Genomic DNA, 65,481 nt, shown 5'->3' on the forward strand with positions numbered 1-65,481 from the left:
ATATTTTGAAAGACACCATATATAGTTTCTATTGTTCCCTTCTTTTTAAACAGTTTGTTTGAGTACAGAAAATAACTATAAAATATTGATATGTTATTTGATACATATATACCAAAGAAATCGTTGATAATTCATTTTTTGCAATAATTTTTATTGTAGACTAAATTTATTAAAAAAAAATTAAATTTTTGTGAGTGTTCTTATTTAAGAAGTCTCTTTCATGCTTTTGTAATTTTTATTAAATTTGTGAAAAGTTGTAACTGATGTAGTCTCCATTTAGTATGTGTTCATTAAAAACATGAAAAAGATGGTATTTGTTCATTAATTGCTTCCTAGTTATCTTGAAACCGTTAAGTCAAGCATCTGGGACCATATCTTAAAACATAAAATGAGATATTATCCAAAGATTCCAATGAAGATATCTGAAATGTGGCAATCTTTTTTCTCTGGTTCTCTTTTAACTACCATAATTATGTCACCAAATCTTATACGTGTCTGCACACGAGGATATTGACATGTTTTCTTCTTTTACTCACATGTATTGCCCCAACTTATTCCAGAATACGAGTATTTACTTATTTCTTTTAATTTGCAAATTTTATGATCTTTTAAATTTAAACATTTTTAAGAAAATCATTTTAATATTAACATTTTTATAATGATGGAGTGTATTTTTCAATTATATCAGCTACATTATTGATGTTTTAGTTAAAAAATAATGTCAAATGCATATTTGAATAAAGTGGTGAACAATCCAACGTAAGGCGAGTATCACGAGTCAGCTTTTGGTATTCTGAACCGGTGTAATAAGGCATTCCTCACTTTATAGTTAGCATTTCTGCTCTCCATTTCATTCTCCATTTTTGTGTCCATTAAAACTATGTGTTTGTGTTCACTAAAACTACAAGTAATGTATGGTATATTCTCACACACTTTTGTATTAATTTGATATATAATTCATTCAATATATAATATAAAGGTAAAATAATTATAAAAACTAAACTTTTATTTTTTTAAAAAAAATAAAAAATGATAGTGTGGAATAAATATAAAAAAATTTTGTGTTAAAGTATATGTTTTTTTTTAAATTATCATGGCAAGTATTGTCACATTAGAGGAAAAGTTCTTGTTTCGACAAATGGAAAGTACAAAGTGTTTTAATATATTGTGAGACATAATTACAATAGCGTGCTTTGAGATCCTACAAAGTTTGAGTCACAATTGATACAAAATTTGAAGACATTCATTTAAGATGAAAACTATTATACGGTAGAGGTGGAGGAAAGTGGAAGTGCAGTTAAACAAGTAACAATGGTCAAAAGCAGTCATAAAGCGAGCTTTATACATGTTCACATTACCTTATGTTATTCTAAAAGATACTTTCGATAAAATTGGAGAGAAAATCTCTTTAAAGTCAACACATTCCTTTGGGATATAACCCTTAGTTATAAGATGAGTCTTATACCTTTTCACATTATCTTTGGAAGCTCGCTTAGTCTTACATATCCATTTACAACCAATGAAGTTCGTACTTTTTGAAAATGGAACAAGTTTCAAAACCTTGTTGTCTTACATGAATTTATGCTCTTCATTCGTTACTTTAATCCATTATCTAGAATTGGAATATTGCATGATTTTATTGATGTTGATATAGTCATTTTCCATAATTCCCTTAAATTCTCTCGTGTTCTAAGAGAAATACCACATTATAATTTAGAATAGCTCTTATCCTTTCTTTTGTGAAACTCTGTAAAGATATGGACATATTTGTAAAGATATGGACTCATTAAATATATGTTCGTAAGGATTTTCAGTTTAATATTGAGTTTATTTTTCATGATCGACCAAATTATCTTAAATGAGAATATTTTGTAAAGATTTCAAACTTGCTTTATAAAAATTAATTGTATGAATTCATTTTTTACAATTATTTTAAGGACATATATAATTAATATAACTTCTTTATACATTAAACTAGTTAATAAAAATATATATAGACACAACTTACAACTATAACACCATGTTTCAAGATATTATCACTTAATCAACCTTATCAATAGAGAAGGCGTCAACCATTTTATTGGAGGGAAATGCTACCTAGGAGCAACACTCTCTCAAGGTTCTTCTCGTCCTAACAATTACCTTGTTAGTTAAGAATTATAAGTAATACTTGAATGACTCCACATATTTATGAAACACCAACAAAAATGTTTTAAAAAACCCTTCCATCGTATTTGATCACTTAACTGTTTATCCAATATAAAACCATGTGTTAAGTATTGCCTAAGCCATGGTTAAGTGTTTAACAAAATGCTTAAGTTATAAATAATATAACTTGAACACCCTATTAAGCAGTAGTTGAGTATATATTTTTAAATGAGAGAATTATTTCAACTTTCTCTTATTTTCTCCTAAACTATAAACCAATATTTAAATCACGTTATTTGAATTGTTACCATATCATTTTAAATAACACAAGACAACTAATATATTTAATTCATATTCAATCCAATAACAACTATAATTGTAGAGCTTATTTTACTCATTTCAAACTTTATTATTAAAATTTTTTGAATCTTATAATTTGATATATAAAAAATTCAAAATATAATATATATTGGATGGGTGAATTAAGTAAACTTAGATTAGTGAATAAGTAAATAGTTAATTTATTATTTTATTTTATGAAGAATAATTTTTTGTGCAATGGTTTGGTAGGAGTAAAATGTAGTAGCATTATGATGATGGATGGTAATCTGTTTTGGCAGTGAGTGATAGGTGAGCATGCAGCTTTGTTGTCCTAGAGATTCTCCAAAAACTGAGTTAAGAAATTAAGAAAAAAAAAAGAAAAGAAAATAATAGAGGTTGGTTGTGCAGACCTAGAAGGATAGCACTAGCAGCTAGACTCAGTTCTCTTCAGAGGTCAGACTCAGACAACAATGTTCATTTGTTTTCTAGTTCTTTTCTTTACAACCTTTTTATTCTCATCACTATTTCACAAACACATATTTTTTTATAAACAAAGAAAGAAAAGAGGTGAAAAATCCGCATGATCATTGAGTACACGTGTGGCAGGTCCTATCCACGTGCACCTGTTTCTATTCTTTCAATCCATCTATTTGTCGCTTCTTTATCATATCTTTTCTACTTTTTCTCCATTCCACGCTTCCATCAAACCATATTTTATTTTCTTTACCTTTTCTATATTTTTACTATCTTTTAAATATATACACGCATTTCTTTTTCATCTTTATTTTCAGAAAAGAAAATAAATAATGTAAAAATAGTGTGAAAAACGAAAGAAAGGATGTGAGTAAACTTAAACAACATATTACATATTACATTAATTAACATATACAATAAATGTGACATTTGTTTGAGTTCACATCTTACATATATTACTTTTGTAAACAATGTAATTAGGGTTGGGAAAAAATACTGAAGTGTATTGTACTGCAGTTAATTGAACTATATTATATTAAAAAGAACTGAACCATTTTTACTATAACTTAAATATATTGTTTTATGGTTTAGTTTTTAAAAACCGAACTTAAAAAATTTTCAGTTCAGTTAACTACAGTTAACTATACTATTTTAAAAAATCACTTCGTCCTAAATAATTATAGTTTTTTTTTCTCTTATGTAATTATTTAGAAGTAAATTTATGAAAAAAATGGTTTATTTTGTTACAAAAGTGAAAAACTTTGAGTTAATTTATTTTTAAATTTAATTTGTTATATGTTAATTTAAATAAATTAAATTTAACTATTTGATTGTTAACATTCTGTTTTTACATGATATTAGATGAAGTTCATATAAATTGTACTAAATATATTAATTTTATTTTCCATTCTATTCATATACTTTTTAAACTAGTAGAGCCGCATTAGCTTTATCCAAAAATATTTATGGAAGAAAAATAAAAAAAAAATCTTTTTTCTATAAACTACACGTAATTTATATCTCAAAAATTAATGAGATGAAATTTTACAAACAAATTTATCCATAAACTAATTAATTTATATACTCAAGGTGGTTTTTTTTCTAATAAGAGTATTTTTTTCTCTAAAAAAAGTAAAAATAGTATAGTAGTTAAAATTAGTGTAGTTTACAATTTAGTTAGTAGTTTAGTTTAGTTTATATTGTAATTTAGTACAATCTACAATTCAGTTAGTAGTTCAGTTCAGTTTATATTGTAGTTTAGTATAATTTACAATTCAGTTAGTAGTTCAGTTCAGTTTATATTATAGTTTAGTACAATTTAGTAGAGTACAACTCACTTTGATAAAACAAAAAAAAATTCAGTTTAGTTTGTCTGAACTCTTTTACAGTTCAGTTCAGTTTATATAAATTAGTTTTTAGTTCAGTACAGTTCCATTTGCCTACCCCTAGATGTAATATTTGTTTAAGAAATTTCAATTTTATCATTGTTTTCAATTTTACACCAATTTATTCCTTTCAATTGATATAATATCTTGACATAAAAAATGACTTTCGCATTAGTGTAAATTTGTGATGATTCCTTCCTTTTATTATCAAAGTAAAATTGGTATTTCATTTATTATTTTATTTATTTATTTCAAATTTCTAGAATACATCATTGTTTTATTTAGTTAGCTCAATTATCTATACACAATTAAGATCAAATAAAATTACCTAAAAAACTATTTTTCATTTGATTGGATATTAAATTAGAACAAGATTAATATATGATCACCTTACATTACTACTAATTTTAACAGTTATTGTAATTAAAAAGTAAAAAATCTCTCCAATTTTTCCGCTTCCCTTCCCCACCTCATTTTCCCATTTTTAAATTTGTAACTTCTTATTTTTTTTAATGAGACACTTTTTTTGGTTACAATAATTTTTATTGACATAACATCCATGATGTCACTTTTAATTACATGAAACATAATAATATCGCCTTTTTTTTATTAATGTGATACTTGAAAGTTTCACAATCAACGTCTTTATCAATTTGGACCTTACTTAAAAGTTCAACAAATCAGAACCTAGAGTTAAAAAAAAATCTGTATAGTTTTATTTTTATTTGTAAATAATTTCATATAACTTTTATAAACAGATTGAAATTATTATTTCTTTTGATTTCTCATTTCGTTGCATGTATATTAAACTGTGTTACGTATTATTAATTTTTTTCTGGTTTTTATATAGTTTTGATGTGTTGCATTGCATTCATACTAATTCTAACTCATCGCAACTTATCACCACATGACGAATTAATGATGATTGCTTATTTTTCTAACAACAGTTACATCAAAATTGAAATTATAAAAGAAATAATACTAAAAGTTGATCTATTGTTAAAAATGTATACGTGGAGCCTAAAAATAATTCAAAATGCAAGGAATGAAATTATTTTTAGAAAAAAGAAGAAGAATATACATGGAATGAAGGAATTTGATATTAATTTATAAAGAAAATGATAAATATTTATAATCCATCATTTGTAATGAATTCAAAATCTATCAAATCTATGACACTCTGCTGCTTGTTACTGCTACACAACTGTTGAGAACTCTTGAGATTGAGTATGAAAGATCTGCATGAAACCTATGAGAACTGACACGTGATTTGTTATCCTTTTCCTTAAACATATAAAAAATATAAAGTGAATTTTATAATCGGTGAAAACGTGTTCATATTGTTTTGACCTAAGTAACATATAGTTTTAATTTTTTTGGCATCTAAATTTCTCTGAAATACTTAATGAGGAGAGTTTGAAAGAGATGACAGAAGCATGTCTGAAATGAAATGAAATGAAGATTGAAAATCATTGAGTATGATGAAGTTAAGCATGATATAATAGAGAATAGTTTGGCATGAATAAGGTAGACTTGGGTTGGGAATGTGGTGGGTGGGTCCAGTTGAGAATAAGAAAGAGGTGAAGCCATGTGTAGAAGGTCCCCTTTGGGTTTGTTTGATAGTTGAGGAGTGCTTTTGTCTTTGCTGTTGTTTCTTTCATTCCCACTGATGCAATTTGTATTAAAATCTTTCATTCTCTTGCTTTCAGGCCACATTAGGTAACCTTATGTTAGAAAGGAGTACCAAAACCCATGTGATCTGGTGTGTGCTTGGTCACATTGAGGATGAAGCTCAAGAACTTGTGGGGCTGCCCTGGGACAACTCTTGTGCCACAAACAACAAGGGAAAATGATGCCTGATTGCATGTTACCCCCTCGTGGGAATATCGTACCTTGGTACAAAAACAAAGCTTTTGACAAGTACCAGACAGTTAACTTGTGAGCCCCGTTACCATTCAACAAATCAAACCTATCAAATAATTCACACTCCATTTTCCTTTTACATTCACACTATATTCATCTTATCTCTTCAACACACTTTTCACAAATCATGCCACAAAAACCGTCCACTCTTTCTTTTTTTCTGCACTCAGTTACAGTCTTCCACTACTATTATACCACCAAGCATTAGGTTAATCATCGGATCCTCTATTCTATATATAGACACAATATTTTCAGAAAAAGGTCAAGATGGGTTACTTTTTTCTGGTATATTTTAATTGCTTCAATATTGTAGCATGTGTGAGCCACTTACGTAGTAATCTACCTAATCACATGCCTCATAACAAAATAAAACTACACGGATTAAACTGTTACTAATAGAGATTACATAAATGATTGGCAGAAGTTGAAATTTGTGAAGCATTGAAATGTGTGTTGAATGATGAGTAGTGTAGATTCAGAAGCTGAGGTTGACTTGGTGCCTCTTTTTGCTCACAATCTTATGGGCTCTCCCTCTGACCCTGACTCTCTGAATATGTGTCGGTGGATGCATTTACTATACTGGAATATCAATGGAATGACTCTTCCGATGTGGGAGTATCACATGTCCTCCAACTTAAAGGTTGGCCCCAAGATATATGTGCTTAATCTCATTGCAAATCCTACTTTCCTACTAAATCTACTACAACAAACCAGTTTCCTTTGTTTTCGAAATTCAGATTTCAAAATCCTAAAAAGCGTTGTACAACAACTAAGTTTTTCTTCCAATGAAATGATCAAGCAAAATAGAAAAATGATTCCCTTAATGAAAGTGATGCATTTCACATGTTTTGACGATCATGCTTTCAAAGTGCTTTTATTTGTTTATCTGGAATTGCTTTGACACAGATGAAAAGGATTAATTAAAGTAAGGTAAACGAAAAGGATTAGATTTGCATGGTGATATACAACTAAGTTGTTATGGATTTAAGGCACAAAAAGCTTGACCATTGATTTAAAAACTGATAAGGTGTGTGTGTCGGGTCATAGGGTAGCCAAATCAGTACCCAGTGCCAGCAAATGGTGTTGGGAGTTAAATGGATATGTGTAATTTTTTGGGATTATCTTTTTGTTCTTTGATTACTTTCGCTTTAAATCATTCTTAAGTTGCAACCCATTATTCATACAGCAAAACATGGGAGCAGCATAACTCTGTGTGTATCTTCTGCTATCATTGAATAGCATCCAAAGAATCATAATGCATAAACAAAGAGGATTCTGGATATTTTCAATTGGCTTCTTCACATGTACTTTCATCCCTTCTTTCTTAGTTCCTTCTCATGCACGTGGCCCTTTTATTTCATATCAACATACCCATCCATTTCATTACTCCTTTTTTCTTTTTTAATATCAATATGCAATTAATATTCCTTTTTTTTTTTTTTAATTCCATTCTATTCAATTATCCTATTCATAGTACATTATTTTTCGCTCAAAAGAATGACCAATAAAACTCCAACCGCAGCTCAGCCCAAGTTCAAGTTTTGCACTGGGTTATTTATTTGGGCTTATACAAAGATCTTTCCTTTTGCACCCTTTTTCTCCCCTTTCGTCCCCTCATGTCATTTTGATAATTATTATGGTTTATACTTGGTGTAAGCCCAACTTTAATTTTGAGAAAGTAAGAAAAATAAAAGGATTCTTTAGAATTGCCCTAAAAGAGATGGCAATGTGTCATTAATCAAACACGGTTTCTTTATAATTCTTCTCTATGAAACTTCATGAAATTATTATAAGGGTATTTATGATTGAGGTCTATCGAGAAAACATCCCAGTCATATACTATATCTAATGATCGATAAAATCTGGTCAACTTATTTCATGATTGGTTAATTGAGAGCATAGAATCTGGTCAACTTATAACGACGATTATAGTTCTATAATACGGTTAATATTCTGGAGATTGTTCAATTGACCAATCTATCTAAACATAGACTAACGAAAACATTTAATACTCATCACTGGAACAAAATAAGGATCACCAGAGATAATTAAGATGGAACAACACTTTATAAACAAAATTCCAAAAGTTTTTATCATTAGTAGTTTATTTTGCAGAGAGAAAAACTGATAAACTTGATCTTTGTTTCATTTATCCTGGCTGAAGAAGTGGTTAATGGTTGGCATAATCTCTGGTGGTCGAGTACGAAGAAACTTCCTCAGACTATGCTCAACATATTTCTCTCCCTCTTCTCTGTTATCCAACACTGCCATTCTGCGTCGAGTTTTGTTAATCCTACACCAATTTTCCAAATAAAATTAATCACCAAAATACAGCCATTCGTAAAATATTTGTAGGGTTTTGTAACGTAGGTCCGTCTATTTTCATCCGAAATGTATTTTAAGAAACACCCACCTTAACAAAATATACGTCGACTAGGTAAAAATCCTTATACTAATTTCATGTGAAAATTAAGCTCTTAATTAAAATTAATGACTGAGTTGAATAAGCTTTACCTAACATCAGGGTTTTGGAGCACATTTCTTGTTAGTTGGAAGACACACATGCTGGTGACAAAGGTCATTGCAGCCAATAGAGGGTAGACCTAAAAGAGATACAAGAAAGTGAGAAAGGCACATCATTAAAGATTAGATTAACAAATGAAGTAAATTAAATTATGCATGGTAGTACGTACCTCTGGTTTCATCCAGCGTCCCATTATAATTGGAATAATGTTCCTCTCGTAAACCTTAAAGGTGTTTTGACACTGTCACAAAGAACAATGGTGGTTTTGATCTTGATTTTGTTACTTGGCCAAAATGTCTGTGTGCCATCTGTATAAATAGTAGTTGTTAATGCAGAATTTGGAGGGCTAGTTTGAAGAGTTGGCATGCAAGTGTGGCATACAGTGGGCTGTGTGTAAACATAAAAATATTTGACTTTTGGAGAAAACTAGGGGCTGGCCTCATGTTTTTCTGGTTTTTTTAAGGTAAGAATTTGCCAGGAATGACCCAATTAATAGGTAATAGGGTAATGCAGTTATTCACGACAGCTTCAACCAGAGATAAAGAGATCACGACGTGGAAAATTAATATATCACACTTTCTTGTTTGAAGGGACGAAGAATTCACCTGCTTGGTCAGACTCTTATCTTTCTTTTGGTTTTCTAGATTTTTTTTCTCAACTATTAAATTTTTAACTATTTTTATAACCCTGCTCTAATACAAATGACGTGAACTCAATTAATGAATTACTTATTTTAACATTTAATGGATTATTTTAAAGTTTAATTCATCATTGTGAACGTATAAATATAAATACATAAGGATTTTCTTAATTGGTTTATTTTTATTCTTAGCATATTTGTATCATAATATCTTAAATACCGTTTTTTAATATATATATATATATATAATATGAAATGATTTGGATAATAATACTTTAAATATTTAATAATTATATATATATAATCATTAAATATTTAAGACTTAATTTGGTCTTTATTTTCGTCATTTTTTTCAAAATGGTCTTAGTTTACCAAATGTTTAGCCGTGCAATTAGTAAATGAAATGTGTATCCTTTATTGGTTTACATGGACTAATATTGAGGTGGATTTATTATTTTTTCTATTTATTTAATGTGACCAATAATGTACTACCACGTGTCAATTTCCTTCTCCTCCCAGAATTAAGATTTTAGCAAATTCGGGAAAGGGAGCTCCTGTGCTGCGTCGTCGTTGAAGGAAGAATGCTTTCTCTACGTTGACAGCGACACTTCACTTGGTTGAAGGAGGAACACGGGTTTTTATTTCTTTGCAAGTGTGAGGCTGGTGGAGAAAAAAATCATGGTGGTGCAAAAGTGAAGGAATGTCGCGAGGCAAAGACGAATCTGGGTTTTCTGGTTCTTGTTGTTTCTTTGATTTGCAGGTAGTGACAAGGCGCGAGAATGATTCCGCGAAACGAATGGAGGTTGCGCGATGATGGAGAAGACGAATGCAGCGGCGCGACGACGATTTGGGTGGTACAAGGGTGGTGTTTACCACAGCTTATGGCCTGGTGGAAGCGGCTTGTGTTCCTGCAAATGATTGTGGTTGCTGGGTTTGTTGCAGGTCTGAATGGAGAATCATGTATGACATTCTTAAACCACATGATATAAATTTCTAATTGAGCCATGATATAAATTTCTTCTCCATCATGTATGACATTCTTGAACACTACATTATTTATTCCTATGTTTCCATATACTACATATAACAACCATTCATACCCCTTTATGGTTGAGTTGCAATAAATGAAATTGTTGAAATCTTTTGTAAGCATGATTATGATGTAGCTTTAAAACTCTTACCCACACATCGATGGTTACTTTACCGCCAAAATACAGATGAATTGTGCTTTCAATAAAGAGTGCATGCATAACTGATGAATGAAACTCTTCTTTACCTAAGATTGAACTTGGTAAGTACATCATTTGACATAATGCGCGATGCTAAAATAAAATGCACATGTAATAACTTTAATCTTTCATAAACTATCAAAGACTGTCAATTGTTTTCCATTTCAAATATCCTCATCTTTGCGTATTCTTTTAATTTGTAATAATGTTCAAATTTAAAAGAAAAGTAAAAAGGTGATTTTTTTTATTATAATGTTTACTAAGTTAGTTGATTATCTTATACTTTAAAATAGATTAAGTTTTTTTATAATTATTTTAGTCTTTCAATAATAGCGAATTTGCTTTATTGCAATTTTTTTATAAACTAATTACTAAAATTGAATATTGTAGTTAATTATTTTAAAAATATTATATTTAAATGATTACAAATAGGGGTGAATATAATACGATAGAAAAATTAAATTTTAATTAAATTAACTCTTTTTATTCTTAATAAATGAATCTCAATTAATTTTTCAACCTTTTTAATTATGTTTAAAACAAAGTTTTGTTCTATATATATAGTCACTTACTTAAATCACTTCTTGTTTCACTTTTCAAATCACTGTCTACATAATTTGGAACAAATAAAATAGAATAAAAAAATTTATTAAGACAAACGAATTAAATAACAATTATTAGGGATAAAAACAAAATGAAATAATTTTATTAAAGATAAAAGCATGTTTAACTGTATCTAATATTTAGTTTGATATATAGATATACACACACACAACACACACGAAGAACCTTAAATGTTGTTCACTAATATAAGAAATGGTGTTAGTGTCTTGAAGTATTTTTAATAAATAAATATTGAACATATATGAGAGAGATGGTTGAAGTTATGTTTAATGAGTTTGAGGTGGGGATTTGGATTTAAGTGTGCTGGATCAGTGAGAAACAGTCAATGTTCCAAAATTTTGATTTGTTATAAAGAAGTGATAATAATGTTTGAAATTGCAAATGAGAGGTTTTTAGCGATATATTATTACAAAATTGATGAGTGATACCTGTTTTTTCTTGTAGTAGTGAATGAATTACTCTAACATAGAGTATGTTAGTTTGGTTGCTACAATCATGAAAACATTTTAAACATCAAAACCAAAGAAAAAAAGTGTGTGGTTGCGCATGGTTCAAGGGTAAGCTTATTATCATGTCCAAAAATGTTATAATATCACCAAACATCTGAGAAACTACTTGTCACTTTGCTTTGGTCTATTCTATCATATTAATCTAATCATTAAAAAAAGTTCATTTATTTATTTTTTATTTTCATCCCATTCAAACCATTAAACTTTTTATGCTATTCTTCTTTTAGTTTCATTTCTTTTCTATTCTCTTTCCATCCAAACAAAGCTTAAAAGTTGAAATGGACGACAAAAGTTTAATTTTTCCTTCTTCCTGTAAATTCGTGTGCAATCATTTAGCATTTTTCTGCTATTATATATAGTTTGTAAGAGCATCTGTGCCACTCATGCTGTCATAACATATCATGGCTGAGAAGCTGGTGTCTAGCTGGTACAATCTTCATTCTTCGGTGCCATCATCATATGTGCAACCACCAGAAAGAAGACCTGATAATGCTGTTTTCGCCTCTGGAAAGTTAGTTCCAGTTATCGATCTTGGAGGACATCATCGACCTGATATCATAAGGAATATCTTAAAGTCCTCACAGGATTATGGCTTTTTCCAGGTTCATATATTCTTTATTCACTAATTTCCTTTCCTTCACTTTCTTCTTATTCATCACACGTGTTTCCCATATTTGAAATCATGGATATTGGTTGCACACACGTGCCTGTACACTTGGAATCTCTCATTTCTTGCAAAATGTACATACCAGTTAGAAATTATATCATGCATGTATCTGTGGTGTTGTGTGATATAACTATTTCTTATGTGAAACACTACCCATTTTGTAGTCTTACGTGATGATCTTGATGAGTTAAGTTTAAAATTCTTTCTTTTAACATATATGTATATTTGGTTAATCTGAAACTGTGAAAAACAAGGTAGGTTATCAACCATGGAGTTTCTAAGGATGTATTGGATGCTACACTGAATATTTTCAAAGACTTCCATGCCATGCCTGAGGATGTGAAGATAAAGGAAAGCTCTAAGGATCCAAATGGAAGGTGCAAGCTCTACACAAGTAGTGGAAGAGCCACCAAAGATGTTGTTAAGTATTGGAAAGACTCATTATCACACCCATGTCAACCTATGGGAGAATTCATGGAGTATTGGCCAGATAAACCACTTGGTTATCGGTAAATTAATTCATTGTTGCTTTGTTTCTTCTTCTTGTTTTCACTTAAACGTGCACGTTTCATCCTTGAAATTTTCAATATATCTTTTTAGTCAATGGTAGCTGATGTACTGGTTAGCCTTATAATACTGATTTTCCTGCATAATTAATGACATAGGATGTTAAAAAGCCGGTTAGTTAATGATGGTTGCATGATCATGCTATTTTTATACATATATAATCACCTGACATGTTAAAAATAATGAATATGTCAATATGAACTGAGATGAGTTGACCCTTATTTTATGTTCTATATATGCTATGTAATATCTATAGTTTTAAATTTTATCCCTTATATAAAAAAAAAAAAATTTAAAAACCTTTAATGGATATGTCAATTCTGGTCCCACACTGTTTTTTTTGGTAAATAATGGTGTGAAAATGGATTGAACAACTCGTTTTATTACGTTAGATACTGCAACAAACAAGTACAATAATTATTGTTCTAAAGAATCATATACATAAAAAAAAATAAAAATTCTTAGAATAAGTGAAGTTTTTCCATCATTTTTCAAATAGTGAAAATGCAAATTATAAATTGTTATAAATTACTGATAGCATTCTGTTGCAGTTGTTTGAGGTGAAAGTAAGTCTGATATTGTGAAGTTTCAGTGAAGTTGTAGGGAAATACACAGAAGAAGTAAGAAAAGTGGGAGTTAAAATCTTGGAGCTGTTTAGTGAAGGATTAGGACTTAACAGAGAATATTTGTGTGGAGGACTTAGTGAAGATCCTGTAGTGTTGTCTCATTACTACCCTCCTTGTCCTCAACCAAGTTTAACATTAGGAACATCCATTCACAAAGACCCTAACCTTATTACCATTCTGCTTCAACAACTAGGGATCACTGCACTTCAGGTCTTCAAAGATGGAGAATGGATTGCTGTTGATCCAATTCCTAATGCCTTTGTGGTAAACATTGGGATTGTGTTACAGGTAATTTTTTTCTTTTTTTTTTTCAAAAAAGATTACCCCAAAAAATGTTTATAGTAAAAAGAAACACCATTAATTAGAAAATTAAAAAGATAAACTAATTTATCATAGATGTTCTTTATAGAAGGTTCAAATTGAGCCTGAATATAATGAGTGTTTATTTTCACATTGCATTTCTTTTAAGAGTTGTATTAGGGTTAAACATTTATATAGTCCTACTCCATCCATGCATACAATATATTCTGTCGAACAATAGATGGATTATTATTAAAATCCTTACAATGATTAGTTTGATAACTGGAAGCTAATCTTGATGATAAGTTTTGCATGACAAAGTTCAAATTCTATGATTGCTATATATAGATCATTAGCAATGGAAGACTCGTTGCTGCTAAACACCGGGTTATCACAAACTCAAGCAGTGGGAGACACAGCGTTGCCTACTTCGTTAACCCAACAAAAGAATCCCTTGTAGAACCTGCTAAGCCTCTGTTAAGTCCAACTTCTCCTCCAGTGTTCAGATCTATGACATTTGGAGAGATGACTGCAAACTTTCTGACCAAAGGCTTTCAATTTGAAGAAGAATTGCGGACAGTAAATTTCCAAAATTAATATGGAAAAGTAATGCAAGACTTTTAAAACGACTATATAAAGTTATATCTCACTTGAAAGAATAAAGTTTATGTTTGCAATGTCCAAGCTTGTGAATGTAGTGCACATATTACACTTCAATGGCTTGTTTCCTACTTGTATTTTCAATCCTTCGTACTGTAAACATTGAGGAACTTTCTGTATTGAAGTCAAACTTTTCTGTTTCCTGTTAGTGTTCTGGCTAATGACCTCGTATATTGCGAATGTGAAATTAACTGAGCAAGAGATTGGTTTGACATGTACGTACAAGTTGCTACTTATTACTACTTATTTTGTTGGCATGTAATTTGAGAGATCCATTTTGTGAAATCAACAGAGTAAGTGTTTGGATTGTGTGGAATACAAATTCTCTGACACTCAAGAACTCCGAAGTTTCTTATTGTAAATTTTCATTTGTCATCCCTTTTGCGTCACTATTCCATTAATGTGATAACCGAGGACACGTTAGAGAATTAAGAAGAGGATTTCTATAGTTTTGCTATAATAAGTTTGGCCATTTTGTTTTGTAACAAGCAATGCAGAAACTGAAATAAAACAGCAATGGGAAAATACAGATACTCATAAAAATACCAAATCTTAGAAATAAAGAATAGAGAAATGCCACATATCTCCCTTCTCAGCATTTCTGACATTCCTCAAGTTCTCGATTAATAAGATATTATTAAGATGGATTTAGTCTGTCTTAGGGAAAAAATGACATTTGCAACTTCTATACTAAAATCAAAATGCTAGAAACAGGGGTCGCAACAAATGCTACTGTCTACCACCCATTCTCTCTATCTCAATGTTGTTCCTTTGTAGCATCTATCTCTTAGGCCTCCCTCTGTCCCTTTTATCTCTCTCTTCAATTATTCTTTCTCTCTCTCCCCACTTTTACTCATACTTTCTTTCACTTTCTACTTTGATACTTCTGTTTTTTCCTACTTCGATTCTAAGGTGGATTTATATATAAAATACATCTTCATACATTGTTGTTAAGAATTTTGGAAGTGTAGCACAATTGCATATAATAAAAAAAGTTGGAAGCATGTATCAGAACAGAAGCCACACTAGTATCTAAATGCTAAACTAGTTTCAGCTTACTGTAACTGTGTTTTTTTTTTTTTAATAAAAACAGTAACCTTAATTTCGGTGATCTTGTCAGTTACATTTCTCAAGTATCACGTACTGTTTCACTCCGAGGGGAATAATGGTTTTGGACAATAAGGTATAATCACAGTTGGAGTTTGTGATATCTGCTTGTTCCTGCATCGATAGAGCGTGCTCAAGTTGCACCTCTACTTCACCCATTGTAGGTCGCTCATCTGGTTCATACTTCAAGCAATTTACCATGACATCTACAAAGACTTGCCAACAATCTGGAGCAATCTTTCCTTTGACAATCGGATCAATTTTCTCCTCAATAGGATTCTCCAGAAATTCTTTTTCAGCCAGGTTTATTACATAAAACATCCTCCTGCACACAACTTCAAGTAGAACCAAACCAAATGAGAAAACATCCCATTTAGCTGTGATGGTACGATCCCTGATAAACTGCGTAGCCATGAAGCCCCAAGTACCTATGAAAAAGAGTATTAGCTTAGTTTGACCCACGAAAATTAATTGCAGTAAGTAAGCTCATACAACAGAACAAAAATTACCCATAAAATGCTCTGCATTGATTTGCTTCTGCTTTGACATAAAACGTGATCCCTGCACGCTAACACCGAAACCAGCGAGTTTTGGCTCCATGTGGTCATCCAAAAGGATGGTACTAGTACCAAGGATACAGTGAAAGATGGAACGTTTAGCTCCGGTGTGAATGTAATGTAGTCCACATGCTACTCCTACGCATATTTCTAGACTCTTCTTCCATGATAGTTTACCATCTTGTAGGTGTTCATCTAGAGATCCATTGGACATGTACTCGTATACAAGAATCTTCTCATTTTCGTGGTTGCAGAATCCTATGAGGTACACACATCTGGGGTGACGAAGCTGGCATAACAATTCTATTTCCTTGTTAAACGCTTCGCATCCTTGATCGTTAAATCGCTTTATTGCGACTGTGTAATCAGAGGCACCATTATGCTGTAGATAGCCTTTATATATTTCACTGAACATTCCATTTCCTATTACTCTGTTTAGATCGAAGTTATTGGTGGCTTTTCTTAGATCGGCGAGAGAAAATTGTTGACACAGCTCTTGTATCACCGTTGAAAACTGTCTCAGAGATGAGTCTGTATTCGATGTGGGCTTCCAACAGCTCATACCCAAACAACTGAGAAACATAGTTCCAACCTGTGCATATTGTCACCGAGATGAAGTTGTGTCACCAAAACATTTCAGAAACATTGTTCCAATCTGTGAAACAAACTACTCTCTCCATTCTCCACAGTTAAGCCTGTCCTCTTTTTTCTTCATTTTTACGCGTTGCCATGTTTCGTGATAAAGAGCATATCAAAATGTATAGCACCTTTTCTTCCACGAAATTGCTTCCTTATCCCTTCATTGATTGGGCACACACATACTCATATCAAACGGTCAATTAGGACGACTTTTTATGGAGTACTAATTAGGTGGACGTAGACAATTTCTTAGTAGGTTCCTCCAGGCTTTAATTAATGATGCTGTGTTTGTACCATAAAATCCTGAATTCTATGAAGTAAGTTCTTTCTCAATCATTTATTATGGAAGCTTTAGTATTTTCTTTATCAAAGTTATTATTATTTGTTTTACTTTCGAACCAGAATTGCGCATATAACCTTTCAAGACACTGAAGAAAATAAAATGTACCTTACATATGGTCACCAGTTTTGCTTGTATTCATAAATATGCAGATGGAGTATCCAAATTTTGAATCAATTATCTTGTAATTTTACTTCATGAAAGCCAAACGGGTTTGTGGCCGAAGTTTTATGATGAATCTTTCTTATAAGATGTTATATACTGTAAATTAATATTATAACAAATCCACGTAAAACTTTCAATACAATAACATTATATAAGATTAATGATGGATTTATCAAATAAGTAATTTTTGTGTTGAGGTTGAATCTCACACGAGTCAGATAACCCTTCAAATGTTTTGTTAAATCTTCAGTACTAGCATAGCCCATCTATATAATTGTGTCGTATATACCAGTGGCTAGTCTGGAAGTAAGGGTGTTTACAAGAGGAAGAGCAAAACATGTAGACACTCCATCAGGGAGGTTTCCATCATTACTCTGTTCTTATTAAATTTTCCATCATCGCTGATCACACTGATGTGCAAAAAATATATAAAAAATTTGAGAGGATAAAGTTGACTGTGTATATTGTAAATTTAAATACTGATAAGTTCAATGACATAGGTGGAATAACAAATGTTGGAGATGTTAAAGTATATGAATGACAATTCAATAAGCATTTGATCTTCATTAATCATTAATTACTATTTTTGTTCAGAAGTTTTTGTCTGCAATCATCTCGTGTTTTCTTTTTATTCAAATCTGTGTATGTTCAAATGATAAATTCGATTCTTGACGGAAACTATTGTTCAGACTATTCTAATTTTCAGACCAAACTAAATATGCCCGAACACCTTGTCTTGACTTGCAGATTTGGAAAACATGTCACAATATACTTTTTTTGTTTGTTATTAAGAAGATGCTAAAGTATGCAATTAAAGCTAACTACAACACAGTTCAGTTCAGTAATACTTGAGACAGATCTTTGACTGCTTGAAGAAACTGGAGGAACCTAGAGTTTACAAACCAGACAGAATTCCAACACAACTACTTTTCTGTCGGGATAGGAGAGTGAGTTGTTAAAGCTTTTTTTTTATCATCTAATAACGGAAATCATGATACATATAATAACATTAGATAAATCTCACGACAGTTTATCAACTACATATTTTATGCTTATGTTGAGTCACACAGCAGCCATCTAACTATTCAAATGTTTAAATCTTAAATAACATAACTTGTCTATATGTTGTGTTGTTCTATATATAGCAGTGTTTATTTATCTACAAATACGTTACATTTCTTCAGTATCACTGTCTTCTGTGCTGTCTATCAGTTCCGCTCCTGGGTGAATAACTGTGGTGGAAAATAAGGTATAATCACCATTAGTATTTGTGATATCAGCTTGTTCCTGCAACGACAAAGCATACTCTAGTTGTACCTCTACTTCACCCATTGTTGGTCGCTCATCTGGTTCATACATCACGCATCTTTTGGTGATATCTATGAAGACTTCCCAACACTTTGGTGCAATCTTTCCCTTGATGCTCGCATCAACTTTTTCCTCAACAGGCTTCTCCAGAAATTCTCTTTCAGCTGGCGTTCTTATGTATTTCCTTCCACACACGACCTCTAGCAGAACCATACCAAAAGAATAAACATCAGATTTATCTGTGATGGCATCGTCAGTGAAAAGCTCTCTAGCCATGTATCCAGGAGTACCTGCAAGTAAAAATATGAGCTTAATATAATACAAAAGTTCATTTTAGAGCTCATGAAGCAAAGAAAAAGAATTTACCAGCCACAACATCAACTTTAATTGGCTTTGGTTTTGACATCAATCGTGACCCCTTTACGCTAATGCAGAAACCTGTGAGTTTTGGGTGCATGTTATCGTCCAAAAGGATGGTTCGAGGTTTGACAATACGGTGAATGATGGTGCGCTTAGCTCCTGCATGAAGGTAGTGTAGTCCACGCGCTGCTCCTGTGCAAATTTCCAACCTTTGCTTCCATGACAGTTCCCCACGTTGTAGGTGTCGATCTAGAGATTCATTTGACATGTACTCGTACACAACGATCTTCTCTTTCTTGTGGTTGCAGAATCCTATAAGAGACACACAATTAGGGTGGCGAAGCTGGCAGAGCAACTCTATTTCATTCTTGAACACCTCACTGTGTTCCACAGAAAACCGTTTCACTGCTACTATGTAATTAGAAGCAGCATAATGTTGGAGATATCCTTTATATACTTCACCAAATCCTCCACGACCAATTAGTCTCTTTCTATCGAAGTTGTTGGTTGACTTTCTAAGCTCTGCAAGAGAAAACTGATGGCACAATTCTTCTATTACTGTTTGATACTGTTTCTTTGAAGAACTTGTGTTGCCTAAACATTTCATAAACATTGTTCCAATTTGTGAGAGACACCCTTCTTCCTTAACAGTTTTCCACTTTCTAAAAACATTCACATCTTTTCCTATTCATTAAGCTCATTAACCTTGGTCTATAATTTCTAATTTATAATTAACATTTCACACTCTCATCTTCTTTCATTTCATTTCAGCTGTTTCTCCAGTCTTCACTGCTAATATTATTAGTTTACAGAAAAATGGTTTAAAAACATAACTTGGAGGCTGATGGATTCGACTAATTGAGTTTAAACTAAGTTAAAATTACCAATTCAGATTTCAGTCAACCAAACTAAGAATGAAGCAAAATAATGACCAATTTCCTTTTCTTTTAATTATTTGAACGAACTAATACAAAAATAGTAATTATCGTCACTACATTGCGTTTGACACGTAACCAACACATTAAAAAACATCATTGCAAACTTGTAAATAAATGAATAACCAAAACCTTAATACAAAGATCTATGAACTGCTACCACTTGGTAGTTTTATTAAGGAAGAGATTAATTGAAAAGAATATAACAACAATGAAACCTAAATCTAATCATATAAAGAATTGATAATATTTTTACCAAAAACAAGATAATAAATTAAAAGGTCTTCATTTTATATGATGTTTCGTTTTCTTATTTCTATCTAATATATAATTTAAAGTCATACTTGAATTCCTAATTAACACTTATCAAAAGAAGTGATTTCTTCATCTCCATTGTTGGTTTTTTCTTGAAGTAACCCTTTTTTTTTGTATTGAGGTCAATTTCTTACACCTTATTATAGATATTGTATACGGGACTGTAATTGGAGAACTAAATCATGGGTATGCTTGAATGTTCCCTTTAATTGTGTTTATGGATTTCTACATATGTATTTTTTGAAATTTTTACCATTGCAATTGAAGGTTTAGGATTTGTTAAAAAAATTCATCATTGAGGGATTAGGCTTGGTTGTGTTTAATAAGAATTTTAGTTTTCATTTTATTTTAAAATTCATAGAAAATATACTGAAATTAATTTATTAGTTTATGTTAAGATTTATTTATTCTTTAATAAATAATTTTACATGTAGACTGAGCAATATTAGTTTTTGCTTGAGACTTTAAACGTTAATAATTTGTATTATATTTTGAATTGTTTGATTTTGATTTGTATTATTTTGTATTGTTTTCTATATGCATATTTGACTCAGATCCTGAGTGGCCACTTTTATTTTGTATATTTTAGAAATCAATGCAAAATTTTGAAAAAAAATTATCAAATTTATGATAATAGATTTTTTTTGTATGTGTTAGTAAATTATAAAAAATGTTTTTTTCTTTTGAATGGGTAAGTCACTTTGTAATAATTACAAATGTAAGAATGATGGAGTTTCTTACCAATATAGTCATGGATCGAAATTGTATGAATGCATATAGTGTTAACAAACATTGTAAAAAAGGGTTGTTGAGTTATTGCAATATGTCAAGAATATGAAAAAAAACTGAATGAAACATATTATTATCCTGGCTGTCTAAATCAAATGCGTTAAGATTTGGATGTAATGCATAATCATTTGCTCAACTTTAATATAGTTAGGAGTTATACAATTTAAACTTGTCATATATTTAACATTTTAATTTATACCTTTTATAAATTTTCCTATACTTTTAAGTAATACTATATTACAATTGTCATCTATATAATTTTTTTCTTTTATTGTTATTTACTAAAAATATATTTTTAATTTGTTTCCCTGTTAATAGTTTTCTAGTGGTTTGTTTTAATGGTAGTACATAAAAACAACCGGGGATGTCATTTTAAATAGCAAAATGGTAGTTGCTTACAAGGTCATTGCAAAAGTCTTCCACTAACTGTTTATTTTAATAATAATGTCACTTATATGTGATAAATATATTTAGAATTTGACATCATAAGATTGACTGAGTGTTTTATACATTGATAAGTGTGATTTAGTACATGATTTTTCATAGGAAATTGCTCCATGTAAGTTATACTTAATAACATAAGAGTTTGAATGGTCAGACAGAGAGAGAGGAAATTAAATAACCAAGCATGTTGCAATAAGAAATTTCATCTTGAGTTTCATTATAGATAGGTGTCATTTTGGACGAGAGTCATACGAAATTTCATAAAATGAATTGTAGTTAGTAAACCACTATAATCAATTAATAAAGTTTGTACACAGATTGGAACATCCTAATTATTTTAATATATATACATATATATCTTGTCCACGAAAAAAAAAAGTTAATTAATAAAAAAATATCGAGGCTAGCATTTTCCATTAACAAAAAAAAAAAACTTAACTAACTATATCTTGTTTCATAAATTATATTTTGAAAATATATAAGCGAGTAGTAATAAATAAATAAAGCTTTCAACTTTATTAACTTGTGAAAGATAGGTACAATTTGCCACTTACCATTAGTCTTTAATAGTACATAATTACATAGCAAACACTTTAATAATAATAATAATAGTAATACTTTAATATTGAAAACATATTCAATTCGCCGAAGACTATATCATGTGCAAACAAGATAAGGTTGTAAGAAATTTGAAAAGGGCATTAATGTTTCTACATAGGTTTCTGCTTAGGTTACAAGAGCAATTCTTGTTCAATGTCAGCACCCTTGATCATGAAATTTTTCAAGAACTCTTCAAATGCAATGGACCTGTAGATGGGTCGAGCACCAGAACTTATCAAAGACTTTGCAGGTTCTATAATCTGTTTGCTAGTTGGACGGATGAAATATGCAACCGTGGTCCTTGCAAATTCTGAATTTGTGACCACACGGTGTTCGGCACCGACTAACCTTCCATTACTAATCACCTGCACATTGATCAGTCACAGAATTTCAGTTCAATTTCATCATGCAAAACCATATCATCATGAGCCAGAATTAAGAACCAAACCAACCTATATAGTGTTGAGTTTATATGTGTCAGAAAAAAGTGTACAAATATTATGCTAATTAATGTACTACGTACTTACATAATATATATCAATGTCAAATTTGTGAGCTACTTTTATAAATGGAGAAACATATATATATATATATACCTGCAACATAAGCCCAATGTTAACGACAAAAGCATAAGGAATTGGTTCAACCAGTATCCATTCTCCATCCTTGAAGACTTGAAGTGCATTTATATCTTTTTCTTGAAGCAGAATGGTAACAAGGTTAGGATCTCTGTGCTTGGGAGCTCCCAAGGTTAAACTTGGTTCTGGGCATGGCGGGTAGTGATGAGCTAGCAGTAATGGACTCTCACTAAGTCCACCACTACAGTATTTTGGGTCAAGTCCTAAACCTTCACATAGCAGCTCCAACATTTCTAGTCCCATTCTTCTCATTTCTTGTGTGTATTTTGCAACAACTTCACTGCAATGAAAGGAATCATCACCGACAATCATGTCTGCTTAATAATTGTATTATGCTAACCTGTATATATTGAGCTGGAATTTTGTTCCTTGTGAAGTGACGGCTATAGTGTTGATGACATGGTACTTATGTTAAACGTGATTACATGGTGGATATGTGCTGTTAATTGTGACTTTGTGATAATTAAGACCAGATGCAAAAAAGAGTAACATTAGGTAGTGGTAGTGATTTCCAACCCAGTGATGAAGGAAAACTTATGGTAAAGAAAGAAGTGGTCTTAATTAGACCTTTAGTTGCCCATGTGGTATAAATAATGTCTATTCATCTTTCAGAACAATCAATGATGACTCATAAAGATTCAGATTAAAATCTCATTATCAACCATTTAAAAAAAATAGAAGAAAATGAATAATCTAAAGGAATATTTATAGGACTATTCAATTATCATTCAACGAATGAAACATGGAATATAAAATCTTGATAATGACTTGTCATTTTCTAAGACATCATTGTCAACCCGAGAACACATCAACTTCCACAGTCAAAACATCTGACACCAGCTGAAATTTATAGTATATATATATATATATATATATATATATATATATATATATGTATGTATGTATGTATGTATGTATATCTACCATTGTCAAGAAGGGTTTATAGTTTATATAAATGCAGACTCAAAGATGAAGCCACTTAAATTGAATTGCGTGAGCTCATTTGAATAAGTTGCAGAGGAAACGATAGCTCATATTGAATATTATTTACAAAAAAAATACATCAGATGAAGATGATCTTTAAATTTACCGATATTTTGCTGGTTTCTGAGGCAAAAATTGCATGGAATCTTGGGAAGATGGACACAAGTGTCTTAATGTGTCCCTCCAGAACTGAACGATATCTTTGTTGTTAATCTCACGGCTTGTGTAGAGCCTGCAACCTCCATTTGGATCTCTGGAGCTTTCCCTTATCTTTTCTTCAGCAGGCATGGCATGAAATTCCTTGAAAATATTCAGTGTCTCATCCATTAACTCTTTCGAAACTCCATGGTTGATAACCTACACCACGGTTTTTCATGCATAACCACACATATACAAGACTAATAACAATATTAGCATATAGTTCTGGACTAAAATTATTGTAAACAGATAAGTTTAAACACTGACACTATCATAATATCAAGAACTAATTAATAACATTGCAGTGCTTATATCAAAAAATGACTATGAAATTGATTTTTCATTCTCTTTTTAGTGCAAGAAAGAAATGGATATTTTTACTATGACTGCTATTATGCAGAAAGCCAATATATATATGAAGTGAAATTAACTGCAACAGAAAGAAAAAATTGATGGGAAAGAACCTGGAAAAATCCATATTCCTCGGAGGCTTTCAAAATGTGCTTCAAGATTTCATGACGATCATGCAGGCCGAGATCTACCACCGGGATTTTCTTGCCGGAAGAAAAAACCATGCCAGGTCGGCTTTCCGGTGGTTGCACGTAGGATAAGGGCACTGAGGAATGAAGATGGAACCAGCTTGAGACAAGCTTCTGATCCATATATGTTGTTTAACTCCTACTCCTAATGAAGTTTGATTACATAAATTCATAGTTATATAGAGAAGAAAACATATCAAAGCTAAGTCTGAACTCTGATCAGTGAACTTTTGACTTTGTAAGCAAATTAATAAATGTATAAGTGTCATGTGATTGAGAATTTAGTATTACGGAATTCACAAATTTGACTTCTCTAGTCTACTAAAATACTAGTGTACCATCATAAACTTATATTGCCACCTCATATCGTATCATCAACTTGATAATTATTAGATAATATTGGAGAACTATTTTAATCAAATTCATTAAATTATAGTTACTTGTAGCAATTATGAAGTGTATGTATATGCTATCCCAGAAAAAAAAAAAAGTAAAAGTGAGCATATATAAACAGAAAATATATATTGATTTTAAGGGTTAAATATAGATTCTTTTATCTTTAAATTATTTTCAAACTTATATTTCGTCCCTTGTGATGTCTCTCCATTTTATGAAAATACGACAGTATGTAGAGTTAAGGTGTGGACTCCAAATACCATTTGATGAAAATGAAGTTTCGCATTTTCATAAAATATATAGAAAAATAGAAATATAGTTTAATTTAGAGAAACTAAAGTTTTTAAAATAGTCTGAGAATGAAAAATATATATATCTTTGATTTTAAATAATTTATATCAGATTTATACAGCATAAATTTATTTTTTATTGGTTCTGTTTAAAAAAAACATTGGTATTACTTTTTTAAAAGTAGTTTAATTCATCCACTATAACTATTACATACGCCTTTTTAATGATAAAATACGAGGGTAATAAAGGCAATTATCAATGTTTACTCTCTCTCCTTTTTTTTTTTTATCTCCTTTAAGCAATATTTCTTATGTTGAGATTAAAATACCGAAAACTTCATATTTGATTTTTAGTTATGTGCGAAAAATTAAAATGATATAGATATAATTTTTTTTTTTCTGAAAACTAAAATCTAAAGTAATTTTTTTTTCATTACTAAATAATTGAGAAATTTTTTAAAAAAGAATTATCAAAGTTTATTTTTTAAATAATATTAAAAAATGCACTTCGCTTGTGATTACCTTAAAAAATATTTTTTTATTTATTCTATAAAATTATTTTAAAAGCAAAGAAAAATAACTATAACAAACCATTTTTCACCCACATCATTCTTTTTAAAGTTCGACCAAATCGAATGTATAGTTAATTAATATTTATGAATATTAATCCTCAATAAAGTTAATTGATATTTTCCAGCGTATGATGGAAAAAATAATTAACTTATTTATATAATTTTAGATTCAGTTTTGTTTATAGAAAAACATTAAAAAACTGATGCTCAATTATCATTAATCATGCTTTTTAATATATATGAATTCTCGATATATATTTTGTGATACCATGAAAGAACATTAAGTTAATTTCATCTAATTAAATTGTAGAAGATGATTTATTACAGCTATTTTAATGCATGAACGTGTTGATTAAAAAAGATAACACTGTTTAGACATTAATTGGGATAGTATATATATGTCCATGGAGCTTACATCTTTTTTTCCTCTCTTTTTTTTGGGATATGGAGCCCAGCCAGCTAGATTAGAACATAATACTATAAGTTTAAGTCGGTAATTAATTATAAATTATGACACTTTGTTAATTGAATTAATCGTTGAAAAGTTATAGATTAATTGGATGAAAAGGTAAGAAAAATGTCACGTGATGAGTCAGAGGAATGGGTTGAAAGAGAGCAACCCTGTTCATACTATGTTGAGCAACAGTACTTCATGAACTCGGATGCTCTTTTGCTTGTGCTTCTAAATAAATGCAATTTTTAAATTTAGCTGTTTTCAAGTAATCTTCATCTGACATGCCATTTATTTTTAATGCACATTTAATACTGGAACTAATCGTAGTTAAAAGTGTTAATGTATATAAAATGTTGAATATTTTCATACTTTTATGATATAAATATATTTAATTTTGATATAATGTTTTATAAACTTAGCTTATATATAGTATTGGTATACTTAACAAACCATAATGGTGAACCAAATTAACCCTTCATATACGATGAAATCTTATTTGATTCATGGTAGAAGTAGATAGATTATAGCGTACAAATTAATAACATAAAGAATAATAGAGCATAAAAATAAAGAAATAGATGAATTTACAGTGGTGAAGTCATCCACGTTGTGCTGAATCATTAAACGTAGTAAACGCGTGAAAATTTGACCTGGGGAGATTCCTATACATCACAAAATGCTTTCATACACCTTCTTTTAATAAAAAGGTTGAATCATATCTCCGACATGCATGTTTGACCTAAATATGTAGGTCAGTTCAAGGCTAATTTTTTTAATTTATACAATTTATATGTTTTATGTTTTTACTTTTGATATTTTAGTTTCCAAAATATGTTTTATATTTGTTTTCTTTTTATTTATATTTATTAGAATAATGAGGTGGCATATCTTCACCGTGTTCCGGGAGAAAAATACAAAAGGTTTGGTTGCTATGGAAGATTTAACAAATATTTCCTCAAATTTAACAGAAAAATTGGTGTTAATTTTAGTGATAAATTTTAAAAAATACATTTATCAAAAAATTTCAAAATATTCAATTATTGATGAATTTTCAAAAAAAATTCAATTATTGAGCATTTATCAATCCATTTTAAAAAATTCATTATCAATTTATTTTTTATGACATTATCAAAGCTAAAAAAAATTAATGTCTATTTTATTGATATAATTTACTTATAAAATATTTGTTAATAATAAAGATTTTAAATTATTGATGAATTTTATTGACAAATTTCATCAATAATTAAAATCTTAAAATCTACTAATAAATTTTCTTTTACTAATAATTTTTTTTAATAAAATTTTCAATAAATATTATTTTATTGACGATACACTTTGATTAATAATAGGTTTAAATCTCTTTTTGGTCCCTAAGTTATGAGCGGATGTTCAGTTTAGTCCCCGTTTTTAAAAATGTAAGCCTTTGGTTCCTAAGTTATAAAAAATGTATCAAATGAGTCATTTTTTTATGTTCTGGTCAAAGTACAAAGAGCAATCTAAAGTGCTGTTATTATTAAGAAACAAATCAAAGCAATCTAAAGATGTAGCAGTTGTTAAGAAACAACAAAAAACAGTATTTCAAGTCAAAAAAGGACTCATTTGATACATTTTTTATAACTTAGGGACCAAAGATTTACATTTTAAAAAACGGGGACTAAACTGAACATCCACTTATAACTTAGGGACCAAAAAAAAGTTTAAACCTTAATAATATAATGTTTTCTTATAGTGAAGAAATAAACAAATTCATGTAGGAATTAAAACTTCCGATGAACTTAATCTATTCAAAGAAAAATTATATATCATTCTAATAAAAAATGCTTATAAACTACCATGGCCTAATAATTGAAAGGGAATATGTTGAGAAGACTTTAACTTTTTATATCATAGAAACAATAAACGAGAAAATAGTGTATCTGTATTTGAGTTTATGTTGGATCTTTTGATGCGGGAGGATCTTATACTAACGAGTGATGGATAAAATCCATATAAAAGATATGATACTATTTTTTAATTGGAGTTACAGCTCTACTTTCTTAGGAAAAAAAATGTATAATCTAAAAAAATAAATTTTATAATATTTTTCACTTTATGAAATTACACTTTTATAACAAAATTGTATATTCTCTTCATTATAAGAGCTAAACTGACTTATACACTCGTGATAGTTAAAAGTAACTTAAAATAACTTAAAAGATAATTAACCATATCATAAGTATTTAAGATGCTCAATAATACATTTGTTTTTGTATTATTCTTATTCATTAGACAACGTCCACCAAACCATCTAATTTTCTCACATAAAAAAGTTATTATATTTAACTTTTCTCTCGTTTGTAGCTTCAGAAATTTGGTGAGTGTATGCTTTCCTATATTAGTTATGACTTCAATTACAGTAGAAATGAACTTTCAAATTTTAAATTTTTGTAACTTTTATTCTTCATTATGAGTTTTGGTTTATTCCTCCAACTTTTGCTTTTTGTTTAATACACTATGATATATAGCATATCATAGTTTTACTAAAGAAAATAATTTTTTTATAAAATTAAAATTTATAATAAATAAAACATGTTTAAGTATCGAAACAGTGTTTTATATTTATGATAAACAGTTAATAGTTGTAGATGTACAAGGTAAGTTGAGAATTGGATAAATTGCTTCCTAGGGTTTTAGTTTCAAGAGCTAATCACATTCTTAGATGTGAAAGGTTTTATTTTTCACGATCTACATACTAATTATGATGTTATACCAGAGACTTTTTTTCTCAAAGTTACCAATGACAATGGATTTATGAAACATGAGCTCTTGCATATGAAATTAATTATTTCTGAAATCTGTTGTCCAATGATTAGTGCATGGTAATAGTCTACAAATCAAAATCGGCAAAATTTGATTCAAACAATCATTGTAAAAATTTGATCAAATTGGTTATAACTAAAATTTGATCTAATTTAGTTTAATAGAAGACAGTTTAATAGAACACAATTCAATTGAAAATTTGTCAAATTCAACTTATTCAACCAATTGTGTTTTTGAGTTGACTTTAACCGAATTTAACTGAGTAAACATCTACTATAAATCGATAAAATTTAATTAAGTTAATTCGAGCCAAAATTTAATTAAGTCACCAAAAGTCAAACTAAATTGCAACTTTAGAAATTTGTAAAAAATAAAAAATATAAAGTCTAGTAGTTTTAAATTAATGAGCAGTTAACTAAATTATAATTTTACATGTTCAATTTTTTAAAACTGAATTATAGAATATTACAGTTCAGGTTTATAGTCCAATTTATGTTTATAGTACAGTTCAGGTTTTATTATAATCCGTTCAACATTTTTGGTTAATTAATAGTTGAGTGCACTTTAATTAATTTTATCGGCCTTAGGTTAGAAACTTTTTCACTAAATGCTCCCTCAACGTAACGAGGAATTAATCATGTTATGTGTTAAATTCCACATCATTAAACATCAAGGATATGAGGAAAAATATTTTTTATTAATTTATGATCTCATTTAAGATTCAATTTATTATATTTTATGAGTCAGGTTTGTAAAACTCAGATGTAATGAATGATTTATATAGAATAAAATTGTCCAATAATACGAGGTTTATTTTTCTTAAAACATTTACTGTCTCTAACGTCCCGGCAACTTATAGGGATTGTTGACTGCCCCCATACAAATGCATTTGTTGTTTGTTGATATGAGTAGCCAAATCAATTCCTTCGAGCTATCCTTCAACTGTATAGTTTCATATCTATACAGTCTGTAGATCCCTCTCATTCTTGTGTATGTTCGATTCGTCCACGTGCCCCTTCCACTGAAAGTCTGCTAGGAGCCGCTCCTTGTCCATGCCTCTTGCACCGATGATCACTCCCCACCCTCATCAGTGTCCGAATGTCATACTATCGGCCAGGCCAAGTAGTAGGCAAGGTTAATGCTCGTAAGTTTACTTAAGTTTGTGACGGAATTCAAAGAAGATTTTGTCACTGCACAGGTCAAATCATAAATACAAAATTTCCTATCCATATATAATTTTGTAAGAAATATAAGGATTTTTATTATTTTCTTAACACTTTGAGAGCATGAAAATTTATACGGAGGAAAAAGAGACATTTGTGAGGCTTGAAAAAGGAAAATATTCATCTATCTTTGACATATATAGAGTCTTTTATTCTTTTACATTAAGTACAAGAAAAAAAACATAACTTTACCTCCTAAATATTATTATAATTGGTTTAGCTAATTTGAATACGATATAAAAGATGTTTTTTTATAGAAAATATAAAATATAATTTTTTATTAATTATTTTAATAAATAAATATTTGTGTTATTGTTAATTTATTGTAAAATTTAAATAAATATTACAAATGAATAAATGAGCTTTGATTTAGCATACGGTAGCTAAACTAAATTAGTCAGCATTTTTTGAGTGGATAACCTTGATCAAATTTTATTATGATTAATTTAATCATGTTTATTTATTTGTTTTTTATCAAGTAAAAATTAATTAATCAAAATATAAAAAAAAACTAATTAACCCAAAAAACTAATTAATCAAAATAATTTTTTTGAATAATTTTTATTAAAGTTATTACTATTAATTAAACTAAAGTTTTTAAAAGTTTTTAAATAAAATCAAATTAAGTCTAAATTAAATTTAAAAACTTTTAACTCCTATGATCATAGATTAAAACACCTCATTAGTTACCAATAATTTAAAAGACATTATTTTTACTTGATTTGGAAACAAAAATCATAAATAAGTGAAACAAAAACAATAATAAAAAAATTAAAAAATTATTTTATTCAAACACCAAAATTTATAATAGAATTACAGCAAAAATCAACTTCAAAACTTACTCTATGTAAAAAATAGAAAAAAAATAATTAAGTCACCTTAGTACATGCTAACTAAAATAAATATTAAAAATAAATATATTAATTAGAACTTATCAGATATTAACTAAAATAATTTATAAAAAATAAATCAGTTAACGTTACTTCAAGTGACACTAACTAATCAAATATATTAAAAAATAAATAAAGTTAATATAAACTAAGAAAACACTAATTAAAATAAATAAGGTTAACATTGTTTAACAAACATTAACCTTATTTATATTTATTACAAAATGATATAAAAGTTTTAATCTTTATACCGATTATTTCAAAACATGTATAAAAAATTTCACTATAGATGTTATTCTCAGACCATCTTTTTCATTTATATCTTTTTCTTCATTTTATTCATTTACACTTATCTTTTTATCTAAATTTTTCCTTCACACATATTCATTTACACTTATCTTCATCTTCCATTATAATTATTTTCATTCATATTTGTTAAATATGAAGGTGTTATATAATTTTTTTACTCTTATTATAGTATCTAAACTAATATTAAATATAAATTTTATTCAATTGTTAATTATTTTAAAATAAAAATATATTGTCATCGAAATTGTTTTAATTAAAAACTCAATTTCAAACTTATTGACGAATTAGCTTACTTTTAAAATTATAAATTTTAAAATAATTTGTAAAAAATTGATCAAAATTAATTTACAGTTAAATTGATTAAAAATATGTTTAAATTTTTTTATATAATTTCACAGAAAGTTAAATGTTTTTTTATTCTTTTTTAGCTCCGAGTATAGATCCTGAACCCCTGTAATACATAAGGGTCGGCATACCATCCTACAGCATAAAAAATCACTAAATAAAGTCGACCAAACATTTGTGTGGTTAAAACATTGAAGTAAGATTGCATATCAACACTCCAAATTAGATTTTGTGAAGAAGATCGTAATCTTTTCTTGCATAACACGTGCACGTAAACGCCACTAATATGGTGTGCTTTAAAAATGGTAAAATTCTTAAGCAAACAAGATTCATTAATCTTTCCATTATCTTTTCAGCACTATCAAATCTAAGAAACTTTACAAGATCTTGAAGTTTCCTTCAGTCTTTTCGCCAACACCTTTACATTTTTCAATTGTTTCAGTTGCTATCAATACCTATTTACGCGCAAAACTCCTTTCATTATCATATGGATTAAGGAACTAAACAAATATGCTACTAATTACAGTAGTCAGGCCACGTGTTGCCTAAGTGACTTGCCCTTTCACAAAGTTATGTTCCCCATTATACCTTAATTGGAATCCTATGCTCAAAATTTTGGTCAGTTTCATTGAACAACTTTAAAGCACACAACATCAAGGTTGGTAAAAACAACCAAAACAAAACAAAATAAATAATCAATCTACATGTAATCTATATCCTTAAATAAGGATTAATAGGTAATCAATCATACACCTGTTAGAGTAGCATTGCATCAAAAGCCACTTTCAAAGGGAACACGATATGCACTCCAGTTTCTTTTTATTTCATTTGTTTTGTCTTGATTAAAGATTATGTTGTGCATATGATGAACCGTTCTACTTTAGCTAGCTGGAAAACTTGTACATGATTATTATTATTATTATTATATATATATATATATATATATATATATATATATATATATATATATATATATATATATATATATATATTCTGTGCTTAAGATTTCATTGATCCACTTGCCCCATTCTCACTGGGAAGGTATGAACCTGTGAACAACCATGTTTAAGACTGAAACAAACGTGGATATAAAGCTGACATCACAATAAACACAGGAAAAATCAATTCCAAAGTTCTCAATGATAATTATTAAGATGGCCCGCTACGATATGGTATAAATGAAGCATATATGTGTAATAGAAACCGCAGATGTATACGTAGGATCGTGTGAAATAATGGTAGCTATGATGGGTTGCCTGGCTACAGAAAAAGGGTGGAAGAAAGGCCCTTGGACTGGTGAAGAAGACAAGTTGCTAAGTGAATATGTTAGCTTGTATGGGGAAGGTAGGTGGAGTTCCGTGGCAAAGTTTACAGGTATATGTATAACTATTACACTTTCATTTATATATATATCATGACTTGCACCACGTTCTACCCTTTTTCTGTGTTCTACCTTGCTGATTCATATATAACTGAATTGAATTTTAGGATTAAATAGGAGTGGCAAAAGCTGCAGGTTAAGATGGGTAAATTATTTGAAGCCTGGTCTGAAGAAAGGTCAATTAACACCTTTGGAAGAAGGAACCATTATGGAACTACATGCAATTTTGGGTAACAAGTAATTCACAAACACCATATATATATATATATTCTCCTTTTTATCAAATACTCAAACTCGTTATTATATTAATGGGAGTTTCAAAATAACACAGGTGGTCTACGATAGCAAAGTACTTGCCAGGTAGAACAGATAACGAGATCAAGAACTACTGGAGAACGCACTTCGGGAAGAGGGAGAAATCCAAACACAAGAAGCTACAAAGGCGACAGAAGGAACAACAACAACAACCTGAGAAGTGTGATTTGAAAAGCATCATGTGCCACAAGGATACCATGAACGGAACAAAATCGTTTGAGACACAAAATAGTAAGCTACAAGAAATTGGTTTGATGAACCCAACAATAGATGACCAATACAATAATACCGTTCCTTCCATGCACGAGGGTTTCTCATCCACGTGGCCGGACACTTTGGTGGATGATGGCTTATGGTTTGGATTATGGGACTTTGATGAACCACTGATGAGTTTTGCAGATTATGTTAACCAGTTTAGCAAATGTGTCATGCCAAATGAAGGCACGCAAAGTCATGTTAAAACTTCTTGTTTTGATGATATATTTGGATGAACTTTCGTATGATTATGCAGCTTGTTGATTAAATAAGTTCATCGTCTCCATCCATCTTTAGTATCGTTTTTGGGATGAATGTTGCCTACTTCAATGGATGCTTTGAAGGGTGTAAACTTGTTATTAATGAATTATAACAATAATAGTTAAGATGTAATGACACACTTTTTTTTACAGTTATTTGATATACATTTTTACATTTATTTGAGATATAATATAAGAGTAAAATAATTATAAAAAAATAAATTTCTATATTTTTTAATAAAAATAATATCAAATAAATGAAAAAAAATTATATGTCAAATGTCTTTTTTTCATAATCATTACTTAGGTTTTACTTAATTTAAGTAAAATATTAGAAAGAGAAAAAATTAATAAATTCAATGGATTGAAAATGTTGAGAAAAACATTAATAAATTTGTTAAAGAATGAGTATTAAAAAAAGATACATGAAGTGTAACAATTTATTTATACAAAAATAACTTTTATACTTCTATAAGAAATATACATTAATTACTTCATTTTCATATTTTTTCACTATCTACTCTCAATTTTATGAAAATATATTAGTATAATAGTTTACTTGTTAAATTACTTTAATTGATATTCTTGAATTTGTAATATAAAGGACTGAAGATATATAATAACAACGAGTCCTATGTTAAAACTATATTCATGTTTAAAAGCAGGAACGTTATTATAGTAAAAATTATTTGAAAGTATATACTGACATATTTATAATTTTTTATGAAAACAAAATTTTGAACAAATTTATAGTGATATGGCAATCAAAACAAATTTCCAATCTGAAGTTGTAAGATAAACTTTTGGCCATTTCTTATGCGCATTCACAAAATTTTATATTTTAGAATGTACTGCTTTAAAAATGATGAAATTTCAGAATACAAAACAAAAAATACATTTCAAATTATATAATTTGAAATACAAAAATTATATAATTTGAAATACAATACAATCCAAAATATAATTTATTGTATTTTATTTTTTAGAATACAAAAAGGTATATTTTATATTATATATTCTGAAATTCAAAAAATACGTTTTAAATTTTAAATTTTATATTTTAAAGACTTAAATCCTTAATTGGTCCCCATGTTAAGAAGAAATTTTCAGTTTAGTACCCGCTTTTAAAAGTGTATACATTGGGTCCCCATGCAATTTGTGTCAATTTAGTCCCTTTGAATCATCAATTTGGCTTGAAAATTGCAAGTGGACAAGTGATTTTGAGTTGCAACATGTTTATTAACTGTTTGAATGTTTGGACACCTTCCAATTGCTGTTACAAACTTGTTTGAAGTGTCATTAATTCACTAAATTGACACAAATTGCAAAACATGGGCACCCAATGTATACACTTTTAAAAACGGGTACTAAACTGAAACTTTCCTCCTAACATGGGGACCAATTAAGGATTTAAATCTATTTTAAATTACACAAATTAAAATATAAGAATTTAAAAGGATGCAGGAAGAATTTATGGAAGTAAGCCTTGAAGCCCACGTTCCTAAAGAAGATGAAGTCCAGTCCGAAATAGCCAACCGGGAGTTACTCCCTACACCCCCACAGAGTACTCCTGCACCTCCTCATCTCATTTTTACCCTTCAATAAACGGATGTCAACCTTCTTAGAGAAACGAAACGGATCTCAACATTCGTTGTACGAACCTATATTTTTTCACAGCGTTCTCATGGCCCAACTCTTCCTCGTCAGTCCTTCTCTCCTCCCTCATCTCATTTCTTTTGAACTCTTCCGTCACGGCACCCAAAACGTTGTCCTTGCATTCCAAAGCCTCATGGACTTCTTAAACTTGAGCATATACTGCGTTAGAAAACTTACGTGGTACAGGATGATTCAACTTTTCTACACATGAATTTTTTTTGTTTGAAAAATATCTTGATGTGAGGTGTGTTTCCTCTGCCTATAATGTATAAATACCCTTTTGCAAGGTTGAAGGTGTTTGTGTGAGGAAGAAAGATGATGGCTCTTTGTTTTCCAGCTTTCCAATGCAGGGAAGAAGCAGCTGTTCCAGTTTTAAAATTCGTACTTTTCATTTTCTATTTAAGAAAATGATGGCTTTTTGTTTTTTTTTTGGTACCGGATGATTAAACTTTTTGTTTCCTTTTTATTGTTTGGGATTTTCTTGGGAAAAAAGGAAAAAAAATAATTAGGTATAATATAATTAAAGAAAAAAAAAGACAAAAAAAAATGAGAAGACATGAATTGAAAATAGGAGAGAACAAGAACTGAAACGGAAAGAAAAGAAGAAATGGAATCCGTAAGAGATGGGTGGGGGTGTAGGTGCCTAGAAAAAATAAATGAATAAAAATAGAAAGGATAAATAAAGAAAGGTTATTTTCGTATTTTTAAAAAAAAATCAAAAAAATTGTGGGATAGAGGTTGGAAGTGGAGAGGTGGAGGAAGTAACACCCTAGCCAACCACATTGTATGGCCCAACTGTGTATCAAATACCTGTAATTTTATCATAAAACAACAAGGTCCAATAAATGATATTCCGTGAAAGAAAAATATTGTGATTTTTTTTTACTTTCAACTATTATAAAATTTAGATTAATATTTTTATAAAAATATTTAAATTTATTTTATATTATTTTTTATTTAAAATCTTAAATTAATAAATTAATGAGTCTTTACTTTTTATATACAGTTCAATTTTGTATTTTTATATAAAAAACTTAGACTTACAGTTAAAATTTTCAGCAGTTAAACTAATTGTGATGAGGATGTTATGAAAAATAAAAGAAATTGTTTTGTGATGTGACATGTATTATGAAGAAAGAATTATCCTCTCTCATAAGAAAAACAGAAGCTTTAATCATCCATTTCCAAAGGGTAGAATATTTGTTCAATATTCCATGAGCACTTGCGGAGCTATATATGGATTTTTGGTGTTTGTTAAGGATAAAGTGCTTAACAATGTTTTTGTCTTTCTGCATTTTATATTAGAATGGTGGCAAAGTGCGAAAACCATGGAAAGCTTTTGGAATGGGACCATAAGCTATGATATATTCGTTACGAAAATGAGTGATAGGTTGATGCTTTGTAGTCTAGGCTGTTCAATCAAATGGTTAAAGACTTAAAGCCAACACAAATGTTATATTCGAAAACATGTGAATGGTTTCTGAAATTAATACAAAGTACACATTATTATTAGATCTATAGTGCATGAAAATTCTACTGCATGCACCTTAATGACTACTGGATTCTAACCATTCTGGGTTCAGTCTTTCAAGAAGCTTTTGGCAATTCCAGTTTTGCAAGCAATCGTTTATTCATTCCTCCTTTTAATTCAAAGCTAACTTGGATAAATAGTTTTGGTTTAGGTGCATTTGTAGAAAGCTCTACCACAGATCCAAAATGTCATGCCTTGCCACGCATGGAGAACCTCAATACATTTTTCTGCATCACAGCTTTTCCTTTTCTTCCGTCTAATCATATCCCACTTACTCTCATACTGCTATACAAATTTAATCTTATCTAATTTACTAACTTATTTATTTTCACAAATCAAAATTTTTTCTTCTTCATCTTTCATTAATAACATCACCCACCCATGTTTTGATCCTAAAAACGACTGCATAATCATCTATATCATGTTATTTACTTCACTTTTTTAGCATGAATTTGTTTTTTTTTTTTTTGTTTTCGCAGCAAAAGTATCCCTTTCTCCTTTTTCGCTTTTATCTTTTTTAAATGTTTTCTGTTCACTTTAATGCATACTATTTTAGGGTATGGAAATGGCATTTTGGAATTTAAAAAGAAGGTAAAAAATAGAAATATGTTTATTATTTATTTATTTATTTATTTATTGAAGTGAAATTGAAGATGATGATTGGATGGAATGAATGAGTGATGGAATGTGCAAGTGCAGAATTGGTTTTCTTTTCACGGCACGCGTCTTCTTCACGCTCACCCACACAAAATCCCATGACTCGGTGCTCCTCTTCTCCCCTCACGACACGTACCACGTACGACGTCGTTGCATTGTAGCAGGCTTTTCCATCAATCAACTTTCTGTCACCTGCTACTACTCTTCTTCTTCACTCTCCCCTCCGTTGCAAATTCATCACAATCAATCCATCTTCTTTCTTTCCTTACAGTTACACATCCAATCAAACCATTCTTATAATATCAAAATTCATTTTTTTTATGCAATACTTATATCTTATGATTGTTAGGATTTTAAGTGTTTAAGTCTCGAATGGATTATAAACGAGAAATAAAATATTATATAAAGTTGAAGATTCATTAATTTATTATTATAAGGATTTGAGTAGAGAGTGATGTTATATTTGTTTAGTGAATTTTTTTTCTGTAAATTTAACAGTGGTATCAAAGTCGTTGGTTTGTCTTGGTACTCAGTTATAATAGTTCTTATATCGAATGTTTTTCCAGGAAAGAATTTCAGATAAACATTCTCCGTTAGGGTTAAATATGTTTTTAGTCCCTATACTTTGGGACAATTTTGGTTTTAGAAAACTCTCGTTTTAGTCTTTTTTACCAAATTCTCAGTTAACATTGAAACAACAAATAAAGTTAAAAAAATTTGGTAAAAATGACTAAAACCAGAGTTTTCTAAAGTTGAAAGACTAAATTGTACCTTAGTTTGAAGGAGGGACTAAAACCAAAATCGCCCCAAAGTATAGGGACTAAAAACATATTTAACCCTTTCCGTTAAAATGAACGACAATACAAAGAACTATTGATTGTAGTTGGTTAAGAATGTTTTCACTAAAGGTAATTTGACTCAGATCTTATAAGTGCTATATCTTCCAATGAACCTCGTTAATGATAGATCCAACATTACATACTCCCAAATCATTCCTAAATTGAAGAACTAAATATATTTTTATAGTTCCTAATAATGAATTAAAAAAAAAATTCAACGTTCCTAGAGTTAAATTTTTTTATAACATTTCAACTTTGTTCAAGAGCACGTGTAAAGCAGCCTTGGCATGATATAATAATGTACGAATTTGTTTTTTCTTCTGTGTTGGTCTCAAAATGCGAAAACGGTACCTGAATTTCAAATCATTGTCAAAGAAGAAAGAAAGCAATAAAGTGGAGCACTTTCTTCGGCCACGAAAACAAAAACAAGATGTAACATGTTTATCTTCCTTGTTTGGAATGCAATAACCTATGAATCTATCGATTCTTACACAACCTAATCCAACTCTTTCAAACATATAGATAAGAACAGAAAAAAAATATTATATATATAAAAAAAAGAATGACACACTTAATGTTATATTATATTTACTTACCTTAGTGAAATAATCATCTATTTGATTTTTATCTGGGCATTTCATGAGAATGAAGCAACAATGTAAAATTACTTAAGTTCCATTTTAGGATCTAAGTGTTGGCTTTTTGTTATGAATATAGAGATGTCAAGATCAAAGAACTGATTACACCTAACCAATAAGGCCCTTCTGTCTAGCTTCAAATTGATAATTAGCCAAAAAAATAATAATTTTCCCCATAAATGTATCATTAATTGGCTTTAAGAGATTGTATGTATGCATGATTCTCCTACCTTGGAAGTTTTTTTGTATTCATCATAAAAGTGGTTTTGTACGTAGTCAATTTCCGTGTATGATATGAGAAACAATATTACATTAAGCATGTGTGTACGTATTGTAAAGGCAAGTTCAACAAAAAATAAGGAAACACAAGGCAAAAATTAGTACGAGAATGGTTTGTTCAAAAATCTTGAATCTTTGCCGTGCTATAATAGTATTGCGCAGCTATATCCATATCCAATATACTAAGATAGAACAATTTGCAAGTTTTAACATCACCACGTAATATCATATCTCTTTTCTTTTAATTAGAAAGCATTGTGTACAAATATAATATTCCATTTTAGAAGCTATTTTATATAAACAAAGATTTCTAAATAGTCTCTTGTAATCAAGAAAGTGGCATAGGTAGTAGGTAGGTAGGTGCTAGAAATCGTAAACTTTAATATCACATCTTATTTTTCATGGTGCTAATACAAGATAACAATGGCTTTCATTTTCAATGAAAGCAACTAATAAATACTTAGGATATATATCCTCGAAAATTATCTAATCATATGTAACATAACTATCAACTTAAATTATAATAATTAATAAAATATATTCAGATAATTAATTAATTTACTACCGCATTTTATTAAAGATGTTTATATATTTTTTTTTTTACAGAACACAGAGGACACTGTAGTAAACTTCGAGGATGTACCTATTGCCAGCCTAATTAATAACGTACAGAAAAAATATCTCAGTGGTCACTTTCAAATTTGAACCACGTAAATACAATATATATGTTTGTATTGAATTTTTCAAGTCTGTTTAATTATGAGTAGCAGCCACTGATCTGTTATATTTTTGAAAGATTCTGCCATTTTAAGGAGTGCAAAGCTTGAAATTATGCATGATAGTACAGTGAATATGAGCCAGTGAAAAGGTGACACGTGTGGAATCCATTTTAAGGTATGTGACGACGTTCTGATAGTCTTGCTAAGACAGTGGAAAATGACAGAGATTTTGATTCCAAATACAATAAATTATTAGAGACGAGGAGAGGTAAAGTAATGTAATAAGAAAGATGAATGTGTGAAAAATGTTATATTATCCTATTTGTAAGTAACATCAAGACATAAGACAGCTGTCACGACGCGCCAGTGTTGGGAAGAAGAGTGGAGTGGGTGAGACGCGCGTGGGGTGCGTGTGGGGGATGTATTTGTTTTCCAGAAATACGTTAACATGGAAAATCATGGGAAAGAGAAAGTTACATGAAACTGGAAAGAAGTCCAACCCTAAGCTGCACTCAAATTTTCTGGTGGAGATGGAAAATCCTGAGGATAAAAAGGCAAGTTGAAGAGTACAGATAGATATATAGAAATACAACACAAGACAACACAAAACTCACACAACACTTTCCCTTCTCTCTCTTTCTAGGGTTCCAAGTTTGAAGTTGAAAGTGTTAAACTTTCTCTTGCTTTTCACAAATTTGGTTGCACTTGCAACTGAGCGAAGAAAGAGGGATCACCAGGGGCACGAGAGGAGGAAGAGGAAAGAGAAGAAAAAACAAGAAAAGTGGAGAAAGGGATAGGTGTTGTACTAAAATAGAAAAATTGAGTGAAAAAAAGGAAAAAAAATTTACAAGTAGAAGGAGTGAGGTTGGAGAATAATAAGGATATGGGGAGGGGAAGAGTGGAGTTGAAGAGGATAGAGAACAAGATAAACAGGCAAGTCACCTTTGCAAAGAGGAGAAATGGCCTTCTCAAGAAAGCCTATGAGCTATCTGTTCTCTGTGATGCTGAGGTTGCCCTCATCATCTTCTCCAACCGTGGCAAACTTTATGAGTTCTGCAGCAGCACTAGGTATGCAGTATGTATGTGTTCATCTTTCTTTTCCTATTTCAGATCTACTTCCTTCTCTTACTTTTTTATATATCTTTCTCTCTACTTCTATAATCAAATTTTATTATTATGTCATTTTCTGCCTTCGTTTATGTTACTGTAAGCTGGACAAATCACACTTCAGTTTTAATCTCATTTTTGCTGTAAGGGATGGTAGATTTATCAGATCTAGTGATTTTGCACATGATCTGGTGAATATATAATATTTTTTGTACATTGTATGCTTATTGGATGATGGTTTACTAGGTTTTATTTTTGTCAAATTCAGTGTTAACTTTTTTCCTTCAAGTCTGGCTTTTTCTCAGAAATGAGATCGAGATCTTTCTGTTTCAGTTTTCTCCTTAACTAAGTAATTTTCGTTGCAGACCGGTTATGGTTATAAGTAGCGTCATGACATGTTCTGTGTAACTACTTCAACTAAACCGGTAGTCCTATGAAACCATTATCATGCAGTGGTTTAATTTTCACAAAAACTATTCTTTGAAATTAATATCTGTTTTCATTTGGAAAAAAATCAACAGTATCAGCTTTTCTACTTTGAGGAGGAGTGAGAATGTAAAGATAATTGTATATGAGTATATGAAAAATTGTTGGTTATCATGTCATTTTTTTTTTACTTCCATGCAAAAGTCACATTTCTATTTTTTTTTAATTTTTCACCATTTATCTTATTATTATTTTAATTTAGTCTCATGAGCACACTTACGTGATACTTTATTTATGTATCTTAGTCCCTTATGCTTTCTAATTCCTCGAAATGTAAGTTGAAAAATGAAATAACAAATAAACAAATAGGATATATAATACCTCGAAATACATGTATAACTATGCAAGTGGGTTCATTTTACTTATTGTAAAAGATTGTATACTTTTTAGTTTCATAATTGTTTTTACTTTTTGGTTAAAAACTGTTTGATCCGTTTTCTAAATTTTCGTCCTTTAACTTTTTTATTTTTGTCTTCAAATCCAAAATTTAAATTAAAGACTGAATTTTTAAAATTTTGAAATATTTAGAGATGAAAATATATTAAGTCCGAACGAAAATATCTTTGTCTCATTATGGTAAAAAGGAAATATAAGAGATAAACATGAAATTGAAAATTTCATCTATCTTTCCTGCGTTTCTCTTCATTTTTTCTTTCACATAATGAAAAACAATGTGATTCTGTGTTTATTTGGTAGAAAAAAAAACATTTGGGGAGACATTCTGCTTACTTCTTCTGTTACATTTTAGAAAGGAAATTTGATTTCTTATGAATCTACCAATGATTGACGTAGACATAAGTCATCCTAACAACAGAACAGTACTGCTTAGGACAGTTTATTAAGACATTTATTGCTTTGGGTACAATGTGTTAACAAGAATATTAAATATATACAAATACTAACTAAAAGCTTGAGATGTTTGTAGATTAGGATGTAGAATGTGTATAGATATAAGTTGAGAATGAGATGAACAGAACTCAGATTGAACGAAAAATCACGAAGGGATAGCTGGTTTACTGTGGATCGATGCAATGTATCTAGAAAAGTAGTGATTATCTAGGGCTAAATTTTGTGTGACTATTGCTACAACTTCATGCACACATGTCTTTGTGTTTATATAAATGTCTACCTCTGTTAAACACTTAGCTCCAAGTTTACTATTATACATCTCAACATTTATATGAGAATTCACAAAGTAATTTGAAGTAGTGGACAAAGAACTTTTACTCATGCACAATTAATTAGCATATAATCTTTTCTTACTCCCAAAGGTCTTCTAGTCCAATGTATTGTCCAGATTTTTAACATTTACATAGAGAACTTATATCTTAGACTTGTAGAATGTTGTTAACATGTTTCATTAAATTCCACGAAAAATATGTTAAACTATTTTTATCTTATATAAACTTAGATTCATACTTAAGAATAAGATTTTCGGTGAAAAAGCTCTTGTTAAAGATATTAAAATAAATAATCTTGAACAAGTTTTATTCTGGTCACCTTTTTAACTTGATATTTAGGAGATGGATATAACAAGTGTTATTATTTATGTTTAGCCATTTGACTTCTTTTAGTTTTTCTCAGTTTTTATTTAAAAAAGAATACTCACGATACTAAATGAAGGAGAACGCAAACATGTAAACTTTAAACTTAACCTACAAACTTTTGTGGTGTAATATTACATACTTTGTTTACGAATATTCAGGTCTAAGACCAATATATATACATATAGTAGCTCTTGCAAACAATATTAAATTTACTAGTTCAGAAAACTTGATTTTTTCACAAAATGGATTTTATTTAAATTTATTGTATTATCTGAGTGGAATTTGTTAAGATATTTTCTAACTTCCATTTAACACCAAACAAAACAAGAGTGTTAGTTACTTGTTCTTCAGAGACATGGATAATTCAATGTTTCCAATCTATAATGTCCTTTTTTCTTTCTGATCTTTGCTTTGCTCTACTATTTCTAGCATTAATTAAAAGCTTCAATTCATTAATTCTGCTTTCTGTGGCCTAATATATATAATAATTCGCATGCCCTACTATTAACTGTATATATCATGTACTACAGTTTGGTTAGCTTATATAAATGCAAATGCTGCTAACTATTTTTTCCACTGTATGCAGCATTCTCTAAAACCTGGTCAGTATATTTTTGTAGTCAGCTTCTGGTTTGAAAGATTTGTGTTCACAAAATCCATCTACTTCAAATGTTACTTTCAAGATACACAAGGACAAATAGTAAAGAGGCAAAACACAAGATATATAATGTTGATTAATTGACATCCTTTTAGTAATAGTGGCTTATGTATGGTTATCCATGCCATCATCATCAAATTAAATGTTTCCTTTTTCCTTGTCCACCTTGAAATCAGCATGCTCAAAACACTTGAAAGGTACCAGAAATGCAGTTATGGAGCAGTGGAAGTTAGCAAACCTGCTAAAGAGCTCGAGGTATATAGGAACTGCTTTAGCTGTTTATTGGCATACAATTTAAATAATTATGGGAAACTGTAATATATAAATAAATATATAACGTGCAATATATGCATACATATATGTATATAGTTTTTCTGTTACTGTGACATCTTCTAATTCTTATTATTTTTCATTTGTAGCAGAGCAGCTACCGTGAATACTTGAAGCTGAAAGCAAGATTTGAATCACTTCAAAGAACCCAAAGGTGAATTTAACAGGATAGTATTTAGAAGACATGTAATGAAATGATTCATGTTAAAATAATACTAACTTTCTGCGTATTTCTTGTGAACATTTCATTAGTCATGAAATATTTTTATCATGTTTGTTCGAGATTAGTTTGTATATCCAATGACAAGAGTCAATTACTTTGACTGCAGAAACCTTCTAGGGGAAGACTTGGGTCCACTGAATACCAAAGAACTTGAGCAGCTTGAACGGCAATTGGATTCTTCTCTAAAGCAAGTGAGGTCCACCAAGGTAATGATGGATAATTTAAGCATGTTAGTTTTTCATAAAAAGATAAGCAAATCAGAAAATTATAAACTACATTGTTCATGAAGTGAAAGTCATCTTTTATAAAAATTAACACTAAAATGAGATTATACATGAAGTGAAAATCATCCAGGCCAGTTTTATATTTCGTACAAGTTTTTTGTTTTTTTTTTTTTTCATTCTTTCTCCCGTAGAATGTTTTACAAAGAATTTTACTTGAGTTGGTCCTAAATTCATTAACGTAGTTTTGTATCAGTAGTTGCAGAAGCTTAACGTTCCTCCGCTTGATTTAACACGTTTTCGTGAGTATTTTGCTATGACATTTTTTTTTCTGATATCATGGCCAGTGCATCATTCACTGTATATGCTAAAGGCCTATAATGACATGATGTGCCATGAATTTTTTATCAGCTGAAAAGATTATGCTGAATTGGTACTTCCAAACATTCTGAAAATGGAATTGCATTATAGAAAAGTGAAAATCAATGCAATAGAATCGATTCATTAAAGATTTTGGACATTTTTAGATGTGAAGAAGTCGTCAGTAACACATTCTTCTTTTTGTAATACGAAACTTATACATATTGTGTGTGCCTCATTATATATATGATTTATTGTGTACTTCTAATTCTATCCTCGTGTGAAATTTCCATAAGAAAAGCTTAATATTGTGACTCTTGTTTGTTACCTGGCACTGGCTGAAACATCAAATCGCAGACACAATTCATGCTGGATCAGTTGGCTGATCTTCAAAACAAGGTACCTTGTTTGACCTTATCAAAGGAATAAAGCAACTCTATGGATTGTAATAATTTGAAGGTATTGCTATTGTTTTTGTTGCAGGAGCAGATGTTGGTAGAAGCAAACAGATCCTTGACAATGAAGGTAATAGTGTACCATTATCCACCATGTGCTTCTACCTCCTAAAAAGATTGGTTGTGTAACATAAATTCACATTAAGGTCCCTGATGGACATGATTGATGACTACTACTTGTTGGCAGCTGGAAGAAATCAACTCAAGAAATCACTACAGGCAATCATGGGAAGCGGGTGATCAAAGTATGCAATATGGTGGTCCACAGAATTCTCAGTCTCAGGGCTTCTTCCAGCCACTGGAATGCAATCCCACCTTGCAGATTGGGTAACATATGTGATTAGAAAATGTTTATTTGAACAGTACTGTTATCTGATCTACATTGTAATGTGTCCCTTTTGTTCAGTCCTGATTACAGGTACAATGTTGTCGCTTCAGATCAGATAACTGCAACAACTCCAGCTCAACAAGTGAGTGGCTTTATTCCAGGGTGGATGCTTTGAGCTATTTAGGCTCAGTATTCAGTTGGAGACATAAAAGCAAAACACCCCACCAAAGGGCAAAGCCAAATGCTTCTATATTATTCTTATTTTGGTATAAGAAACAGCTGTGACTTTTGTTCAAACTTTTGAACCATTTCCCATAGACATGTGGCATTTATAACATTCGAGTAACTTTTGAAGGATCCTTTTCTTATTATTAGAAATCTGAACTTCATCTTATAATTTTCTTCTATTGCATCACATGTTAACCTTCACTTCATGTGAGCTCAGTTTTCTGTTCATAACGCTTCCATTATATCAGTAGTGGAGGATTAAAAAATCTCCTGAAACTCTTAATCCTCTTTTCAATCTTTCATTGTATAAAGAAAAATTCAATGCCAGCTTTTTCCTTCTTCTATTCAGATATCCTTGTATAGTATTTTTTCCTTAATTTGAAACAGTGGCATGGTTTTCATCCTTTCTAATTCAGACTCATGGCTTAACTGTTGGGAAGGTTTTTAGGGCTTTTAAAAACTTCTTTTGATTATTTAAATTGTTCTTCTTACGCTAACATTTCTTTCTTCTCGATTTCAAATTAACTACTTTTCGTATTATCTTTATAAATATTAAACTGATTATATATTCATGTGAAAGAAGCTTATAAATAAAGATATTTATTGTTTACTTTTTATTTTTAAATCAAATCAATTTCAATATTTTATTTATATTTGATTGAAAACACATTGCGGATAAAAACCTGTTTTAGATTGTGTTTAAAAAGAGTTTATTCTGGAAATTATTATATACGTTTTGGTAACTTTGTTGTAGAATGCGAGCCGTGCATTCTGAAAATCTAGGTAATCTAGAAGTCACACTTTCATAAAAGGTAAAATGTCATTCTGAAAATAGGAGGTGAACTAAGAAATGTTGGGGGTGTAATAAGAAAAATACTATCTTTTATAAAAAGGCAGAACAGGCCCAATAAACCTAACAGACCAGAAAAATAAAAAATGGAGGGGATTGCTCTCTACACCTCCCCATTTGCTCCCTCCACCTCCCCTTTCTTTTTTACCCATCACTCTATTTTTTTATTTCTATTTTATCCTTTTAGTAAAGATTTATTTTTAAAGTTAAAATTTTACCGAAAAAACAAAGTTCAATCATCACAACCTTGCTTGAAGGTGGTGGTATCTATCAAAGCTTTAATTGCAAAAGTAAGTGCATAAATGACTAGATACTATTCCGTAAAACTTTCCTAAGCAATGTCAACATAGGTAAAAACAGATGTTAGCATCCATTTAAGGTAAAAACGGATGTCAACATCCGTTCAAGGTAAAAACGGATGTTAACATCCGTTTAAAGCAAAAACGAATGTTAACTTCCATTTAAGGTAAAAGAGTAAATCTATATCAGCTCCTTGTCAACTCACTTGTACACTGTTAGAAGTTACCAAATTTACTCGATTGATCGAATTACCAACTAGAGAGTATAGGTCCCCTGTAGAATAAATCGAAGAAAAAGATCAGCTTGAAAAACTGGGACAAAAGACACCAAAAAAAAAAAAAACAGGGGACACTAATTCATTGACATAATCTCATCTTCTACATTTTCTCATAACATCACGAGATTCCACGATGCAGCATCTTGAAAGTGTAAGAAAATTCGTGTCAAATAAAGAGAAAAAAAATTGCAAACTTATTTGTAATTTTTTCTTATTAAAAAACAACAAGAATCTCCATATATATATATATATATATATATATATATATATATATATATATATATATATATATATATATATATATAAGGAAGTCAAGCGAATGCAGCCTAAAAAAGTTACAAAAGAAAAAGATGAAGAAAAAGGGAGAGGAGGTTCTAGATGACATGGAGGCCGAGAAAATCGGCAATAGATTTGGCCATGAGGGTGACGAACTCGTTGAAGCTAATGACACCGTCATTGTTGCTGTCGGTCTCGGCCATCATAGAGTGAGCTCGTTGCAGGAGAGGGGATGGCCCATCTTTGCCATGGAGCCGGCGAGCTCCGACGCCGTGATGTAGTCGTTGCCGTCGCGGTCGAAGGAACGAAAGACCTCGAGCAATTGCTCCTGGTTGATGTCAACCTCCTTCTAAGCCCATGGAGTTCCTCTCATGTTCCTGGAGCGTCTCCGCCCTCGAAGTCTCTAAGGCTCTCTCTCCGACGCTCTCAAAAGTCATCCTCTCAGGTAGCGGCGCTGCCGATGCCATGGATCTCAGTCTTGGAGAGGTGTCACGGAGCTGGAAGAAGAGACAAATCTTATTCAATGAGAGAGATGGAGACTATGAAATAACATTAAAATAAAAAAAGTAAAAAAATATAAAAGTCAAAAAAGTAAATCAAAAAAGATATTTTTATAATAAAAAAAAGAACAAAAAATTGGGGAGGTAGAGGAAAGAAATGGGAAGGTGAAGATAGCAACCCCCAAAAATGAAGGGTAGGTTTTACTTTAACTTTGGCCCAAAAAGGGGATTATTATTAATAGAGACCTCATATCTATAAATCAATTATTAATTGACTCAATATAAGTAATAAAAAAGTTAGTTGTTATTTATTTAACTTTTTTATTCTAGAAATATCTTTGTATAATTTTATAGTGAGAATGGATTGAGCATGCAAGAAAGTATTGTTAGGATTTTGTCTCTCTTAATAGAAAAAGGAAAAGTAATAAGAGCATTGTTTAAAGAAATAGGGACCACCTAAGAGTTTAGTCTTTTAATTGTACTAAATAATAATATGAAAATGGTGGTTTAATGTTGGTGGACCACAAGGGCACAACCTTTGTTGTCATAACTAGCATATAACATATTTATAAGTTTATGCCTGTTTTTGTACATATCCACAATCTTAACTCAATACAATCAACTTGCTTCTATTTTTAATTAGCCTAGGGAAATGGGTCCGGATTAGGTTATTCATCATGGATTTGAGACTTCTTCTTTCTTTGCTTACTTATATATATATATTAAATAATTGTGGTCCTATTCCTATATCTCACTAATCACTTTTCCAATTTAAATTATACTGAATATGCTTTTTCTTTCAACAGATTGCACTGTCGTTTTTTCTATATTCTAGTAAGATTGTATTACTATCTTTTTCATCACTTATATTACTCTACAAAAGCTTAATATTACGTCAGATATATTCTTCATCAATTAAGAAGTTATTTGTGTAGATTAGGATATTTTTTTTTTATCAGAAATCCAAATAAAGTAAGTTTCCTTTACTTTATATAGTTTCGTTCCTTTCTTTAGTAAAATTATTCACAAAAATTATTATATTGGAGTTCACTTTCTTGAAACTTTAACTTTGAGATAAAGAAAAGTTTGTAAAAAATTATATTCATACTAATTTCTGATGATAATAAGATTGTAATAAATGGATGAAATATTGGACAATGTTTGTGGAGTAATTGTTAACTTGTGATGGAACTAATGTTGTACCATTCAGTTGAAATGCAAAATTAATTTAAATTGATCTATGATTTATAAGTGTGGTCAATTAGACGTTTTTAGCATAATTTGCATTACATTATATCTTTTCTTAGAAAAGACATGTGTTCAAATAAAACCAATAGGCTACACTTATATTAATTTCTCCTTTCAAAGAATTCTAGTCTCTTTTCTCAATGGATATGTCATTTCTGGTTAGATGAAATAAGCAAATTTAACTTTTAAAAACTGGGTACAAAAGTCTCACATCAGATAAAATAAGATATGGACATGAATTTATATACACATAAGATATCTTCATTGATAAGAGGTTTTTTGGAGTGATACCAAAAGCAAATCCAATAGAGCTTGTCTCAAAGCAGACAATATCTTATCAGTGTGGAGATTAATTGTCGATAGTAGGAAAGTGGAAGATTGGAGAAGAGTAGAGGGTTTCCTATTAAGACATTCTCGCCCAACCACTCACCCACTTGTTCAATGAAAATACTATCTACTTGTCCAATAACGATATTGTCACACCCAGTGAAAAAGAACAATCTTCCGTCTAGTAAAAGGCCATGCTCACCCAACGACAAAACACTTTTTAAGAGTGGTTAAAATATTGAGAATTAGACAAAATAAGGAGTTTTCTGTTATGGGAATACACCATAGGCCAACACACATGCATAGATTCCAAGACTCAAAAGCTTCATTTTCCTTCATCCATTCCACCATTTTGATATCCATTTGTATTCTAGGTGTGTAGAATTAACTAAACTTCCATTATATTAGAATTAGATGTAAGGTACCTATATTCTTTATGGCTTTCTTTGTGTAATATAATATATTTTCTTATTACTTTTGTGTTTTATCTTTATTATTCATATGCATAATAGATATCTATGTTATTTGGAGGTATCTAGTCATCAAAAAATATTTTAGAATCTAAACATAAATAAAACAACCAAAAAGTTTGGTTTTAAACATAAACTTAATTTCTTAATCCTTTTAAATATCTTTTCTTAATACAAATCTTATGTTAAAATAGTTAAAGAATTAAAAATTTCATATAAAGATTTAGAATTTGTGTATAAAAAAGTGTTTATATGTTTATGAGATCAATATTAAGTAGGTTAGATTTAATTTATATAATAAAATAATTATTTGTTATTAATATAATTAAGATTTTATAATTTTATTCTTTTATTTGTCTAAATTTATAATACTTTATCTGAGATTTCAAAATGAAACGAACATTATTTTAATTGATGATATATACTCAATTAAAAATTATAAAAATTTGAAAATAATTTTATAACAAATTCTATTAAAAATAACCAAATTCATGATTTTTTTTTTATTTTCTGTATCTCAATTAAAAAAATATAAAAATTTAGAAAATTTCTTTTAACACACATAAAATAAAAGTACCTAAGTTTATTATAGTCTCTTAAAATTTAATTAAATGTAAATAAAAAAAATAAATTAATATTTTAAAAGAAAAATTAATATCACCAAATCCTTAAGTTGGTATACATTGGGTTCTTTTATATATTTAAGATGAAAGAAAATAATCCATATAAGTTGACTAAGAATAGTTTATTTATTACACAGAAGGCATTGTGGAAGTGAAAAGACGTAGGCATGATGACATATTCACAATCGTGGCACTGCAATTTGCTTCTTCCATTACAGTCTCAATTACACAATAAAACTAATTAAGGAATATTTCTACCACAAAATTATAAATATCTATCTTAATTTATTTCTAAAATAGGTAACATGCTTTGCTCTTTCAAACAAAATAAAATAAGCGATTAAGGATTAAGCCAGCCTTAAAAACACTTACCATAATGATTAAAAAACAGAAAATTATTAATTTAAACAAAATTTAACTTAATGTAATACTTAAGCAAAAGTCGTGTCATGATTTTTTTTAAATTATGTACTTAAATTATATGAAAAGAACACACGTGACAAGAAGTATCATGATTACAAATTTTAAATATAACTATGAGAAAAATGTTACTTTAACTCGTGAAAAAGGTACAAATAATTTCTTGTCTTTCCGTCTAAACATATTATCAGAAAAAAAAATACACATAAAGAAGCTGCTGAATTACAAAATCTAACTAATATTTCTAAAGAAAATTAAAAGTGTTATTAGGAATCTAAATATTATGTTTTTTTTTTGTTTTAATAAAATATTTGTTAGTTTTGAATTTCTTACGCTTTTTAATTATTTTTAAATTTTTTTTAATAAAAAATATTACATGTATTACTTAAATAAAATATTATTACAGGATTTACTTGCACAAATAATGGGAGATAATAAAAGAACTTACAATAGATATAAAAGATTTACTTTCAATCTATGAAATATTTTAATTATTTATTTGACAATGATACATAAAGTTATTGGTAAATAAATATTAATTATAAAAAACATGTATAATTTAATTTTATTTATGTATTTTTAATTAGATTTCCGTTTTAAATTAGATCAATCTTGTTTAAATTTATATTCTGACTATAGATTAAGATAAAAAAAGTCTTAAGAATTTATATTTTAAATAGTAGTTTAAAATGATATCATTTTAATTAAGAAAATGAAAAATGAAAAAACGTATAAATATAGATAGTTATGGATATTCATACCTATAAAATAATTTGCGGGTACAAATATTTGTGAATAAAATCTGTGATAAATAGTTATATCCGCAGATATTTATTATCCGTGATAAAAAAATATTAATTTTTATTTTTGAAATTAAATTTAATTAAAAATTAATTTATATTTTATTAAGTTAAATTTAATTAAAATTAAAATTATATTTTTATTTGACTTATTTTATATTATATTATATATATTTTTTGTAATTTTATTTAAAAATGAATAAAATATATATTTTTTAATTTTTTACAGGTATTTTAGAATTCATAAATATTTTTTAAATATATATCCGTGTAGGTAACGAGTGGGTTACAGGTCAGATTTTTTTTGTAAGTCAGATTACATATAGATATTATCCGTATCTGATCCGTTAACATCCTAAGGATATATATTTAGCTCTTTTTTCTGTTGTTCCAATGTTTCAAATGTTTCAAAGATAGTATCATTGGAAATATTATACAGATTTTAAATACAACAACAAATTATTTATTATTGCAAATAAATAAAAATATATTATACATATCTTATTATAGTTTTTAAATAAATAAGTATTGTATTTAAAATACACTTATTTGTTATAAACAAAATGTTGATGTAAATGTTTCATTAATAACGATTAGCTCTATCTCTTATGGTGGCCATACTATAAAGCCTTTTAAACCAATTGCCAACATACACTTTCTTTATGAATGAGTTCAATTTCACCTTCATGATAATAAGTATGACACCTATATATCTTCAATTCTTAGAAATTTATATATGTGACAACACCATCCTTGTCCTCTTAAAAAGGTTATTTTCATCTCCTGAAAAACTTTATTTGCTGGTAAAGTATGATAAAACAATCAAGTACCTCACAATATTTTATTTCTACAATAAAATTTGTCCTTAAAGTTTCACTATCTTCTTCATCTAAGTATTAAATGCTCAAAGGTATCTAATTATTGTTTCATCGTGAACACCTAAATATACTAAACAATCATTATGATTTTGAAAAAATATATCTTTCTCATTCTCTGAGGTATTTAAAAACAGAAAAAGAAAAGAAAATGGTGTTAGTTAATTAATTAGAGTAATTAGAGTAGAGTAGATGAAGCTATGGGTTTTAATAATATTGTGTTTGATTTGTTCAAGTTGAAAAGAAGAAAAAAAACAGTGTGAAGGGAAGGAGGCGCCGTCAACCAATGAGAAGCGAAGGCTGAGTGCCACAAAGAGAACACAGGAAACCCCATTCCGGTTGCTCCTTATCCATGGGACCCACATCCTCGTACGGTCTGTCTCCCAACGTTAAGCCCTGTCAACACGACACTTCACTCCTCTTCAATTCCATCTCGACAACGCATCGTACCTCATCCTTTCCTCCAATCACAACTCGACAACGCATAGTACCTCACTTCCATTCCTTTCCCAATTTTATTCTATTCCCTCTCTTTTTTCTCCACAAATCCTTATTTAATAATATCAATGCCCATGCTCATGCTTATGCTCATGTTCATGCTATTCTATTATTAGACAACCCTCCATTTCTTTTCTTCTTTCTCTTTCTCTTTCTCTTTCTCACCTTCCGTTTCTTCAGGTGAAATACCACTCTCACTCTCTAGGGTTTCCTTCTTTATACAAACCAACTCAACTAACCCTCTCTCTCTATATATACCCTTTCTCTTCTGTTTCTCCTTTTTCAGCTAATAATTCTTACTGTGCTTTCGTAGAATTACCATACTACTCAGATGGGAAGGGGTAGGGTTCAGCTCAAACGGATCGAGAACAAAACAAGCCAGCAAGTCACCTTTTCCAAACGGAGAACGGGACTTCTCAAGAAAGCCAACGAAATCTCTGTGCTTTGTGATGCTCAAGTCGCTCTGATTATGTTCTCTACCAAAGGCAAGCTTTTTGAGTATTCCTCTGAACGCAGGTCCCTTCCTACACTCATTCCTCACTTCACTTTCTTTTTTTCTTCCTATTTTATTACATCTCCTTTCTTTATTCTTTAACTTGTTCTCGATCCACCTTTCTATCACAACTTCTAATTTTCCAAACGTCCATGTTTCATGCGTCTTTTCTTTCTCTCCTTCTTCCATCTGATTTTGCTTGTTATCTTTCTCTTTCTGTTTGACCTTATTTATAGTACACTGCTAAACATATGTTTCGACCAATACAATAGTAGTATTCATTCAATGCCAAGGTTTTCTTTTTTGTTTTGAATTTTAGTTTCAATCTGTCATATATTTCGCTATTTACACACTCACACAGATATATATACATGATGAACTCGTAATGGAAGTTTCTTTATTGCTTTCTTAAAGCTTTCTTTAAATGTTTTTATAGAATATATATGTATAGCACTCAAAGGCATACAAGAGTTTTATATGTCTGCGTCAGCGTGTGGTTTCTTTGTTATTTATAGGTATATGTATGAATATGTGTATACTATAAATATCAAGTCAAATTATGTGATAAAACCTATACCTAAAAGTAATTAATATATCAGCCTTGAGCTTTGTGTCACCTTGGAAGGGAGTGTCTGCTATACAAGATCCTAGTAGCTTGTCTTCTCTGATCCACTGGGTAATGAGAAGCTACGACACAGTGCATGTTAGTTTATATTTGTGGTAACCTTAACGGAGTTTAGTTGAAAAGTACCAGCAAGAAACAATCTGTGTCTAAGAAAAACGATGAAGTAAAAGTATATATATATATATATATGAAGACAGGAGGCACAGTTTGAATGTATTGAAAAGTGTGCAAACCATAGTCTGAACAAGTCTCTAATAAGCAGTGACTATTTATGATCCAACAGATGACGCTTTAACCAGTTACTGTTTATAATCCAGTAGCTGACGCAAAATGGTATCTTTTGTTTTAGGATTTGGCAAAAGTAGTTACATACTAACTGAAAAAGCTTCTCAAGACTGGACTTCTGGTTTCGTTATAAAAGGCAAAAGCATAACCAAACCACAACCTTTTCTGTTTTCACAAAACTACACTCACTCTTTTAAAAACACAAATATAGTTTTACCAAACCATTTAATACACATAATTAATGCTTCATCCATTCCTATATTCTTTTAACAAGTTCATACTCTTTAAAAAAATTAGTTATATCATTTGGAAATAATAATTTATAAAGTATTTGTATTTTCAAATCAGAGAGAGAGAGAGAAGCTTTTTTTACTAATGAAGAGTACTTCAGTAAGAAGAAATGACTTTCTGAAAACATGTTTTAAATATAAAAGTAAATGATTTTCTGAAAACATGTTATATATAAGAAAAAAGTACCATTTTTACATTACAGTCTTATATTGATATAATTTGTAATAAAAATAGGTTCGACGGAATGAAATTAAATGTGTCTTTCATATTGTGATGAATCACCATTAGAATCTCTTATTTATATATTAAGAAAGTAAGATTTACCACATTTCAAAACAACTATATGCATAAATATTGTTATATGATTGAGTAATTTTTTATTTCCCATAATGCGTTCATGAATACTTTTAAAGTTGTAAAATCTGTTTCTGTTGTATGTTATAGATATGATGAACTAGGGTTTAGGATCATGATGATGATGGTGGAAAATATAATTTGATATGTATAAACAATATGACAAAGAAGTTATGGAAATACAGAAGAATACTCGAGGATCTATAGATGCATACATTATGTTTGGAAGATATATAGTGAGAAGAGAGATGCAATGAATGCTACACCGATAGCGTTCAATATGTAGGGAATTTAAAGTCTTAGGTTGTTTTTTTTCTATAGGTACAACTATGCTATTTAATTCATCCTTTAAATACAATGCAACAAACAGAAAACAACAGATTGCTGTACCCTACCTCTCTAATCCCGAAAACAAAACACTGATGAAAATGTTTATGCAAGCTTTTGTGGTTCTATAATATATTGCATTACTGTATGCAGATATTAGATTAATCTAAAGTAATACAATTTGCACAAATTGTCTTAAATGCGCTTATTTTAATTATTTTAGGGTAGGACATTCTAATAAAGGTTTATTGCGTTAACTCTTCCATGTCTAATCATTTCGACTTTCTATAAATACACTAAAATATTTCCCCGAACACTTTACTATTTTCTAATTATTAATTACAACCTACTATGCACTAGATATTTGCACAGTAAAAAGATGAAAGATATCATATATGTATTGCTTCTGTGGAGTTACAGGTGTGTATATATATGAGTTGTTTATTCGTGATTCATTTGGAATTTTTCTCATTAAGTTTCTTATGTTTGCTAAATCATAAACTCGAGTTTACATATAGATGTAAATATGCTAACTTAAGTTTTGTAATTTTCACCATAGAGAGGAGAGATTACATTATTTTTATGAGTAAAGTTACTCATTAAAATTTTCTTTTAATCTAATAGAAGGTAAATCATATTTGACTGTGAGATTAGAAGAAATCATATTTTAATCTTTAACCCTAGTCGATTTTAATAATTTATGAATAACTATTATATGACAATGTTGATGACAATAATTACACTGTGCAAAAAATTAAATAGTCGATGACAATGTTGTTGTTACACCTCTTTAAGATTTTATCTTGAAACACTCCTTGCCTTCCCCTTACTTGCTAGGATTAGAATCAATCGTGTTTGTTTCCTTAAGAAACTTCAAACCGTAGTTTAATGGCTATGGGCAACACGACAGTAGATTTGGTATTTGCTTATGTAATTGACCCGTGTCGTACACACAATATAACAACACTGTCATTTGTAGATATGACAACGTTGTTCCATAAATACATGACAAAGCCAGTGGCGTTGAATGAACTCAAACCAAACACAGAAATTTAAGCAGCATTCAAAATAAAGAGTGCCCTTGACAATGAATATCTAAATCATTGATTTATTCTGTAATTCACCATCTAAAAAGGTAATTAATAACTTGATCTTTAACTAGTGAAGGCCATTGATAAATATAAGGATTAGCTTTTTATTTCTAGTTTTAGCATTAATTAGTTTTCATAATAGAATTACATATGATATCTCAATTAGGGATTAGTTTGTTTCGTGTATAGAGGTGTAGAAATACCTAAATTTAATTTGAAAAAGAAAATTGCAATAAAGGTAATGTTTAGGATCTTTAGAGGTTGGTAGCTACAGTGAATAGATTGAAATATAAACAGGACTAGTTGGTTGAACATGAAACAATATGCTATGCATTGTTTTCCGTGCAGTCTGACAATCAGAAGTTCTCCATAGGTGGAAACTCAAACTATAAAGTTTAGCAAATACTATGAGAATCTTCATGTTCTCATAGGTCAATGTCACCCTTTTATGTCTGAAAATGTGCAAAATGCTACTCACTTTGTGTTATTTTGTCTACTCTTTAAGATTTTCTTTTATATACATATTAAGAAAAAATTACTTATTGAAAGAATTCTTTTTACTAAAATGTTCTTACACTTTTCTGTGTTTCATTCTTTCTAATTCTACATTTAATCTTTAGAATAAGTACATTTAGCAATACATATTTTTGTGAATAATCCAAAGGATTGTTTTCTACCTAACTGATTTGCACTTCTTAAATGTTCAACAATATTTATTCTCACCTTATTAGGCTGTGACTAACAATAAAAGAACTTAAATTAGTAAGAGTATTTATTATGGGTAATATTAGAATAAAAATGTAATTATGCTGTAAATCTATTTAAAACATGTAAAGTTAGATAAGGAATGTTATTAATACATGTTCTTTTGTGATCAGTTGTGGCCCAATTAGCTAAACTATGCAATCAGTTCCAACATGGGAACTTCCAACCATTATAATTAACAAAGTGGTTGTGTTTATTTGTGTAAGTGAATAGAAGATAGAGGAAAAATAAATTAATTAAAAATGAAAAAACTATACAAATTTAAACATAAAACTTAAGCAAGTAGGAGTCAAAAGGAGGTTTAGCGATAAAGTGAAAGGAAAAGAAACTGTCAAAAAAAAATTGTTAATGGAGAAAAATCAAAACTTAGATATAGATTAACTTATTAACTATTTTTCTGAATTGCATTCCCATTTCACGTAACTTTCATTGAATGTATAGAATTTCTGAAATATTTAGAGTATTTTAAACCAAAAGAATTATGAACTTTCTTGTATCTTTTTATAGTTTTTCTTTTTTGTATTTTTTATTTATTTTGACTCATGTAACAGCATGGAAGATGTCTTGGAACGTTACGAGAGATATACTCATACAGCACTCACTGGAACCAACAATGACTCGCAGGTTCTTCATCATCTTCCATATATATATATATATATATATATATATATATATATATATATATATATATATATATATATGATTTCTATCTATACGGAATATACATTATACGATAACTATGAGAATTTTTTTTTTTATTAAGTCTTGTTTTTAATTATTGCATGGGAATTAATTGTTAAATGAGTTTTTTTTCTTAAGTTTACTTTTGTGTCTTATAATAAAATATATGTTTTAACAGTTTACAAAAAAATTTCACTCTAATGCCAATTTTGATAAAGGGAGTGGTTAACTTCATTTTTTATAAATAATACGGTTGATATCACATATTACAATTTAAAGTATTATTTTTTATTACTTTCTTTATTTAAAGAATAATATATTAAACAACTTTGCTCATATAAATAATATTTATATAAACCCTATAATTTCTTTCAATCACAGATTTGTTTAAGGCTACCTAACTTGAATTAACCTTGACATGTAATTGCCAAAATGTTTTTAGAAATACTACTTTTACAATGAGAACTGACACAAATCTTCTTAGTATTACAAAGTTATCTTGAAAGAAAGAAAGAAAGGAAAAGTTGGCCATGCATTGGAAACTAACATAGTATAGTTAATGATAATTGACATTATATGATAAAAAAAACACAAGAAAACTTCATTCACTTGTGTTTAATATGATTTTTATACACAATGCATGATAGTGAATATGACCATATATACTTGTTTTCGACGTAAGTCACATCAGTAATAACTGAAGATCATTTTATTAGGGCAATTGGTCTTTCGAATATATCAAGCTCACCGCAAAAGTTGAAGTCTTGGAGAGGAACGTAAGGTACGTTATTCAGATTTCATCCATTCGATGAAGAACAACGTTTGAAAGTAATTTACATTTTACAAAGATCATTAAATAAAAAAACTAGACCTATAATATCGTCTAACTTTCATAAATGTTACTTATGTGGAAAGAATGAATCATATATATAGTTTATATAATCTTGAATATAGGAATTTCTTGGGAAATGGGCTGGATCCCTTGAGTTTGAAAGAGCTTCAGAGTTTGGAGCAGCAGCTTGACACATCTCTGAAGCGCATCCGAACAAGAAAGGTGAATAGTGCTTCTTATTGATTTAAGTAAAGAATTGTATTACTATATATATGGCTTTCTTTTTCTTTTTTCCTTTTTCTTTTTCTTTTTCTTTTATATGTTCTTCATCTGACAGATGAATTTGAATTTTGCAGAATCAAGTTATGAATCAATCTATCTCAGAGCTGCATAAAAGGGTAAGATATATCTGTGTTGGGTGACATTGAATATTGTCAGGATTTCATGCATGGCTTGTGAAGTAAAGTGTAACTAGGATTATTGAATATATTTCAAAAGAATTATTTGCTTGTACATGAAAACATTGGTTTTATATTGTGAATATGACATGACAGGCAAGAACGTTACAAGAGCAAAACAGCAAGCTAGCAAAGGTAGAAGAAGTATTAACATTTCAATCTAAATCTTGTATATATTCAATGAAGGATAAAGGATAAAGAAAAAGTTTTCATTTCAATGGAATTTATGAACAGATGAAAGAGAAAGGGAAGACATTGACTGAACGTCCACAGAGCGTACCAGAAACTCTTGGCCAAAATTCAACCAATCTCAACTTAGCTTCTCCACAGCTATTACCACCACAAAGACTTGTTCCTTCTTTAACTCTCAGGTATCTCTATCTTGTTTCTCTATTCCAAGACATCAAAGAGGAAAATAACTATAGCTCTATGACAAATATTTAACATCTCTTATTTTTTTCTATCAATATACAGACCATAAGCTAGTTTCATGATATCTTACGGTCCTAATGTCAATAAAGATTTCTAACTTGGAAATAATTAAAATGGTTAATGAAAAAGAAAATTAATTCAATAACTTGACATAGTAAAAGTAATGCATAGTTTAAGTTGATTGATTGAAGTGTGAAAATGGTGCAGTGGGCCATTGCAAGGAAGAGCAACGATGGAAGAAATGGGTGAACCTCAAACAGTGCCAACTGGCCATTCACTCATCCCACCATGGATGCTGCATATCTGACATCATTATACAAAGTATCTGACATGTCAGATAATTAATGTGTGACGCTCAGCTATATATATATATATATATATATATATATATATATATATATTATGTATCTATATCTATATCAATATTTATATCTATCTTAGAATAGCTAATTTAAATATGCCGAGCTTATAATAACGGCTCAAACTTATTGCATTGTTCATTCTGAGATTAATGGTATTAAGCAGTTATTTTCCCAGAAAGTGCGTATCTATGTTTTATTTCTAGCGGGTTTAAGGCTTCAATATTAAACCCAGTTTGGATAAAGATGAGTGAAAAGATTGAAAAGAGATGTATGTAAGTTATACGTAGTCGCTATTTCTATTTTGAAATTCGGATGCAGGGATGAAGTAGGTTTTCACTTAAATAACCTTATCATGCTCGAAGCCGCAGGATTTTATTCCTATTGATTTTTCTTTCATGTGACAAAATATAAAATCGAAAAAAATATCATAATGAGATTAAAAGATTAATGCAAAAGAAAAAAAACAAAAAACAAAAACGATTGGGAGCACAAAATGTCCAAAACAAATAATTTCGCCTATTGAAAATCTAATTTATCATGTTAAATTGTTATTTTCATCAGTAATATAAGATTTAGCATTCTCTTTCTTAAATTAGATAGTATTGAACTATTAAATTAAATTAGTGGATACATAGTCAACTTCATATAATAAGTATGAAATGTTTCGTTTTTAATGAATAAGAAAAAAATTATAATATTCATACGAATACTTTAATTCTGCAATTTTATTTGAGTTCATTAATGATTGAGACAATTAAATATTATTTTTTATTCTATTATTAATTGAAATAATTCAACATGAATTTAATCTTAGTAATTATCAAGTGTTATCATGTGTATTTATTAAAAAAACGTTTAAGATTAATATGTTTAACTTTAAAGAGAGTCTCTTTTTCCTTTACTTTTTTTTTTTTTACTTTGTAAATTTAAAATCATTAATAACTTTTTAAGGTTTATTATACGCTAACATTGATTTTTCCTTCAACAAACACTCACTTAAAATTTCTAAAATTCAAACATATATTCAATTATATTATTAATATAGAATTCAAATAAAACTAACTGAATTTCAATTATTATAAAAAAAATATAACCTTTTTTTTATTTTCCTAAAAATAAAATATATCAATACTTATTACATTAACCTGAACCCATTTTTTTTTTTGAATTATTGGCAAAAAAAAGGCAAAAATCCAGCAAGAAAGTCGTTAATGTGTTGAGGATGGAGAATAGGAAGTTGCAGCAGGAACTTGATTACAGATAGCTTAAAGTTGGAACCGGCAGAGTGCTCTAAAACGCAGGGAACATTGTTTTTTTTGGGATTAGGAGAGATACAAAGTAGGAAGTCATCCACTGTAGCTACGCATACCATAAAAGTAGCTAATCAACATTAATAAAGAGTCTAATTTAGATAAAGAGTTCTATCAGATTTCTGAGAAATTTCTTGCACCTAGTTGGTGATCCCTCGATTCTATACGAACAAATTCGTTGTCTCGTAAGATCTTTCTTGTCAATTGCATGATTGCTTTTGTCCAAATAATGACGTCCATCCAATTATGAATACATATATCATACAACTTAATATGCACAAGTAATTACTAATACTAACTTCATATGCTAAGTCTGAGTTTACTGTTCTTCTCATCCTTTTGTTCGAGAGCTCCGCCAGCAAGCATATACTCTCTGCCATTAAGTTGTTGCCACAACATTAGCATTTCATTCATTGAGAAAATAACAAAGCTAAAATAGGAAAGAAAAGTGAAAGGGAGAACAACCGTATCATAAAAGTGCATGAAATAAAAAACAATGACAACAGGCAATTGTGCCAGAATTTTCTTTCAGAAACACTTAACATGAAGCCCCAACTCAGCTCAAGAATAAATCCAGTTTTACCATCAAATATTATGCTCTTCTACCATCACCAACAATTGTTTTTCCTTTCAACGATTAATTAATTGTTGACTGATAATGTTTGTCACATCCCATAACTTAATGATTGTCTAATTAAGCAGCAGTTTATAAAAAAATCATAAACACGACACATACCTGAGTCTTCCACAAAGGCGTGCCAAAGCATCTGATCCAGTTCTATATGCAATATCCTCAACCTTAGCAGCATTGGCTAAAGTCATGCTATCTGCAAGTACAAACTCACATAACTCCTTTAGCGAACAAGCATCGGTCAACACAGCTGAATGGCCACCACCTGCAGCAAGTTTCCGAACTTCCCCAACACACCTGTGATTTAGAAACTTCAATATAAATGCCTGTGTGGTCATGAAAAGGTTTCTTTAAGTTACAAATACATACCAGTCAACTGGTGATGGATACCAAGCATATGTACATTTCTCATTGGCTGCCTGGCCATAATTATTGTAACCCCATCCATGAATTCGACCATCACTCATAGAGATAAGTGTGTGGGAATGTCCACACGCAACAAGTTGAACACCTTTAGGAACAACTAAAACTGGAATGTTTCGGAAAAATGTCTGTGAGTCATTAGCAACACACGAGAATAATCCAGTTTGGGGGCCAAGCCCTAGCTGCCCAGACTGACCACCCCCCCAGGCATAAAGTGCTCCTCCCTGAGTTACAGCACACGTGTGTACACCACCACATGCCACATCCTTTATGAAAACATCCTCAAGTGTAACCACTCTCCTTGGAATTAACTCTTTATCCCCATACTGGAGTGAAGAATGCCCAAGCTGGCCCATATTTCCAAGCCCCCATGTGTAACTGCAAGCTCCAAGGACAAATATAACAAGTGAGGAAGTATTATAACAAGTAACCCAATTTAATAAATAGTTACTGGTGATACTGCTTATGCATCCCCAATAATACTATTTAAGCAGAACAAGATCCACCCCCAATAACCTACAGAAAACCTTGCAAGTAGAATAATAAACCTCGCCACAGATATTTTTCAAACAGAACCTACTTAAACCAAGGGCACTCAGAATATAATATAACAGGGTTACACGGTTGGTTCCAGTTATGTAAAACTACAGTCGACTTTTGCTTATAGCCGAGCCAAAGGAATAGAAACTTGCATAATAGATGCAGCATTTCCATTGCATCTTGTCTCCCGAAGTGAGATTCCCTAACGTGTCATGCGGAAAACCACAATTCTCATGCTTAAATTTATAACTATCTCCATTTAGTAAGTCCTTCAAATCACTTACACCTCGCCCTTATCAGAAATGGCAGCTGTGTGGTACTCCCCGCATGACACTCTGGCAATCTTCACAAGCTCAGGGGATTCATCAAGAAATTTAGCATAAGAACTTAAAATACGAGCACCCTGTAGTCCTTCACAAGTAACACCACGGCCAAGTTGACCATATTCATTGTAGCCTGATTTATAAAAACAGTGAGAAAACCCTGATTAGTAGGTGGCAAGAAACCCAGTTTGCAAGTTCTCATGTTTACTTTCCTACATTCAATGCTGTGTAAACTTATATGCCTCCGTTCATGTCAATCAATAAAGGTAGTCATCGACATAAATTTACAAGGTTGTATATAAACAATAATTTTAGAAAGAAAACTGTAAACAAAGAATGAATAACTGAGTTACCCCAAGCTTGTAGTACGCCTTCTTCAGACAAAGCAACAACATGGACAGCTCCACAAGACACTTCACGGATAATCTACAAGTGTGATGATATAAATGATGCGAAGATAGGAAGGAAAAAGGACATAAGGACATACAGCAAAACATAATAAAAAATTCCTATTACATAATTTAAAAATTGTACCCCCCCATAAAAAAAAGAAAAGAAATAGAAACTACACAGTTTTCTTTACATTTTATAAAATTATATTAAATTCCTGAGAATGGATTCACTCATACATCATGAAAGAAATTAGGAAATAGGAAATGTTATGAAATAATTACATTAGCAGAAGCAATTACATCAACAAAAGGAACAGATTTTATTCATAGTGAAAAAAAAAAAAGACACTGAGCATGAGTATATAAATAAGAAATAAATTAAAAAATAAACATTGTTTAGAAAGGAAAACCTAAAATCATAGTTAGGCATGGCAATAAAGCACGAATAACAAATATGCAAGAGAAAATGTATATCCAATCAACGGTCAGATATGATGGCTGGCTGACTCTTAGGAAAAAAAAGCAAATTAGAAAATGGAGCTTGGAAATGTCCATTATAAGTACGCTATTCCATTGTCGTTTTCACTCCTCTCTACCATGCTTAGACAAATAGAAGTAGGTACTCAGGTAAATTTACCTCTAAATAAAGAAAGTAACAAAAATTTAAAAAAAAAAATCAAATAAATAACATTATTCTTTAAGCAATGATGAATATGCACGCAATATGTATGTGTTCAAACATATATACTTACTGTATTAGGTTGGAAGGCTCCCCAAAATAACCTTGGAAGATTTGATCCCTGGAATACAAACAGTGTGTTGAAGAAGAAAATGATAGATTGTTTCAGACAACATTGTATTAATCCTTTAAGAGGTATTACCTGATTTTGGCCCCACACCCAGAGCCTTCTTGTGGAGATGGTACCGTCATTTTCTCGAGGTTCAGCAATGCAAGCAGAACAGTGTGCTCCACAGGATACAGATTTTACAAACTCTGACTCTAATTGCTTTACTTTTTTTGGATGTTTCCTTCGCGCCTCAGTTCCATCACCCAATTGACCAAAGTCATTAGCCCCTAGCATATTCGTGCATGAACCATTAAAAATAACAGACAAACAAGTAGAATTGCATAATGG

At 29.9% G+C, this 65,481-nt stretch overlaps 9 protein-coding genes across 12 annotated transcripts in view; 4 read left to right on the forward strand and 5 right to left on the reverse strand.

Annotated features, from left to right (window-relative positions):
• Window positions 1-8,122: 8,122 nt before the first annotated feature.
• On the reverse strand, window positions 8,123-9,055 carry LOC106759119. Its single transcript, XM_014642125.2, has 3 exons — window positions 8,945-9,055; window positions 8,766-8,854; window positions 8,123-8,544 (listed from the first exon to the last, which is right to left on the reverse strand). The coding sequence occupies exons 1-3, from the start codon at window positions 8,966-8,968 to the stop codon at window positions 8,397-8,399; spliced, it is 261 nt and encodes an 86-aa protein (XP_014497611.1). The 5' UTR covers window positions 8,969-9,055; the 3' UTR covers window positions 8,123-8,396.
• Window positions 9,056-12,018: 2,963 nt separating this feature from the next.
• LOC106759066 (protein DOWNY MILDEW RESISTANCE 6-like) lies at window positions 12,019-15,322 on the forward strand. The gene is made up of 4 exons (XM_014642078.2): window positions 12,019-12,379; window positions 12,703-12,953; window positions 13,604-13,925; window positions 14,286-15,322. The coding sequence occupies exons 1-4, from the start codon at window positions 12,179-12,181 to the stop codon at window positions 14,532-14,534; spliced, it is 1,023 nt and encodes a 340-aa protein (XP_014497564.1). The 5' UTR covers window positions 12,019-12,178; the 3' UTR covers window positions 14,535-15,322.
• Window positions 15,323-15,711: 389 nt separating this feature from the next.
• On the reverse strand, window positions 15,712-16,961 carry LOC106758483 (receptor-like protein kinase FERONIA). The gene is made up of 2 exons (XM_014641402.2): window positions 16,214-16,961; window positions 15,712-16,132 (listed from the first exon to the last, which is right to left on the reverse strand). Exons 1-2 carry the CDS (start codon window positions 16,842-16,844, stop codon window positions 15,714-15,716), a joined length of 1,050 nt encoding a protein of 349 aa, XP_014496888.1. The 5' UTR covers window positions 16,845-16,961; the 3' UTR covers window positions 15,712-15,713.
• A 1,614-nt stretch (window positions 16,962-18,575) lies between these two features.
• LOC106759114 (receptor-like protein kinase FERONIA) lies at window positions 18,576-19,686 on the reverse strand. Its single transcript, XM_014642120.1, has 2 exons — window positions 19,080-19,686; window positions 18,576-19,003 (listed from the first exon to the last, which is right to left on the reverse strand). The coding sequence occupies exons 1-2, from the start codon at window positions 19,684-19,686 to the stop codon at window positions 18,576-18,578; spliced, it is 1,035 nt and encodes a 344-aa protein (XP_014497606.1).
• Window positions 19,687-21,983: 2,297 nt separating this feature from the next.
• Window positions 21,984-24,656, reverse strand: LOC106758484 (hyoscyamine 6-dioxygenase). 2 transcript variants are annotated; one of them, XM_022779547.1, is made up of 4 exons: window positions 24,441-24,656; window positions 23,885-24,135; window positions 22,804-23,074; window positions 21,984-22,521 (listed from the first exon to the last, which is right to left on the reverse strand). In XM_022779547.1, the coding sequence occupies exons 1-4, from the start codon at window positions 24,636-24,638 to the stop codon at window positions 22,288-22,290; spliced, it is 954 nt and encodes a 317-aa protein (XP_022635268.1). In that variant the 5' UTR covers window positions 24,639-24,656; the 3' UTR covers window positions 21,984-22,287. The 2 variants fall into 2 exon arrangements, with proteins under 2 accessions (XP_022635268.1, XP_014496889.1); XM_014641403.2 differs by having other exon boundaries at window positions 22,753-23,074.
• Window positions 24,657-32,937: 8,281 nt separating this feature from the next.
• LOC106758485 (myb-related protein 340) lies at window positions 32,938-34,027 on the forward strand. Its single transcript, XM_014641404.2, has 3 exons — window positions 32,938-33,167; window positions 33,282-33,411; window positions 33,506-34,027. The coding sequence occupies exons 1-3, from the start codon at window positions 32,972-32,974 to the stop codon at window positions 33,978-33,980; spliced, it is 801 nt and encodes a 266-aa protein (XP_014496890.2). The 5' UTR covers window positions 32,938-32,971; the 3' UTR covers window positions 33,981-34,027.
• A 6,727-nt stretch (window positions 34,028-40,754) lies between these two features.
• Window positions 40,755-46,613, forward strand: LOC106758886 (developmental protein SEPALLATA 1). Of its 2 annotated transcripts, none has more exons than XM_022780045.1 (8): window positions 40,755-41,391; window positions 44,298-44,376; window positions 44,541-44,605; window positions 44,781-44,880; window positions 45,613-45,654; window positions 45,739-45,780; window positions 45,898-46,037; window positions 46,117-46,613. In XM_022780045.1, exons 1-8 carry the CDS (start codon window positions 41,207-41,209, stop codon window positions 46,211-46,213), a joined length of 750 nt encoding a protein of 249 aa, XP_022635766.1. In that variant the 5' UTR covers window positions 40,755-41,206; the 3' UTR covers window positions 46,214-46,613. The 2 variants fall into 2 exon arrangements, with proteins under 2 accessions (XP_022635766.1, XP_014497371.1); XM_014641885.2 differs by having other exon boundaries at window positions 40,758-41,391; window positions 44,544-44,605.
• A 7,173-nt stretch (window positions 46,614-53,786) lies between these two features.
• LOC106758858 (truncated transcription factor CAULIFLOWER A) lies at window positions 53,787-60,718 on the forward strand. Its single transcript, XM_022780046.1, has 9 exons — window positions 53,787-53,910; window positions 54,044-54,246; window positions 58,513-58,585; window positions 59,359-59,423; window positions 59,597-59,696; window positions 59,831-59,872; window positions 60,029-60,067; window positions 60,167-60,303; window positions 60,572-60,718. Exons 2-9 carry the CDS (start codon window positions 54,062-54,064, stop codon window positions 60,669-60,671), a joined length of 741 nt encoding a protein of 246 aa, XP_022635767.1. The 5' UTR covers window positions 53,787-53,910; window positions 54,044-54,061; the 3' UTR covers window positions 60,672-60,718.
• Window positions 60,719-61,991: 1,273 nt separating this feature from the next.
• Window positions 61,992-65,481, reverse strand: part of LOC106759342 (ultraviolet-B receptor UVR8) — a 5,258-nt gene continuing 1,768 nt past the window's right edge. For both annotated transcript variants that reach the window (XM_014642478.2, XM_014642477.2), the window contains exons 3-9: window positions 65,227-65,420; window positions 65,098-65,145; window positions 64,307-64,379; window positions 63,915-64,086; window positions 63,037-63,468; window positions 62,773-62,964; window positions 61,992-62,409 (exon numbers count right to left, since the gene is read on the reverse strand). In XM_014642478.2, the coding sequence (XP_014497964.1) occupies window positions 62,337-62,409; window positions 62,773-62,964; window positions 63,037-63,468; window positions 63,915-64,086; window positions 64,307-64,379; window positions 65,098-65,145; window positions 65,227-65,420 (1,184 nt within the window). In that variant the 3' untranslated portion in view covers window positions 61,992-62,336. The remainder of the gene's footprint in view (window positions 62,410-62,772; window positions 62,965-63,036; window positions 63,469-63,914; window positions 64,087-64,306; window positions 64,380-65,097; window positions 65,146-65,226; window positions 65,421-65,481) is intronic.

Source organism: Vigna radiata, chromosome 4, assembly GCF_000741045.1.
Source record: "Vigna radiata var. radiata cultivar VC1973A chromosome 4, Vradiata_ver6, whole genome shotgun sequence".
Lineage (NCBI taxonomy): Eukaryota > Viridiplantae > Streptophyta > Magnoliopsida > Fabales > Fabaceae > Vigna > Vigna radiata.

Coding starts and splice junctions, on each gene's coding strand:
- LOC106759066 (XM_014642078.2), top strand. CDS start 12,179: ATGGCTGAGAAGCTGGTGTCTAGCTGGTACAATCTTCATTCTTCGGTG. Junction 12,380..12,702: donor AGGATTATGGCTTTTTCCAG/GTTCATATATTC, acceptor AAAACAAGGTAG/GTTATCAACCATGGAGTTTC. Junction 12,954..13,603: donor GATAAACCACTTGGTTATCG/GTAAATTAATTC, acceptor GTGAAGTTTCAG/TGAAGTTGTAGGGAAATACA.
- LOC106758484 (XM_014641403.2), bottom strand. CDS start 24,638: ATGGATCAGAAGCTTGTCTCAAGCTGGTTCCATCTTCATTCCTCAGTG. Junction 24,136..24,440: donor AGGAATATGGATTTTTCCAG/GTTCTTTCCCAT, acceptor ACCGTGGTGTAG/GTTATCAACCATGGAGTTTC. Junction 23,075..23,884: donor CAGAAACCAGCAAAATATCG/GTAAATTTAAAG, acceptor CTTTCATTGCAG/TGAAGTTGTTGCAAAATACA.
- LOC106758886 (XM_022780045.1), top strand. CDS start 41,207: ATGGGGAGGGGAAGAGTGGAGTTGAAGAGGATAGAGAACAAGATAAAC. Junction 44,377..44,540: donor AACCTGCTAAAGAGCTCGAG/GTATATAGGAAC, acceptor TTTCATTTGTAG/CAGAGCAGCTACCGTGAATA. Junction 46,038..46,116: donor AATCCCACCTTGCAGATTGG/GTAACATATGTG, acceptor CCTTTTGTTCAG/TCCTGATTACAGGTACAATG.
- LOC106758858 (XM_022780046.1), top strand. CDS start 54,062: ATGGGAAGGGGTAGGGTTCAGCTCAAACGGATCGAGAACAAAACAAGC. Junction 60,068..60,166: donor AAAACAGCAAGCTAGCAAAG/GTAGAAGAAGTA, acceptor ATTTATGAACAG/ATGAAAGAGAAAGGGAAGAC. Junction 60,304..60,571: donor GTTCCTTCTTTAACTCTCAG/GTATCTCTATCT, acceptor AAAATGGTGCAG/TGGGCCATTGCAAGGAAGAG.
- LOC106759114 (XM_014642120.1), bottom strand. CDS start 19,686: ATGTTTATGAAATGTTTAGGCAACACAAGTTCTTCAAAGAAACAGTAT. Junction 19,004..19,079: donor TAAAGTTGATGTTGTGGCTG/GTAAATTCTTTT, acceptor TTTTACTTGCAG/GTACTCCTGGATACATGGCT.
- LOC106758483 (XM_014641402.2), bottom strand. CDS start 16,844: ATGTTTCTCAGTTGTTTGGGTATGAGCTGTTGGAAGCCCACATCGAAT. Junction 16,133..16,213: donor CAATGCAGAGCATTTTATGG/GTAATTTTTGTT, acceptor TCTTTTTCATAG/GTACTTGGGGCTTCATGGCT.
- LOC106759119 (XM_014642125.2), bottom strand. CDS start 8,968: ATGGGACGCTGGATGAAACCAGAG. Junction 8,855..8,944: donor GACGCTGGATGAAACCAGAG/GTACGTACTACC, acceptor TATCTCTTTTAG/GTCTACCCTCTATTGGCTGC. Junction 8,545..8,765: donor CTCCAAAACCCTGATGTTAG/GTAAAGCTTATT, acceptor AAATTGGTGTAG/GATTAACAAAACTCGACGCA.
- LOC106758485 (XM_014641404.2), top strand. CDS start 32,972: ATGAAGCATATATGTGTAATAGAAACCGCAGATGTATACGTAGGATCG. Junction 33,168..33,281: donor TTCCGTGGCAAAGTTTACAG/GTATATGTATAA, acceptor ATTGAATTTTAG/GATTAAATAGGAGTGGCAAA. Junction 33,412..33,505: donor CATGCAATTTTGGGTAACAA/GTAATTCACAAA, acceptor AAAATAACACAG/GTGGTCTACGATAGCAAAGT.